Below are 72,089 nucleotides of genomic sequence, written 5' to 3'. Positions count from 1 at the left end.
TAACCACAAATGGCTTCCAGGATCCAAGGGCCTAAGAACTTTGTTTTCCCAGTGCGTATATTCAGGTCGTCCGCCTCATAGCGAGTGACATGTACAACCACACAATCCTTGTCTGCATCAGGGCTCTAATTGAAACAGAAACAAATTCTGAATTACTTTTCAGTATAAGAAACACAAGTTATTTGAACCACTATGTATAGCATGGCATCGAAGCTAATAAAATTTTGCATTATTAATCACCACATACTTCCTTTTCTAAAAAAATCACCACATACTTAGATGAAAAACCACAATCGAGATCGGCAAAGAAGGAAATCACCTTGGGCAGCTCGGCGGGGGGGTACACATCCTCGAAGGGGGAAAACTGCTCCTGCAGTGCCACGGGGGCTGTAACCTCAAATGGGGCGTTGACCATCTCAGTAGTGGCCGTGAGCGTATCTGGGGTTGGCTCGGTGGTTGCCTCCATCTTCTTGGAGCTCTCTGTCTCATGGGGATCAGCCTCCCGCGTCTGCTCCAATATCGGCAGATCTTTGCCTGGTTCTCCTTGGTCCATCATGAAACTGACGAATACTAGGAGACCACTGATAGGAAAACACAATCGCAATGACAATGAAACAAAAAAGAGAGTGAGGATCGGTTACTGCTTTGCAAAAGTTCTTTTTTTTGCTGAACGAAAATATACCAACATCACGGATCCGCTTACCTTCGCTTTGTTCGGAGAGCAGAACAGTGGCAGATGCGAGTGTTGCCTTTCTTGAAGACGGTGAGGGAGAAGGGGATTCAGCGAAGAGTGAAATGATGGTTGCTTCGTCCGTCAAACTTAGACTGCAGGGAGGTGAGGTTTTGTGATACGACGGCTCGTTACTTCCACGCTACGACCGGGTTGACTCTCCGCATGCATACTGCCTTCTAATTTGGTGGATGGCATTTGGGCCCGCGCGCTGCATGGCCCGCATGTCGGCGAACAAAAGTATAACGGCATTCAGTAGAGGGAGACGTTTCAATGACCTAGGAGGAGCCAGAAGCGGTAGAGTGTCTCCACTGTACTAGTAGTAATTGTTTTTCTAGGTAGCTGTAGAGTGTCTCCACTGTATTAGTAGTAATTGTTTCTCTGGGCCCAAGACAAAACAGCCCATCCACACTAGTAAATAGTAGAATCAATTCAAAAGCCCATATATTTACTGAATTGACGGATGGGTATGTTGAAGAGTAAAAAAAGGAGTTTCGGTGGGCAAAAGAGCTTCTGAACGTGTCGGGCTTCTATTTACAACATATTGTGGTCATAATCCAGTAAATTTTACGACCCGGGATGTTCATTCCATGGACCTGACGATCCATTTGACTGTGACTGCCAAAAACAGTGCTGGAGTTAGATGTTGTTGCCCTTTTCAATCTGGTTTTTTTTGTAAACCTGATGAACAATTAACCCTCGTGCTTTTGTACAGTTTGTAAGCTGGAGTTAGATGTTCCTGCCCTTTTCAACTCGACTATGATTGTCATATTTTCTTTGAAACAAGGCAAATGGCTTGCCATTCATTTAATTTAGAGTGAAATATTGTAACAAATCCCAACCAAGGGAAATAACATCACTCTTGCCGGCTGCTTGAGCTCACTTTGCATTACAGAAGCCAAGTGATTAGCCCCCACCAGCACCCACAAACTTATTTCGAACTAGCACATCAAATGGGCTGTAAATTTTCATAGGAAAGGCTGCATGACCGTGACAGATTTGGATTCTGACATTTGGGACCCGCGAGGAAATAGCCTATCCAAGGTGGTGTCGACTTACTAGCCAGTCAACAAACAATTCTCCCTACCAGTCGTTGGATTGACATCCAACATCTGTCGTGTATCTTCTATCTCTTGTCTTCTTCTTCCTCTAGCCGCCCAAACCAAACCACCCCGTCGACTCCTCCTGCTCCCGCCTCCCATGGCTGGCTGCGCCTCCGCCTCCCTACCATACGTACCCTCCAACATTGGCCAGTCCCTCCCTCTATTCCCCCACACGTCCTGTTATTCTCCAGCGATGTCAGCCCCAACACGCACCCGTGCCCGAACCAGTCAACCCTCGTACTCACCTCCGCCTGCAAATGTACCAGCGCATCTTCAACTGCTCCTGTTCGTTCAGTGCGAGGCCTCGATGTCGTCCTCCGCCTTGCGCCTTGGTTCGCTCGCCGTGCGCGGTGCGCCGCCCTCTTGCGTTGTCAACGTCGTCAACAACCGAGAGGAACAAGGAGATGACTGTATGTGGAGAGGATGACAATAGGGACCCACCAGCGTGATGGCAGTATGCAAGCAAGTGCCTCTATAGTACAAGTCCAAAAATATGGTTCCTCCTAATGGTTGGACATCTGGGGCTCACGCCATTGTCAACGTAGTCAATAAACGAGAGAATTACACTACGAGCGGCTGACACCAGGGACCCAGCAAGTCGCACAGTTTTTGTTTTTTGAGGAACAAGCAGTTGTTATTTATACTAGTTTTAGCGACGGATCAGGGTAACAACGGGGATGTGCGGGGGCTGTGGCCCGTCTAGCCAGGGTTTTATTTATGTTTACCACATCATGAGCCCAGTTGTGTTTTTTTCTTGCTGAAAATGGCTAGCACGGTTCTATTTTTTTAAGAAATACCCAAACAAGGCCTACTTGCTTTATCGGCCCTGCTGGGCTGCAAATCTTTCAAGACGGGGAGATTTTCATTCGGTTTGCCCAGAAATGGGTTGTACATTTTTGAAACACATCAAACCGGGAATTAGTTTCAATTTTTTTTTCATTACAAGATCTTAAATTCCATTGATTTTTATGCATGGACAATTATTTGGATTTTATATTTATATAAATTATTTTTCACACTAGTTTGAATGTGAATCGATATTTCTAGATTAAAAATAGTTGACCACACCGAAATATGCAAAATTCCGTATACTTTTTAACCGTGGCCACAATATGGTGTGTAATGCTAACAAAAAGAAGATGGGCTCCAAAAAAATTCTTAAGAATTAGCAAATGGGTTGTACATTATTAGAAATAATGGCAGATGGGATGTATGTTGTTTTCCACATATTTGAGGCTGACTTGTGCGCCTACTACAGGTTGATGTGTATGCTTTCATAAAAAAAGGTTGACGCACACGCAACACCCTGTCAACTTAGTCAACACACGAGAGCAGTGACTGTTGGATGTCCATCCAACGGCCGTCGTGCTTCTTCAATCTCTGCTCTTCATGCTCCAGCCGCTCAACCAAGCGCCGGCGGGACTACCTGCTCCCTCCTCCCGCGGCCAGCTATGCTGCCGCGCAGGCCTCACGGCCCCATCGTACACCCATCGCTGGCCTAGCCATCCCTCTACTCACCCACACATGCTGTTATTCTCCAGCGACGGCAGACGAACCAGTAAACCCTCGTACTCCTCCGCATGGGAAACAACTGCCGAGTATTCCCTGGCTCTGTGTCGTTCCCTTCCTAGGCCTCGCCGTCTTCCACCACCTTGGTGCTCTCGGCACGGCCTGGTCAACGTGGTCAATGAACGACATCCATCAGAAGTGGACTCTACGTGGAGAGGCTGACAGCTGGGTCCACGGCCGCATGCAAGGAAAGGCCTCCTTATTACGCACAAAATAATGATCCCTCCACCTGACAGCTAGGACCCATAGAAAGGGCCTCTGTATTTCGCGAAACAAACGTTTCCCCCGCTGACAGGTCGGACCCACCAGCTATATCTTCGCACGCAAGGAAGTGCCTCCTTATTACGCCCAAAAAAATGAATACCCCCTGCTAGCTGGGACCCACCATATTGTTGGGCTGACTTGTGGGCCTACTAAGTTGACGGGGACGGAGGGCTTTGTCAACTTAGTCAATACTCCAGTGACCGTATGATGTCCATCCAACGGCCATAGTGCTTCTTCAACCTCTGGTCTTCTTGCTCCAGCCGCCCAAAGCAGCGCCGGTCGTGCCGCCTGCTCCTGCCTCCCGTGGCTGACTGTGCTACCGCGGAGGCCTCACCGCCCCCATACTACTCCCACCACTGGCCAGGCCATCACCCCACTCACCCACACCCCCTGTTATTCTGCGGCGATGGCAGCCTCACACCGCAGCCGAACCAGTGAACGCTCGTACTCCTCTCCGCGTGGGCATCCACTGCCGCGTCTTGCCCGGCTCCGCGTCGTCCCCTTCCTAGGCCTCGCCGTCGTCCACCGCTGTGGTGCTCTCGGCGCAACGTGGTCAATATGGTCAACGACCGACTTCCATCAGAAGAGTACTGTACGTGGAGAGGCTGACAGTTGGGTCCACGACAGCCACAAGGAAGTGCCTCCTTATTACGCGGAAAATAATTATTGCTCCACCTGACAGCAGGGACCCACCAGACGGGCCAACAGTATTTTGTGAAAAAAATCGTTTCCCCCTGACTGTCGGGACCCACCGGACGGGCCACCATATTTCACGAAAAAAAATGTTCCCCCCGCTGTCAGCTCGGACCCACCGGAAGTGCCTCCTTATTACGCACAAAAAATGAATACTCCCCCGGCTAGCTGGGACCCACCTTGATGGGAGGCTGACTTGTGGGCCTACTAATTTGACGGGGATGAAGGGCTTTGTCAACTTAGTCAATATGAACGATTCTAGCTCCAGTGACCGTACGATGTCCATCCAACGGCCGTAGTGCTTCTTCAACCTCTGGTCTTCTTGCTCCAGCCGGCCCAAAGCAGCGCCGGTCGTGCCGCATGCTCCTGCCTCCCGTGGCCGGTTGTGCTGCCGCAGAGACCTCACTGCCCCTACTATTCCCACCGCTGGCCAGGCCCTGCGGCGACGGCAGCCTCACACCGCAGCCGAACCAGTGAACCCTTGTACTCCTCTCCGCGCGGGCTTCCACTGCCGCGTCTTCCCCGGCTCCGCGTCGTCCCCTTCCTAGGCCTCGCCCTCGTCCACCTCTGTGGTGCTCTCCGCGCGGCGTGGTCAACGTGGTCAAGGAACGACTTCCATCGGAAGAGTACTGTACGTGGAGAGGCTGACAGCTGGGTCCACGGCCACAGCCTAGTTTTTTTGTGATTTGCCAAGTAAGTCGCTTTGTCAGGCCTGTTGGGCTGCAAATCTTTCAAGACGAGGAGCGCTTTCATTCGGCTGGCCGAGAAAATGGCCCATCAGTAATGAGAAATGGGTTGTACATTTTTAAAACACATCAAACGGCAATTAGTTTCAAATATCTTTTTTTCATTTCAAAATTTTAAATTACATTAATTTTTATGCGTGCAGAATTTGTTGGATTTTATATTGATATACATTTATTTTTAAAATCAGTTTGAATGTGAGTCGAAATTTCGGGATTAAAAATAGTTCGGACCGCACTGAAATATGCAAAATTTCGTATAATTTTTTAACCGTGGCCACAATATGGGCTGTAATGCTAACAAAAAGAATATGGGCTCCAAAAAAAACCTTAAGAATTAGCAAATGGGCTGTAAATTATTAGAAATAATGGCAGATGGGTTGTATGCTGTTTCCCACAGATTTGAGGCTTTCCTAAAAAAAGGTTGATGCACAAGCACTGACTGTTGGATGTCCATCCAACGGCCGTCGTGCTTCTTCAATCTCTGCTCTTTCTGCTCCAGCCGCTCAAACAAGCGCCCGCGGGACTGCCTACTACCTCCTCCCCGCGGCCGGCTGTGCTGCCGTGCAGGCCTCACCGCCCCACCATACTCCCATCGCTGACCTAGCCATCCCTCTACTCACCCACACCTGTTGTTATTCTCCGGCGACGGCAGATGAACCAGAAAACCCTCGTACAATCGTACTCCCCTCCGCGTGGGAAACAACTTCCGAGTCTTCCCTGCCTCCGTGTCGTCCCCTTCCTAGGCCTCGCTGTCGTCCACCGCCGTGGTGCTCTCGGCGCAGCGTGGTCAATGTGGTCAACGACCGACTTCCATCGGAAGAGTACTGTGCGTGGAGACGCTGACAGCTGGGTCCACGGCCGCAACAAGGAAGTGCCTCCTTATTACGCGCAAAATAATTATTCCTCCACCTGACAGTGGGGACCCACCGGACGGGCCACCGTTGCGAAAAAACGTTTCCCCCCTGACTGCTGGGACCCACCAGCTACACCTTCGCACGCAAGGAAGTGCGTCCAGGCAAAAAAACAAAATGATTCGCCCCCCTAACTGCTGGGACCCACCAGCTACATCTTCGCACGCAAGGAAGTGCCTGACAGTTGGGACCCACCTGGTCGAAGCGTATGTAGCGTTGTCATTCTGGTCGCGAACGTCTACGTACATATATACTGGTGGATGTAGAGGCGCGCACGTGTCGTAGTAGAGGCGCGCACGTAGCATGTACACGTACGTACAGCGGCCAGGGTGCAAGAAAGAAAATACAGCCACGTATGTGTACATACGGGCGGGGTCTCAAACACCTACTCGCGCATACGTACGGCCAGGGCTCATATACATGGCTGGGTCGGAACGGAGAAACAGCGTTGTCGTCGTGTTCATTGGGAGGCAACGGAATGCATCATGTTCATGGGGAGGCAACGGAATGTGCCGTGTTCATCGGGAGGCAACGGAACACGTGGGAACCAACCGGCTGGGTCAGAACGGAATGTGTGGTCGTGTTCATCGGGAGGGCTTGGACGGAACAGGCGATGGAAACGAGGCCTGGCGTATCGTACAACGGAGGAAACGGACCTCCTATGTTCGGAACGGGGTCCTATTGATCGGGAGGGGTCTGGCGTACCGCAAAACCGAGGAAACGGACCTCCTATGGTCGAAACGGGGGTCCTATTGATCGGGAGGGATGTGGCGTACCACAAAACGGACGAAGCGGACTTGTGTTGGAGCGCTACGGTCGAAACGGGGGTCCTGTTCATCGGGAGGGGTGTGGCGTACCGCAAAACGGGACTCCATGGGATATTGTTCATCTCCACCGTCAACCTCCTCCAGCCTCCACGGGCTACCGTCGACCTCCTCCAGCCTCCACGGGCTCCTGTTCATCCAGCCTCCACCGCGCGCTACTCCACCGGCTACTGTTCAACCACCCCTCCACCGTCTACTGTTCATCCAGCCCTCCACACCACGGGGTCCTGTTCAACCACCCCTCCACGGGCACCCCTCCACCGTCTACTGTTTATCCAGCCCTCCACACCACGGGGTCCTGTTCAACCACCCCTACACGGGCACCCCTCCACCGTCTACTGTTCATCCAGCCCTCCACCACACCACGGGGTCTTGTTCATCCAGAGGCAACACCACCGCTCACTGTTCATCCAAACCCCCCCTGCAACGCTCACTGTTCATCCCAGAGGCAGCATCGATCGGCTTCACTTAGCAGCAGTAGCGAAGGAATCGCTCAATTGGGTTCAGTTAACAGCCATCGATCGATTGCTCGGGTTCAGTAACGCCTAGCCTGCAGTGCAATCGCTCGTGTTCAGTTAGAGCCCAACGCCTCATTCGGGTTCAGTTAGAGCCAACACCTCGCACACACGCGCGTACGTGTACGAGAGAAACGTGCATCGCTCGGCCCCCGACCTCCCACCGTAACGGGAACTCCCTGAAATTTTCCTCACCCTCGCTTCTACCACGGTTTTTTCGGTCATGGACGGCCCAAAGAATGTCATGCAGCTGCATCTCCGGCCCGCCCAGGACGAAAAGCCCATTTTTTGTCATGATTTTTTTTCATAGAAGTAGGAGCCCACCACATCTATGATGATACCGGGTTTTGTCACAATTATCGTCATAGAAGTATCATATGTATGACAGAAAAAATTTCGTTCAGCCCAAAATGTCACGGATGTGTCTTTTTTTGTAGTGTAGATTGGTTCCGCCAAGGTTCCGCCTCGTGGCAGCGGAGTTTCATCCCGTGAGCTAGCTTATGATTTTTTTTTCCAGGGAAAAAGACCTCATATAGCATAAGATGGGCACCGGAGGCCTGCCAGGGGGGCCACGAGGCAGGGGGACGCGCCCAGGGGGTAGGGCGCGCCCCCCACCCTCGTGGGTGGTGGGTGGCCCCCTGTGGTACTTCCTTCACCAAATATTTTTTATATTCTGAAACGTGCTCCCATGAAGTTTTCAGGACTTTTGGAGTTGTGCATAATAGGTCTCTAATATTTGCTCCTTTTCCATCCCAGAATTCCAGCTGCCGGCATTCCCCCTCTTCATGTAAACCTTGTAAAATAAGAGAGAATAGGCATATGTATTGTGACATAATGTGTAATAACAGCCCATAATGCAATAAATATCGATATAAAAGCATGATGCAAAATGGACGTATCAACTCCCCCAAGCTTAGGCCTCGCTTGCCCTCAAGTGGAAGCCGATATTGAAAAATATGTCCACATGTTTAGAGATAGAGGTGTCGATAAAATAAAATACGGACATGAGAGCATCATGATCATTCTTAGAACAGCAATACACACACACACACACACACACACACACATATATATATATATATATTGTCATATGATCTCTTATGCTAAAGTAACAATTCATTCATAGTTCCAAGTATGAATCATAAACTTCATTGAAAACTAACAAACTATAATCTCAGCCATTGAAGCAATTGCAATTTATCATAACATCGGAAAGAGTCAATATAAGAGCTTTTCAGCAAGTCCACATACTCAACTATCATTTAGTCTTTCACAATTGCTAACACTCACGCAATACTTATGGGTATGAAGTTTTAATCGGACATAGAGAAAGATAGGGGCTTATAGTTTTGCCTCCCAACCTTTTACCTCAAGGGTAATGTCAACAATAATAGTTCATGAAAACTCACATCCCATTGGTTATATATATCAGGATCTTTCCAACACATTGTGCTTGCCAAAGGATAAAATGTAAAAAGGAAAGGTGAAGATCACCATGACTTTTGTATGAAGTATAAGACAAGAATAAAAGATAGGCCCTTCGCAGAGGGAAGCAGAGGTTGTCAAGTGCTTTTATAGTTGGATGTACGAAACCTTAATGCAAAAGAACATCACTTTATATTGCCACTTGTGACCTTTATTATGCAGTCCGTCGCTTTTATTTCTTCCACATCACAGGATCGTATAAAGCTTATTTTCTCCGCACTAATAAATCATACATATTTAGAGAGCAATTTTTATTGCTTGCAACAATGACAACTTACTTGAAGGATCTTACTCAATCCATAGGTAGATATGGTGGACTCTCAGGGCAAAACTGGTTTTAAGGATATTTGGAAGCACAAGTAGTATCTCTACTTGGTGCAAAGAATTTGGCTACCATGAGAGGGAAAGGCAAGCTCAACATGTTGGATGATCCATGACAATATAATTTATTTCAAATGTAAGAAAACATAACCCATTACGTTGTCTTCCTTGTCCAACATCAACTCTTTAGCATGTCATATTTTAATGAGTGCTCACAATCATAAAAGATGTCCAAGATAGTATATTTATATGTGAAGACCTCTCTTTCTTTATTACTTCCTATTACTTGCAACGATGACCAAAACTATGTTTGTCAACTCTCAACAACTTTTATTCATCATACTCTTTATATGTGAAGTCATTACTCTCCATAAGATCCATATGATCTCTTTATTTATTTTTATTCTTCCTCTTTTCTTTTATTTTTATTCCCTCAAGATCATAGCAAGATGGCAAAGCCCTTGACTCAACACTAATCTTTATTATATATAGCTCACGGACTCGATTACATAGAAGAACCATAAAGCAAAACTCAAAACTAGATCATACTAAAACTTTATTCTACTAGATCAAGATATTACCAAAAGGATCGAACTAAGAAAAATGGTAAAGATAAAAAGGTGTGATGGTGATACGATACCGGGGCACTCCCCCAAGCTTGGCAGTTGCCAAGGGGAGTGCACATACCCATGTGTTTATGCCTCCTTCCTCAGAGGTGGTGATGATGGAGTTGTTGATGATGTAGGATTGTCGTCCATCTTCCAAGGCATAGCCTCACCATCATAGAATGATGATCTAGTCTCCGGGATCCTCAAATCTGCAGCCAAACTCATCCTCTTGAATCTATATTCATACTCACACAATTTTGGTTTTGCAGGTCATAGATCTGGGCTTGGAGATGCTCGATTTTCTGATAAATCTTGAAGATGGTCTCCCTAATGTTCCTGGCATCTTGCTTAGTGTTGTTGGTGAACTCCGTGATCATTATGTGGTTGGCGTCTAGTCCACGCTCCACCATCTCCTGGCACTTGAAAACTTGTTGCTCCATTGCCTCGAGTCTTGTCTCCACGCTTCCGGTCCTCCTTGATCCCTCAACATCATGGATGTGCATCAACCCCTCACGCATCTCAATGGTTTGAGGGTGTTGCAGCACCTCTGTGAGGTAGGGGTTGATGACCTTCTTGAAGAACTTGTCCTTGGGGGAACTTGGAGATGTCATGGCAATCTAGATCTGTCAGAAAAACAGCTCGAAACAAAGACAGAAGATATTTGCGTGATACGGTGGTCAAAACCTTCAGGAGATTATATAATGAATTTTTACCAACCAAAAGAAGTACCGTGCAATAAAACGGAGTCCGGAGAGCACACACGGTACCCACGAGACAGGGGGCGCGCCCTCCACCCTCGTGGACGCCTCGTGTCCTTCTCGGACTGCTTCTTATTTTCCTATTTTCTTAAATATTCCAAAACGGAGAAAAATTGCTATTAGAACTGTTTTGGAGTCGGTTTACTTACCGTACCTCATACCTCTTCCTTTCCGGAGTCTGCAACATTCTGGAAAGTGTCCCTTATGTATTTCTCCGGGGTTACGGTTTCAATAACATTAGTTTCAACATTTATGGGATTACCTGAGATATAATGTTTGATTCTTTGACCGTTCACACTTTAAAGTTGTTGATTTTTATGGCACCAGAACGATAGACCTCCTCGATGACATAAGGACCTTCCCATTTAGAGAGGAGTTTTCCTGCAAAAAATCTTAAACGAGTTGTATAGCAAAACATAATCACCTACATTAAACTCACGCTTTTGTATCCTTTTGTCATGCCATCTTTTAACCTTTTCTTTAAACAGTTTGGCATTCTCATAAGCCTGGGTTCTCCATTCATCAAGTGAGCTAATGTCAAAAAGCCTCTTCTCACCGGCAAGTTTGAAATCATAATTGAGCTCTTTAATGGCCCAATATGCCTTATGTTCTAGTTCAAGAGGTAAGTGACAAGCTTTTCCATAAACCATTTTATACGGAGACATACCCATAGGATTTTTATATGCAGTTCTATAAGCCCATAATGCATCATCAAGTTTCTTTGACCAATTCTTTCTAGATCTATTAACAGTCTTTTGCAAAATTAATTTAAGCTCTCTATTACTTAATTCTACTTGACCACTAGAATGTGGATGATATGGAGATGCAATTCTATGATTAACATCATACTTAGCAAGCATTTTACGAAAAGCACCATGAATAAAATGTGAACCACCATCAGTCATTAAGTATCTAGGGACTCCAAACCTCAGAAAAATAACTCATTTAAGCATCTTAATAGAGGTGTTATGATCAGCACTACTAGTTGGAATAGCTTCTACCCACTTAGTAACGTAATCAACAGCAACTAAAATATGTGTATACCCATTAGAGGAAGGAAACGGTCCCATATAATCAAAGCCCCAAACATCAAATGGTTCAATAACAAGTGAATAATTCATAGGCATTTCTTGACGTCTACTAATATTACCTATTCTTTGACATTCATCACAAGACAAGACAAACTTACGGGCATCCTTGAAGAGAGTAGGCGAATAAAAACCGGATGGCAATACCTTATGTGCAGTTCTATCTTTGGCATGGTGTCCTCCATAAGCCTCGGAGTGACACTTGCGTAGGATATGTTCCTGTTCATGCTCAGGTACACAATGTCTAATAACACCATCTACTCCTTCTTTATAAAGGTGTGGGTCGTCCCAGAAGTAATTTCTTAAATCATAGAAGAACTTTTTTCTTTTGTTGGTATGTGAAACTAGGTGGTATAAATTTAGCAACAATGTAATTAGCATAATCAGCATACCATGGAGCAGTATGAGAAGCATTTATGACAGCTAATTATTCATTAGGAAAGCTATCATCAATAGGTAGTGGGTCATCAAGAACATTTTCTAACCTAGACAAGTTGTCTGTCACGGGGTTCTCAGCTCCCTTTCTATCAATAATATGCAAATCAAATTCTTGAAGCAAGAGAACCCATCTAATAAGTCCAGGTTTAGCATCTTTCTTTTCCATAAGATATTTAATAGCAGCATGATCAGTGTGAACAGTTACTTTAGAATCAACAATATAAGGTCTGAACTTATCACAAGCAAATACAACCGCTAAAAATTCTTTTTCAGTAGTAGCATACTTTCTCTGGGCATTGTCCAGAGTCTTACTAGCATATTGGATAACATTAAATTTCTTATCAACCCTTTGTCCTAAAACAGCCCCTACAGCATAATCACTAGCATCACACATAATTTCAAAGGGTAAATTCCAATCAGGTGGCTGAACAATAGGTGCAGAAATGAAAGCTTTCTTAAGTATTTCAAATGCTTCTACACAATCATCATCAAAGACAAAATGAACATCTTTTTGTAAGAGATCAGTCAGAGGCCTAGAAATTTTCGAGAAGTCTTTAATGAACCTCCTATAAAAACTGGCATGACCAAGGAAACTTCTTATACCTTTGATGTCCTTAGGACACGGCATCTTTTCAATAGCATCAACTTTAGCTTTATCAACTTCAATACCTCTTTCTGAAATTTTATGTCCCAAGACAATACCTTCATTAACCATAAAGTGGCACTTCTCCCAATTCAACACAAGATTAGTTTCTTCACATCTCTGCAAAACTCGATCAAGGTTGCTTAAGCAATCATCAAAGGAAGTTCCATATACAGAAAAATCATCCATGAATACCTCAACAATCTTTTCACAAAAGTCAGAGAATATAGTAGTAATACATCTTTGAAAGGTAGCAGGTGCATTGCATAAACCAGAAGGCATACGTCTATAAGCAAAGGTACCGAAAGGGAAAGTAAAAGTGGTCTTTTCTAGATCCTCTTTTGACATAGGTATTTGAGAGAAACCAGAATAACCATCAAGAAAGCAAAAATGTGTATGTTTGGATAGTCTTTCTAGCATTTGATCAATAAAAGGTAAAGGGTAGTGATCCTTTTTAGTAGCTTTATTTAATTTGCGGAAATCAATTACCATTCTATAACATTTAACAATTCTTTGTGGGATCAGTTCATCTTTATCATTAGGAACAACAGTAATACCTCTCTTCTTAGGGACACAATGGACAGGACTTACCCACTGACTATCAGCAACGGGATAAATTATACATGTCTCCAGAAGCTTTAGTATTTCTTTTCTTACCACTTCTTTCATCTTAGGATTTAACCATCATTGGTGATCAACAACCGGTTTCGCATCTTTCTCCAATTTTATTTTGTGCTGGCATAGAGTGGGACTAATGCCCTTAAGATCATCAAGAGTATATCCAATAGCAGCATGGTGCTTCTTCAGAGTTCTCAATAATTTCTTTTCTTCATGCTCTAAAAGGTTAGCACTAATAATAATAGGATATATCTCTTTCTCATCAAGATAAGCATATTTAAGAGTATCAGGTAAAGGTTTAAGCTCAAACATGCGGTCACCCTTGGGTGGAGGGGGATCCCCTAAAATCTCAACAGGCAAGTTGTGTTTCAAAATAGGTCCATGTTTAAAGAATACTTCATCTATTTCCCTTCTTTCATTCATAAACATATCATTTCCATGGTCAAGCAAATATTGTTCTAAAGGATCATTAGGAGGCACGACAATAGAAGCAAGACCAATAATTTCATCTTTACTAGGCAATTCTTTATCATGGGGTTGTCTATGAAATTTAACGAAATTAAAATCATGAGACATATCCCCCAAACCAATAGTAACAACATCCTTTTTGCAATCTATCCTAGCATTAACAGTATTCAAGAAAGGTCTACCAAATATAATGGGACAAAAGTTATCTTGTGGGGAATCAAGAACAAGATAATCAGCATGATATTTGACTTTCCCACACAAGACTTCAACATCTCTAACAATCCCAACTGGTGAAATAGTGTCTCTATTGGCAAGCTTAATTGTAACATCAATTTCCTCTATCTCGGCAGGTGCAATATCATGCATAATTTCTTTGTATAAGGAATGAGGTATTGCACTTGCACTAGCACCCGTATCACATAAGCCATGATAGCAATGATCTCCTATTCTAACAGAAATAACAGGCATGCCTACAACAGGTCTATGTTTATTTTTAGTATCAGGTCCAGCAATTCTAGCAGCTTCATTACAAAAGTAAATAACACGCCCATCAATATTATCAGCCAAGAGATCTCTAACTATAGCTATATTAGATTCAACTTTAATTTGCTCAGTGGGTGTAGGTGTTCTAGTGTGACTCTTACGAACCACAGTTGAAGTTGTAGCATGATCCTTTATTCTAACAGGGAAAGGTGGTTTCTCAATATAAGCAGTAGGAACAATAGGATCAACATTATAAGTGATAGTCTTTTCTTCAACTTTAATAGGTTCAACTAATTTTACTTCAATTGGAGGATTATATTTAAACCCCTTCTCCTTAGGGAGATCAACATGAGTAGCAAAGGATTCACAAAAAGAAGCTACTATCTCAGAGTCAAGTCCATATTTAGTGCTAAATTCACGGAAAGCATCGGTATCCATAAAATATTTAACACAATAAAACTTAGGTGTTATCTGACTCCTTACCTTCGTCGAGATCCCAATCTTCAGAGTTGGGTTTAATTCTTTCCAATAAATCCCATTTGAATTCAATAGTCTTCATCATAAAAGAGCCAGTACAAGAAGTATCGAGCATGGAGCGATTATCGAGAGAAAGCCGAGCATAAAATTTTGAGTAATAATTTCTCTTGAGAGCTCATGATTGGGGCATGAATACAACATTGACTTAAGCCTCCCCCAAGTTTGAGAGATGCTTTCTCCTTCGCGAGGCCAAAAATTATATATATAATTACGATCACGATGAACCAGATGCATAGGATAAAACTTCTGATGAAATTCCAATTTCAATCGGTTGTAGTTCCATGATCCCATATCATCACATAGCCTAAACCATGGCAATGCCTTTCCCTTCAAAGATAAAGAGAAGACTGTCTTCTTAATAACACCCTCGGGCATACCTGCAAGCTAAAATAATCCACAAACTTCATCCACATAGATTAGGTGCAAATCGGGATGCAATGTTCCATCTCCTGTAAAAGGATTAGATAGCAGTTTCTCTATCATACCCGAAGCAATTTTAAAGTAAACATTTTTAGTAGGTTCAGTAGGTTGAGGAGCAACTCTTTGCTCTACTGGTTGGGGTGAAGATACCCCAAACAAGCCCCTCAAAGGATTATGTTCCATAGTAACAAGTGACAATAAATTTCAGCACACTATATAAATTTTTCCTTACCAAATTCCACTCACCAAAGGCGCTTCACTCCCCGGCAATGGCGCCAGAAAAGAGTCTTCATGACCCACAAGTATAGGGGATCTATCGTAGTCCTTTCGATAAGTAAGAGTGTCGAACCCAACGAGGAGTAGAAGGAAATGATAAGCAATTTTCAGTAAGGTATTCCCTGCAAGCACTAAAATTATCGATAACAGATAGTTTTGTGATAAGGTAATTTGTAACGGGTAACAAGTAATGAAAGTAAATAAGGTGCAGCAAGATGGCCCAATCCTTTTTGTAGCAACGGACAAGCCTGGACAAACTCTTATATAAAGGAAAGCGCTCCCGAGGACACATGGGAATTATCGTCAAGCTAGTTTTCATCATGTTCATATGATTCACGTTCGGTACTTTGATAATTTGATATGTGGGTGGACCGGTTCTTGGGTACTACCCTTCCTTGGACAAGCATCCCACTTATGATTAACCCCTCTTACAAGCATCCGCAACTACAAAAGAAGTATTAAGGTAAACCTAACCATAGCATGAAACATATGGATCCAAATCAGCCCCTTACGAAGCAACTCATAAACTAGGGTTTAAGCTTCTATCACTCTATCAACCCATCATCTACTTATTACTTCCCAATGCCTTCCCCTAGGCCCAAACAATGGTGAAGTGTCATGTAGTCGACGTTCACATGACACCACTAGAGGAGAGACAACATACATCTCAACAAAATATCAAACGAATACTAAATTCACATGACTACTTATAGCAAGACTTCTCCCATGTCCTCAGGAACAAACGTAACTACTCACAAATCATATTCATGTTCATAATAAGATAGGTATTAATATGCATAAAGGATCTGAACATATGATCTTCCACCGAATAAACCAACTAGCATCAACTACAAGGAGTAATCAACACTACTAACAACCCACAGGTACCAATCTGAGGTTTTGAGACAAAGATTGGATACAAAAGATGAACTAGGGTTTGAGAGGAGATGGTGCTGGTGAAGATGTTGATGGATATTGACCCCCTCCTGATGAGAGGATCGATGGTGATGATGATGGTGATGATTTCCCCCTCCCGGAGGGTAGTTTCCCGGGCAGAACAGCTTTGTCGGAGCCCTAGATTGGTTCTCCCAAGGTTCCGCCTCGTGGCGGCTGATGACCCACAAGTATAGGGGATCACAACAGTTTTTGAGGGTAGAGTATTCAACCCAAATTTATTGATTCGACACAAGGGGAGCCAAAGAATATTCTCAAGTATTAGCAGCTAAGTTGTCAATTCAACCACACCTGGAAACTTAATATCTGCAGCAAAGTATTTAGTAGCAAAGTAATATGATAGTAGTGGTAGCGATAGCAAAAGGTAACGGTAACAAAAGTAGTGTTTTTGGTATTTTGTAATGATGATAGCAATAGCAACGGAAAAGTAAATAAGCGAAGAACAGTATATGGAAAGCTCGTAGGCAATGGATCGGTGATAGAGAATTATGCCGGATGTGGTTCATCATGTAACAGTCATAACCTAGGGTGACACAGAACCAGCTCCAATTCATCAATGTAATGTAGGCATGTAATCCGAATATAGTCATACATGCTTATGGAAAAGAACTTGCATGACATCTTTTGTCCTACCCTCCCATGGCAGTGGGGTCCTAGCGGAAACTAAGGGATATTAAGGCCTCCTTTTAATAGAGTACCGGACCAAAGCATTAACACATAGTGAATACATGAACTCCTCAAACTATGGTCATCACCGGTAAGTATCCCGATTATTGTCACTTCGGGGTTAACGGATCATAACACACAATAGGTGACTATAGACTTGCAAGATAGGATCAAGAACTCTCATATATTGATGAAAACATAATAGGTTCAGATCTGAAATCATGGCACTCAGGCCCTAGTGACAAGCATTAAGCATAGAAAAGTCATAGCAACATCAATCTCAGAACATAGTGGATACTAGGGATCAAACCCTAACAAAACTAACTCGATTACATGATAAATCTCATCCAACCCATCACCGTCCAGCAAGCCTATGATGGAATTACTCATGCACGGCAGTGAGCATCATGAAATTGGTGATGGAGGATGGTTGATGATCACGATGGCAACGGATTCCCCTCTCCGGAGCCCCGAACGGACTCCAGATCAGCCCTCCCGAGAGGTTTTAGGGCTTGGCGGCGGCTCCGTATCGTAAACCGTGATGAATCCTTCTCTCTTATTTTTTTCTCCCGAAAGCAAATATATAGAGTTGGAGTTGAGGTCGGAGGAGCTCCAGGGGGCCCACGAGGTAGGGGGCGCGCCCTAGGGGGGCAGGCGCGCCCCCCACCCTCGTGGACAGGTGGTGGGCCCCTGGTCTTCATCTTTTGCAAGGATTTTTTATTATTTCTGAATAGATGTTCCGTGAAGTTTCAGGTCATTCCGAGAACTTTTGTTTCTGCACATAAATAACACCATAGCAATTCTGGTGAAAACAGCGTCAGTCCAGGTTACTTCCATTCAAATCATGCAAGTTAGAGTCCAAAACGAGGGCAAAAGTGTTTGGAAAAGTAGATACGACGGAGGTGTATCAGCAGCGGAGTTTCGTCCTGTGAGCTAGCTTATGATTTTTTTTTTCCAGGGCAAAAGACCTCATATAGCAGAAGATGGGCACCGGAGGCCTGCCAGGGGGGCCACGAGGCAGGGGGCGCGCCAAGGGGGGTAGGGCGCACCCCCCACCCTCGTGGATGGTGGGTGACCCCCCCTCTGGTACTTCCTTCGCCCAATATTTTTTATATATTCTGAAACGTGCTCCCGCGAAGTTTCAGGACTTTTGGAGTTGTGCAGAATAGATCTCTAATATTTGCTCCTTTTCCAGCCCAGAATTCCAGCTGCCGGCATTCCCCCTCTTCATGGAAACCTTGTAAAATAAGAGAGAAGAGGCATAAGTATTGTGACATAATGTGTAATAACATCCCAAAATGCAATAAATATCGATATAAAAGCATGGTGCAAAATGGACGTATCAGTTCCTTATCAGCTGGAGCCGCCAGGACAGGCGGCATGGTCAACATCTTTTTCAACTGGAGAAAAGCTTCGACCGCCTTGTCATTCCACTCGAAGTGAGTGGTTTTCTTCATGAGGTGGTACAGGGGAAGAGCCTTCTCACCCAGGCGACTGATGAAACGACTGATGGATGCCAAGCAGCCGGTGAATTTCTGGACATCTCTCAGTCGGGTGGGTCTCTCCATCCTCTCAATGGCCTTGATCTTCACGGGGTTGCACTCAATGCCGCGCTCTGAGACCAGGAAGCCAAGGAGCTGGCCAGCCGGTACTCCAAGGACGCATTTCTCTGGGTTGAGCTTGATCTGAAACCGGCGCAGATTTTTAAAAGTTTCCTTGAGATCTTCCAAGAGGATGCCGCGCTTCTCCGTCTTCACCACAATATCATCCACATAGACATGGGCGTTTCTGCCAAGTTGCTTGAGGAGGCACTTCTGCATGCAACGCTGGAACGTGGCACCGGCATTTCTCAAGCCGAATGTCATGGTCAGGTAGCAGAAAGCTCCGAATGGTGTGATGAAGGCGGTCTTCAGGCGGTCTGTCGGGTTCAACTTGATCTCATGATATCCTGAGTAGGGATCCAAGAAGCTCAACAGCTCGCATCCGGCTATGGAGTCTATCACTTGATCAATCCGAGGCAAAGCAAATGGATCTTTTGGGGAAGCTTTATTAAGACTGGTGTAATCAATGCACATGCACCACTTGTTGTTCTTCTTCAATACAAGGACTGGGTTGGCAAGCCACTCTGGAAAAAATACTTCCATGATGCAGCCGGCTGCTAGAAGCTGGGCTATCCCTTCACCAACAATTCTTCTATTTTCCTCCGACAGTCGGCGGAGGGGCTGCTTAACTGGCTTGGCATCTGCTCTGACATGTAGCTTGTGCTCGGCGAAATCCGTCGGAACACCCGGCATGTCCTTGGGAGACCATGCAAAGATGTCCCGATTCTCACGGAGGAAATCGAGCTCGCTTTCCTATTTACTATCAAGGTTGGCACCTATGACAGCAAATCTCTCCGGGTGCTCAGGGTCCAAAGGGATCTTCTTTGTTTCTTTGGCCGGCTAGAAGGACCCCTGGGTCTTTGACTCTTTGGGCTCTGGTGACATGTCCGGCTGCTTGCCGGCCATGGCCACCACCTGATCCAGGAGCTTCTTCTCAGCAGCAATCACAAGGGACTCGGCCAGCCGGCTGCTGGCCGCAGCACAATCGGCCGACTTCTCATAATTCCCAAATATCGTGATAATGCCCTTGGTTCCTGGCATCTTCATCTTGAGGTAAGCATAGTGTGGCACCGCCATGAACTTGGCTAGAGCCGGCCGGCCCAGGAGTACATGATAAGGTCTCTCGAGGTCCACCACCTCAAATCAAATCGCTTCAAGGCAGAAGTGATCCTTGTCTCCGAAGATGACATCTATCTTGACCTTGCCGATTGGTGAGCAGGACAGGCTAGGCACAATACCATGGAAAACAGTCCGACTGGGCTGGAGCTGCCTCTTTTACTGCATAACTTTTCCATGGTATCGCGGTACAGGATGTTGATGCTGCTGCCGCCATCTATCAGAATTTGGGAGAAACGAGCAGCTCGCCTCTCTGTTGCAAGGGTGGCATCCAGCACCAGAGCATAAGAACCCAGAGAGGACATCACCTCCGGGTGGTCTGCCCAGCTCCAGCTGATGGGCTTCTCAGACCAATGCATGAATTCTGGAGCACTTGAAGCAACAGCGTTCACCTCTCGGTGCTGCTGACGTCGGCTGCGCCGATCGTCCTCCACGCTGGTGAAGACGCCATAGGCTCCATGCTCTTCGGGGTAATCATCTTGAATGGCGCCGACTGCTGGTCGGGTCGCCGGCTGCTGAGGAGGAGGAGGCGTCTGGCCGGTAGGTGGAGGGGGCAGCAGTCCTTCGCCCTTGGAGATTCGGGTGAGCCAATGGCACTTCCAGGTGGTGTGGTTTGACGGCTTCGCGCCGCTGTGGAATTGCAGGGAGCATCAAGGGTTTGCTCGTAGGAGAAGGCGGGTAACCAAGTAGGCTTGCCGCCCTTCTGGCGCTTGGGGAGTGGTTGACCTTCAGGTTGCTGGTCTTCGACTGTTACCACTTGTCGGCTGGTGGAAGCCAACTACGGGGCTTTGCGCTTGTTGTCATTCGGTTGCTGACGCCGACTGTTGTCAGCAGCCGGCATCCTGGGAGCCAGAGGGAGCACCTTCCCAGAAGCGTCCACTCGGAGCTCCACTTCATGGAGGAATCGACAGTGGCGTATTTGTCAGCTATGATTAACAGCTCTTCGAGTGTAGCAGGCTCGTCGCAGAGGAGTCGGTGCTTGAGGAGGGTGCCCTCTCGACACCCGGCAGTGAAGTACTCAATTGCTTGGACCTCGTGCACCCCTTCGCGGGAGTTGCGCAATTCAGCCCACCACGTCAGGTAATCGCGGATGGACTCATCTGGGCCTTGAACGCACAACGAGAGCTGGCGGGGCTTGGGAGGCCGCTTGTAGGTGCTGGTGAAGTTGCGGATGAACACTTCGGTGAAATCTACCTAGTTGTTGACGCTGTAGGGCTTGAGGCTGTTAAGCCATGTCCGGGCCGTGCCCTGGAGCATGAGCAGGACATACTTCACGGCAACGCGCTTGCTGCCGTTTGCTATGCTGACGGCTGTGGAGTAGTTCACCAGCCAATCCTTCAGCTTTACAGAGCCGTAGTACTTGGGTGTGTCTCTTGGGAGTGAGAAACCTTTGGGAAAGGGCTCATCGCGAATGCGGGGGTCGAAACAAGGCAGACCCATTGCATCTTCTTCTTCTAGCGCCAAGGATCGAGCAAGGCGGTCGATCCAGTGGCAGGCGTCATTCTCTCCGACTCCTTCTCGGCGGCCCAGCCGGTCACCGGGAGTCGGGTGATCAACAGGCGGCGGGGAAACGCGCCTCTCCCTTCGAGGAGGTGGAGGTGGCGGATGGTCGCCCTGTCGTTCTACTGCTCATGGACAGCCGTCTTGGTCGCGCTCGATGGTGATGCGAGTCCGGCTGCGGCTGGCAGCCTGCTCCTTGTCTTGTCTGTCGCGGGCGCCATCTGTCGGCGTCCGGGAGGTCGCGCCATGATCCTGGCGAAGGGACGGGTTCTCAACCCGCTGGTTAGGCTCTTCCACGCGACAGCCTGCTTCTTGCTGCACGGCAGCAGCATCAATAAGCTGCTGAACGCGCTCCGTCATGTAGCGACACTCGTCGCCCTCCAGACGGTCCAGCTCATCAGCTACCGCCTGGGCGGCTCGTATGTTCTCCATGGGCGTGGCGTAGACAGGACGCTTTGCCCCAAACATGCTGATGACGGCACCGCCTCACTGCCAGACCGTGCCCATGCGGCTGGGTCCACCAGCAATCGGTGTGCCGCCTATAGCGCAGTCGATCTCGCGCTGGAAGGCTTCGGAAAGGCGTCTCATGGTAGCCAGTTTCTTGGCGTTCTCAACGAGTGAGACGCGGCAGGCTTCCAGCATCTCGGCGTTGGCATCTGCATCAATGGGCATAGACAGGTCTCGCATTGCCGCCTGCAGCGGGTCCTGGGCCGCTCCGCCAGAAGCGTCGTCGTGGCTGGTGACAAGCACCTCCGTGATGGTGCTGCCGCCACTCTCCGCGTGCGGGAGTGGATCGTCGATGACCACCACGTTGGTGGGGAAGGAGTCGAAGGAAGCCGTGTCGGTGTCGACAAGCATCGAATCGGTGGAGCCGACCGACTCCAGGTCAGTGGTGGGCTCGCTGGCGATGTGAAGCTTGCCGAGAGGTCAACGAAGCAGCTCTCGGAGTTGGCTGCTCCCGCGTCGGGTGCGGGCTCAATGGAGAGGCGAAGCTCGCCAACAAGATCGATGAGGCTAGCCGCCGCGCAGGCAACTTTTGCGCGTTGCAACGCGTCGGCGCAAACGTGAGCCGGGCTGGCTGCGCTCGCGAGGGAGGAACAGGGTTCCCATCCAGAACAGATCTCCGGACGACAATGAACCTAGCCCCACAGTGGGCGCCAAATGTCGGGGGTGTCGTGCGACATACGCCAACAGATGGCTTATCATGGAGGGGGCTAATAATACGTCGCCGGTGCCAGGAAACGGGATCAAGCGCAAACATGCCCGCTGGCGAATCTTACCCAGGTTCGGGGCTCTCCTAAGAGATAACACCCCTACTCCTGCTCTGCGGAGTCTCCGCATGATCACTCAAGCAACAATGGTGGCTACAAGCTTGCTCCTTGAGCTGTTTCTCTAGAGGGGGAAGAAGAACAATGCTAACCCTAGCTTCCTCCCTCTATATGCGTGTGTGGGTGCGTTAAGGTCTCAGTTAAGCTGAACCCTTTGCATGGGTGCCCTGGGGGGTTTATATAGGCCTACCCCCAGGGATACAATGGTAATACAGTCGGGTGTGGACCCAACTGTCAGTGTCTATAGGTGTCGGCTTCTCCGCCGACCACTGGGGCCCGCCGGTTGTCTCGTACTTCACCGACAGGCCGCACGGCCTCGCCAGCTGCTCATTACTATGGCAATGCTGCTGATGATGCACGCTTTGTCGGGGACGGCGTGGCTACAATGTCACCGCCTGGCGGGCGATCACTATAGCCACTCCACGTCTCTTCTGGTTAATGGCAAACTCTGAGGGTAGAAGACGGCCGCCTGCCGGGAGTCGGCCTCCCCTCATGCCGATTGGTCCGAGCTCGCCGCCCTCTGGCTTCTCACTGTAAGGTAAGGCCCGCCGTCTGAGGCAGTACCGACAGCTCGTAGTGGGAGCATGGCCTTCTCTGCCATGGTGATGTCATGGGCTACGTGGCAACAGTGTCGCGCCGAGCGAGGGATGTCCGCCCAGTACGCCGCACTGTGGCCACGCTCTGCCCTGGATTCGGAGGTGACAGGCATCGCTGTAGCCACACCCTGTCTCGTTGTTATAATGTGGCACAAACTTTGAGGGTGATTGGGGCCGCCTACTAGGAGCATGCCTCTTTGGAGGCCGCCTACTAGGAGCCGGCCCACCTCAGGGCCGTCTTCTGAGCCTTGCCGTCTTTTGGCAGCCGACCGCAAAGAAGGCGATGTTTTGGTCTTTGATTCTTGAGGGGCGCAGCCAGCCCCGATGTATTGAAACACCATCGGAGACTCATGAGGCTACCCGTGATCACTGACAGGACAGACCTCTCTCACTGAAATGGAGGCATTAGAGAATTTCCCCACTACCCTCTTTGCCCTTTCGCGCGCGACTATTTCGGTGGTACCAAATCACAAGTGATTACATTTTCTTAGTAAAGTAATTGGAGTACTTACTTTGGTGGCAGAGGAGACATAAATTCAGATTAATGACCTAAAAAATGCAGGAGTAGCAAACCGAATAAAGCAGTTCTTTTGGGAATCGTGTATATTGTTTTTCAGGGATAGATATACGACCGTTTCACCAGGTCTGCTGCTCTTTACTTCGCCAGCACTTGCCTTCGGAGCTAAGCATTGCAACGCATCCATCGCCATCGCCGTCGCCATCGCACAGCCAGCGCTGCTGCGTACCGTCGCCTATAGCTGTCCGTCGTACCATCGTCCGTCGCGTCGGCGCACAGCCCCACCGCTGCCGCGTAGAGCGTCCGGCCCGTCCGTCGCCTATAGCTGTCGCGCTCGAGCCCCCGCAGATCACACGTCGCGCACAAAAACGGAATCCCTCTATCCCCACGTCGCTATAAAGTCCCGTCCCCCACTTCCCTCGATCAACATCGTCTCGGCTCACGGAACAGATCTGTTCTCTCAGACTCTCAGCAGCGGCCATCCGTCGTACACTCCTCTCTCGTCTCAGCGCACCCTCCGGACGCACGGCGGCGATGGCCGAGGCGGCGCAGGGCGGGGGGCTGCGCGGCCGCGGCGTGCTGCTGGGCGGCGTCCAGGACGCGCCGGCGGGGCGGGAGAACGACCTCGCAACCATCGAGCTCGCCCGCTTCGCCGTCGCCGAGCACAACACCAAGGCCGTAAGATCATCCCCACCCGACCCGATCCCAAGCCAATTGGCGTCCGATACGATTAACTGTAACTGATTAACCTGCTGGATCGGTGGTGAATTTTGCTGGGCGCAGAACGCGCTGCTGGAGTTCGAGAGGCTGGTGAAGGTGAGGCAGCAGGTGGTGGCCGGGTGCATGCACTACTTCACCATCGAGGTCAAGGAGGGCGGCGCCAAGAAGCTCTACGAGGCCAAGGTGTGGGAGAAGGCCTGGGAGAACTTCAAGCAGCTCCAGGACTTCAAGCCGGCCGCCTGAAAAGATGTAAATAAATATGTTATGTGAGCTCAACTGCTGAAGCTTGTGGCTGGGGCCTATCCAACATGTCAGCCTCACTGGATACTGGTGTAATATGATGAAATAAACCTGCTTCCTGCCTGATGTGTATGATTCCCACAAGTATTTTGCTTGTTTGTACTTCACCTCCCACATATCTCCAAAGCTTGATGTCTTGCATCACAAATAACACAAGATTGTCCGTTTCAAAAAATAATAATAACACAAGATTGTTAATCACTAAAGCAAGAGAAAAATCCCACCTGGAAGAGCAAACTTCACAAATAACAAGATTGTTAAATCGCTAGTGCAAGATAAAAATCCCACCTGGAAGAGAAAAAATCACAAATAACACAAGAAAAAATCCACCTGGAAGAGTGGAACCTCATAAGAGCTAACATAAGCATTATGACATAGCATTTGATCTAAAAGCAACCATGATTTACAACCGGCGAACATGTCTAGTTATATAGTCGCTACACTATATAGTTGCTACACAAGATACTAGCTACTACTGGCTATTGAGCAATCAACATATGTCACATCCTAAATTACTTCTGCAGCATCTGCGGGTACACATACTACAAGAGAATTGCTACTACATTGTCAAGCTGGGCCTGCTAGGATGTACATCATGTCATGTCTACCTATCAGCTTCTCAAACTAAATCCACGCTAGAGTCACATCATTCTTCATTGTCATAGTCTTCGTCCTCCTCTAATCTATGGTTTGACGACAGCGCAAACTGCACCGGGTCCATGGCCATCTTGTTCATCTCAGGCATTTGCCAGCCCAGGAAATCCTTGGTCGCCACTTCTTCTTTCAACTGTGAAACCGATGGTCCTGAAGTCTGGACTTGCGGCGCCACGGTCACCACAGGAGCTGAAGGCTGGACTTGCGGCGCCACTGTATCCTCCTCGTAGTCAGCAAGATCTAAGTTCAAGTCAATGTTCCTTAAGGAGGCCCTGGCATTGCTCAAAGGGGTGTGCTCTTTGGTTTCACTTGTGTCCAAAACCCCGTCTCCAATCTCTACCTTCAGGTGGCCTGGTTTGCTAAATTGGGCACAACCTAATTCATGGTGTTCAATCTCCCTCTCAGCTCCACGCCCAGCACGGCGACCTCTCCCACGTCCCCTCCCACGCCCTCTGCCGTTGCTTGTGTGGCATGCTGCCTCCTACATATGCAAAACTTTTATCAGCAAAAGGAGATCGAATGGGCGACATAAAATGGGGTGATCATATATTGTGTCATACGAAACAAGCTACAGGCTGAATAGCAGAGAAAATGAAAACCCTGAGCTCATACTAAAAACTGTTCACAAAAATAAACATGTAAGTGTAACATATACAGAAAAGGTACAGGTCAGAAAGACTTACATTTCTTGTCCGCTTCGATTCCTCCTCGCTTTCATCCTCACCATGTTTCCTGATGACATTTCAGCAATTATTAAAGTTCATATAAACTCAAATTAACCAATTATTAAAGTTCATATCAGACTCTAATTAACCACAATTTGAAACTTTACCTTCTTTTGCCAAGCTTATCATCAACACTAGAATCAGGTGCACCCAAATCTGGAACTTTGCTGGCAACGTTCTTCAAAAAATCATACACATCGTAACTATGAATGCACTGTTTCCTGTAATAGCATAATACTGAATGAGATAATCGGACCATCAGAAAAAAAACAAATGTTTTGCTCAAGGAAATAATACATATATCAGGATCAAGAAAATAAGTCCCATTTCAACCACAAATTGAAATGATGCAACCACCACCCAACTGCATGTCCCTGAGGACCCCCACCAAGACGGTAATACCCCAAAATCAGCATAGACCACCACAAGACACATGCTTATCTACCTCTCTCTTTCAGTTCAAAACATGTATCAAGGAAGGTACTTTTACAGCTTCCATAATCCATATAACACGCTGCTGACTTTGGCACAAAGTAGCACCAGGGCCCAATCAGTTACTAAATAGGATTGACATATAAGCTAACCAACTATGACATTAAATTCAGTTCAAAAGGAGCTAGCCTATATTTGTTCCTGAAAATGTCATTGTGAAAGAGTACTAGAGCAATATCAGTACGTCAAAGCTTTTCACTTCTGATGTTTGTTATACAAGTGAATTTGTCTAGTAAAGCTGAAAATTGAAAAATAACAGCCAATGTGACAATGAAAGGTGGACCCTGAGGGCATGTCATCAGTGAAACGATGTTATTTTCCCATGTGATATTTGTAGTGTTACTGAGCAACTTGCTCATTGGTATATTTGGACACTACATAAACTACACAAGCGACAGAATATGACAGTAGAACTGAACTTGAGGAAACAATTTATGGGTACAAAATTGCAAGAACAATGTATTGCCAAGAAAAATCAAAATGAGAAATGGTAATGCTTCCAAGGTTTTGCCATACTAATCAAAAAGTTCAACATGGTAATATAAATTATCTATCCAGTCAAACAAAAAGGTGTTTGGATATGACAAAACATATAAGGTCAAGGAAACTTACAGATGTGATGAACTCACTGTTTTGACCCCTTTTTCAACAGTGATATTATATGTCCTATCACATAAGTCTTGCAAAAATAGCTCCAACGCTTTGGCTGCAAATCATGATATCAGAAAAAGATGTTAGTCGAAAGCACATGCATGATGTGAGTTACAAAAAGAAACTAAGAAAATATAAGCACGTAGGTGCACTATAAGAGGCCGAGTTGCTTTGCTATCGCATATAGCTTGCGTCAATCATATATCAACATTGTACATGTTAACATTAATTAATTATACAGTTCAAATAAGCACATGCAATTAGGCTATACCTTGCTGTTGATGTTATCTATACTGCTTATAAAAGTAGGGGTTTGCTTTCTACTGATGAACCGGCATTTTTGTACATGCGTCTAAAATGGAATGGCTTACATTCGAAGTATGATCCGCTAGAGTGCCAATTCTCAAGTATCTTTAATTACTCTACTCACTCAATGTATGGTCCTATGTAGCAAACAGCAGGTACACATCAACTCTTACCGCGGCTAAACTGTTCCCCCCCCCCCCCCTCTCATTTAATGTATGTCCTGCCATAGTCATCGAGTACGCCTAACGCCTAAGTACTCCACTCAATTTTGTGGTCCTTAATACTGTGCAATGTATACACAAGTTGTTCCCATGTCTAGCCCTCTCCAAGATTTCCCTTTCCCCGCACCATGGCTCCCCACCTAACTTGTGCCCATCTTCTCCTCTACCCAGTTTGACCCACCAGGACATGTAAAATAAATTGACTAGCTACAAATCAGGAGAACAGAGAAAGCCAAATCATCAAGACATGTTGGCAGCATATCGCTGAGCTAACAGGGTAGAGATGAGGTGCCTGGTGGAGGAGCCAGTCAGGGGTCACTCTGGCATGGAAATATGGTGGTGACGCACCTGTGGGGGAGGTGTAAAGGCAACTGTGGATGCATGCATTAATAAGGAGAATAGGCTTACATGGTTGACCATTGAGCCTGAACTCAGTTTCCCTGGCCCAAAGGATTAACATTTGCACCTTAGCTCTGATGACCTCAGTAGCAAGCTCCTCCTCTTAACAAGAAAGATGACTACCGTTGCTCTACATCTTCCCTATATGCTTTATGGTCAGTATGATTCTCTAGTTTGAAATCGAGATCTAGAATGACCATATATCAAAATCATGTCATCTGAATCAAAGTGTAGTGCTGACTGACCGGCAGCTGCAAACGTGTCATGCTCCAAACAATACAAAACTCTGTAAAGATAAATTCAGAGGATCTATCCCTGTCAACTTCCCGAAAGGACCAAATAGTTCAATAATTTTGCCTATGTTTTGTTTACACCAAGAAGGAACAATAGATACTAATGTCTGCAATTATTTTTAGCTTCGGTTTGAATATGAGAAAATAAAAAGAAAGATGAAATTCCTATTGCAGTGGTCAACGCTGCCATTTCTGGAGCCCTTCAATGGAGCTATTTTGCCAACTACATTTAAATAAGATAGTAATTATTATGTTTTTAAAGAGGCGCAGCTTAGATAGACAAACGGTGTATGTAGCATATGTCTATGGCCTCTTCAAGACATGCTATCGAACTCTCTCGTTAACAACAGATGGCGAAAAAAAGATGATGTATGTAGTGAAATAACTCTGGAACTGATAAGAGGCGAGTTGAAGGAAAGTTCTGCAAACAAGAGGCTGTGGAAAACTTACAAACTAGAACAGGTACAGCTAGAGCAATCTTGCCGACATCTTCATCTGCTTGCATGATCTTCTTAATCCGAGGCTGTATAACAAAGTACAAGAGGAAGCTGATATCACATTAACAGAAGAGTACCATGATACCATCTGAAAAGTAGTAGGAATCTGCCATTTTCAAATTATGACAACATGTCAATAATAAAACACTCATTAATCATAGTTATGATTGTTGCATACTACAGTGCAAATGGCCAATGATGCAACTTCGATGGAAAAGGACATGAGAGCGATAGTATTCACATGTGGTTATAAGCACAGGTCCTAGCAGATGAAGAAAAGAGATTCTGCTAGCCCTTGTGAAAGAAAGGGTAATGAAGAAGGTATCTCTATCCACTGTAGAAAAACTTTAGTATCATGAGGATTCCATTGTACAGCAAACATATTCATCAAAACACTTGCATCTTCCCCCGAAGATGGACCAAAAACAGATCGGAGAATATACCATGCTTAGAATAAGATAAACACTCTACACTATATATTTTTATAGATCGTACACAGCTTTAACCAACACTCATTGCCTGTTGTGGGCCAGATGTTAAATAGTAGAATCCTACTGTATTTACCATTTGAAATATACTACAAAATCTGAACAGTACTAACTCATCAGGCTAAGAAGCTTCCCTGCCAGGTTGCCACCACAATCTATATCTAAACAATCATGATACGAATGTCAACAGATCAACAACTATAAAAAGAACTCACATGCTTGATTCTATAGTTAGCACTTTGTACCAACAATCGCGCTCCTCTTTTAATTTGGGAAAAAAGGAAGGAGCACTTGGTGTTCATTATGTGGGAATATTAGTTTAGGTACAATCGGCCCGGTTTGAAGCAAGCTACCGATCAAAATAGGGAACACCGCAGAAGACCTGGAGTTGATCATCTCTTGAGACAATTAAGCCACCTCCGCTGAAGTTAAACTCTCATTCCTAAAAAAAGCTCATATTTATAAAAGAGTTATTTAATAATCATGTCCATCTTTTTTCAGTAAATAGTGAATGCAAGTAATTTCTGTTAACTTCGTTCCTTAAAGAACAAGCCTAGCAATTGAAGCACAAGGATGACCCAAGGATTTAATCATAACGAATTAGTCAAACATAAAATAAATTGACCCTAATATTAAATAATAAAGTAGATTAATAGCACACTCGTCCGCGGAAAGCCATATACTAGTGAAACGTTAACAGGGTAGGCAGAATCTACATAATCCAGGATTTTTCACGCATCCACCACCTACATCATATGCCCATCTATAACCGCAGCTTCATTGCCATCGGGACAGCGAACCATAGCCACCATAAAAACAAACGTACATGAAACAAGCCCAGGACGAGCACACGCGAGAGGCTAAAAATTCCAACCGTGCTGCGAAATCTACATATTATTTAGCGACAGCACCCAAAAATTCCCCAAACGTGCATCTATCAAGCCCAGCAATAGAGAGAAACAGACAAACATGCATATCGCAGGTCCATTGGCCGTCAATTTACAGAAACCTAACCGCCGGAAACAAAACCTAGACGAAGCACACAGAAAAAATCGCGAAATCGACGGCGCGCACAGCGTGGGGGGGAGGCCTGAACCGGCAAAAAAAAATCGCAGGGGCACGGGTCATACCGCGGGGAAGCGGGTGTCGAGCTTCTTCCTCATGGCGCGGAGCCGGCGGCGCCGGAGAGAGCGTCCCCGGCGGAGAGAACGCGGCGGCGGGAGGTCGGATCGGCGCGGCGGGCGAAGCGGGGGACATCGGATCGGAGGGGGGAGAAAGCCACAAACATAAATAGCGATTCGGATAGATTTCTGATTTGGGGATTAGGGTTTCCGTTATCGCTATCTTTTCACTTTTTTTACGGGAGAAAATAAAAACAAACTATCTTTTTCCCCCATAAACAGCGCGGCCAATGGCCGCGCGAAGCGGGCAGAGGTGCGCGGACTCTCCGGCGCATGGACGCTAAGCTCCTGGACCCGGCGCATAGGCCTTGGCCTCACGTGCGGCGCTAAGACCGTAGTAGATGGTCCATGCTGTGGATGCGACGGACCGGGTCCACGGAGACGTTTCGCGGTGGGTAAAAGCTCAGCGCGATGTGGGGGCCCGCGTAGTTAGACCTCTCCCGAACCGTTTGCGCGTGCGGCCGCAGGTCAGCCGTCCGTGTCGCGTTCCCCGGATGAGGTGGGCCCCATGTTTCTGGCTGGTTCGTGGCGCTCCCTGTGTCCGCCGTCCGATTCGAGGGGTCGGCGGGATCCGGCGGCTGGGTCTCGTTCGTGGCCTTGGGCTGCGAGAGTCATCGTCCATTCTTGGGCTCTAACTTTATCTGGGTACTTCCTTCGTTTTCTTTTTAGTTTGCACATAAAGTTGGTTTGTCTTAAAAAAATTGTTCATTTGCTCAAAAAAAGGTCAAAGTCGAACTTTATAATGTTTGACTAATTTTATTGGTAACAATAGCAATATTCACAATATGAAATCAATATTATTAGATGCATCATAAAATTAACTTTCATATACCATATAACTTTGATATTTGTAGATATTGATATTTTTTATATAAATTTGTTGAAACTTTGTTTAATTTGACTTTGATCAAAGTGTATCTGTAAGAGTAAAAAAGGAAACGGAGGGAGATGCTTTGACTTGTCTTTGTGAGCTAAGAATATATTGCCATGTTTGTTTTGTGGAGTGTTAACGTAAACGTAAAGGGAATCATGTTTCAGGGTGTAAGAGCACCTCCAACGCGCCGACCCAATTGGACGTGCGTTTTATTCGCTTTTCATCTGTTTGGATCGGCCAGGCAGACGTGCATGTCGGCATTTTCATATTGGTCAGCAGGTGCGCCCAATGAAAGACGGGCCCAAATTTGCCGGTGTAGAAAAAAACAGGTCATAGAAATAAACATAATTAAACATTAAAGTGGTTGGTCAACCGCCGGCCAAAGTCCACTTAAACCTAATCAAAAACATTAATAAAAAGATATGCGCCCGCACGCTGCCCTAGACGTCCTCCGCCTTGCCCTTGCCCTTGACATCGCTATCGCCGCCGGTGAGGTCGATGAAGACGGGAGCAGGGCCAGCCCACCCAAACGCCGCTTGGTACACTGCCAAGGCAGCCTCCTCCGGCGTCTGCTGGGGCGCCGACATTGTGGCTAGCTGGGCGCACTCTTCTTTCTCCTCCTCAAGCCGCAACGCCTCCGCATTGCGGCACAGCTGCTGCTCCCAAAGCATCTGTCGCTCGCCGTCGGCCTCCTCCTGGGCGAGCCAATGCGCCTTCCAGAGCTCAAGGTGGGCCGCCTCCTCCTCCGGCCTCGCGGCGTAGTGGACCGGAGGCGTGCTCATCCACTCACGGTACTCGTCGGTCCACATGTAGGACTCCTCCGGCCAAGTGGGTGGAGGCGGCGAGCACTTTCGCGTCGGCTCCGGCTCCGACTTGGGCTCGACGATGGGCAGCGCCGGTGGCGGTGGAGGCGAGTCGAAGAGCGGGGCGTGGACGGACTCTCCTGCCACCGACAAGGCGAGGGCGCGCTCCATCCCATCCCATTAGGCCTCCTCCTCGATCCTGCTCGCCTCCAACGCGTGCTGCAGGGCTTGCTCGGCTTGGTACGCCGCCTCTTCGTCCTGCTCGTGCAGCAGAACCTCAGGTGGCGGAGGAGGAAGGTCGTGGTCGACGTGGACGCCCTGGCGGCGCTTCTCCTCGTGCTCTAGCGCGAACCAGCGCGACCAGTTGGGAGATTCTGGCGCGTAGGGGCGCACCCGCCGCTGCTCCAGAGACTGGAGTGAGGGCCTCGCGACACCGGCGAACCTCCTCGGCGTGCGCGCGCGACGTGCGTGGCACTGGCGGAACAGGGATCCGTTGCGGATCCAGATGTTGGGGAACGCAGTAATTTCAAAAAAAATCCTACGCACACGCAAGATCATGGTGATGCATAGCAACGAGAGGGGAGAGTGTCGTCCGTGTACCCTCGTAGACCGTAAGCGAAAGCGTTATAAGAACGCGGTTGATGTAGTCGTACGTCTTCACAATCCGACCGATCCAAGTACCGAACATACGACACCTCCGAGTTCAGCACACGTTCAGCTCGGTGACGTCCCACGAACTCCGATCCAGCAGAGCTTCGAGGGAGAGTTCGTCAGCATGACGGCATGATGACGGTGATGATCATGCTACTGACACAGGGCTTCGCCTAAGCACCGCTACGATATGACCGAGGTGGATTATGGTGGAGGGGGCACCGCACATGGCTAAAAGATCAACTTGTGTGTCTATGGGGTGCCCCCTGGCCACGTATATAAAGGAGGGAGGAGGAGGCCGGCCCTAGAGGGGGCGCGCCAAGTCCCCTTTTCCTTTCCGGAGTAGGCGAGAAGAAAGAAGGAAAGAGAGAGGGGGTAGGAAATGGCAAGGGGGGCGCCGCCCCCTTTCCCCTAGTCTAATTCGGACCCATGGGGGCGCCTCCTTCCCTTTGGCCTGCCTCCTCTATTCCCGTATGGCCCAATAAGGCCCAATACTTCTCCCGATGAATTCCCGTAACTATCCGGTACTCCGAAAAATACCCGAATCACTCGGAACCTTTCCGATGTCCGAATATAGCCTTCCAATATATCAATCTTTACGTCTCGACCATTTCAAGACTCCTCGTCATGTCCCCGATCTCATCCGGGACTCTGAACAAACTTCGGTCATCAAATCACATAACTCATAATACAAATCGTCACAGAACGTTAAGCGTGCGGACCCTACGGGTTCGAGAACTATGTAGACATGACCGAGACTCATCTCCGTTCAATAACCAATAGCGGAACCTGGATGCTCATATTGGTTCCTACATATTCTATGAAGATCTTTATCGGTCAAACCGCATAACAACATATGTTGTTCCCTTTGTCATCGGTATGTTACTTGCCCGAGATTCGATCGTCGGTATCTCAATACCTAGTTCAATTTCGTTACCGGCAAGTCTCTTTACTCGTTCCGTAATGCTACATCCCGTAACTAACTCATTAGCTACATTGCTTGCAAGGCTTATAGTGATGTACATTACCGAGAGGGCCCAGAGATACCTCTCCGACAATCGGAGTGACAAATCCTAATCTTGATCCATGTCAACTTAACAAACACCATCGGAGACACCTGTAGAGCACCTTTATAATCACCCAGTTGCGTTGTGACGTTTGGTAGCACACAAAGTGTTCCTCCGGTATTCAGGAGTTGCATGATCTCATAGTCATAGGAACATGTATAGTTATGGAGAAAGCAATAGCAACAAACTAATCGATCATCGTGCTAAGCTAACAGATGGGTCAAGTCAATCACATAATTCTCTAATGATGTGATCACGTTAATCAAATAACAACTCATGTCTATGGTTAGGAAACATAACCATCATTGATTCAACGAGCTAGTCAAGTAGAGGCAAACTAGTGGCACTCTGTTTGTCTATGTATTCACACATGTACTAAGTTTCCGATTAATACAATTCTAGCATGAATAATAAACATTTATCATGATATAAGGAAATATAAATAACAACTTTATTATTGCCTCTAGGGCATATTTCCTTCAGTCTCCCACTTGCACTAGAGTCAATAATCTAGTTCACATCGTCATGTGATTTAACACCAATAGTTCACATTTTTATGTGATTAGTTCACATCTCCATGTGACTAACACCCAAAGGGTTTACTAGAGTCAACAATCTAGTTCACATCGGCTATGTGATTAACACCCAAAGAGTGATCATGTTTGCCTTGTGAGAGAAATTTAATCAACGGGTCTGTCACACTTCAGAGCCGTATGTATTTTGCAAATTTGCTATGTCTACAATGCCTTTCCACGGAGCTACTCTAGCTAATTGGCTCCCACTTTCAATATGTATCTAGATTGAGACTCTAGAGTCATCCAGATCGGCTGTCAAAACTTGCATCGACGTAACTCTTTACGACGAACTCTTTGTCACCTCCATAACCGAGAAACATTTCCTTATTCCACTAAGGATATTTTTGAACCGTGTCCAGTGATCCACTCCTGGATCACTATTGTACCCTCTTGCCCAAACTTATGGTGAGGTACACAATAGGTCTGGTACACAGCAATAGCATACTTTATAGAACCTATGACTGAGGCATAGGGAATGACTTTTCATCTCTTTCTATTTTCTGTCGTGGTCGGGTTTTGAGTCTTTACTCAACTTCAACACCTTGCAACAGGCAAGAACTCCTTCTTTGACTGTTTCATTTGAACTACTTCAAAAACTTGTCAAGGTATGTACTCATTGAAAAATATATCAAGCGTCTTGATCTATCTCTATAGATCTTGATGCTCAATATGTAAGTAGCTTCATCGAGGTCTTTCTTTGAAAAACTCTTTCAAACACTCCTTTATGCTTTCCAGAAAATTCTACATTATTTCTGATCAACAATATGTCATTCACATATACTTATCAGAAATGTTGTAGTGCTCCCACTCACTTTCTTGTAAATATAGACTTCACCGCAAGTCTGTATAAAACCATATGCTTTGATCACTTTATCAAAGCATATATTCCAACTCCGAGATGCTTGCACCATCCATAGATAGATCACTGGAGCTTGCTCACTCTGTTAGCACCTTTAGGATCGACAAAACCTTCTGGTTGCATCATATACAACTCTTCTTTAAGAAATCCATTAAGGAATGCAGTTTTGACATTCATTTGCCAGATTTCATAAAATGCGGCAAGTGCTAACATGATTCAGACAGACTTTTAAGCATCGATACGAGTGAGAAAATCTCATTGTAGTCAACACCTTGAACTTGTCGAAAACATTTTGCGACAATTCGAGCTTTGTAGATAGTAACACTACTATCAGCGTCCGTCTTCCTCTTGAAAATCCATTTATTCTCAATGACTTACGATCATCAGGCAAGTCAATCAAAGTCCATACTTTGTTCTCATACATGGATCCCATCTCAGATTTCATGGCCTCAAGCCATTTCGTGGAATTTGGGCTCATCATCACTTCCTCATACTTCCTAGGTTCGTCATGGTCTAGTAACATGACTTCCAGAAAGGATTACCATACCACTCTAGTGCGGACCATACTCTGGTTGTCCTACGAGGTTTGGTAGTAACTTGATCTGAAGTTTCATGATCATCATCATTAACTTCCTCACTAATTGGTGTAGAAATCACCAGAACTAATTTATGTGATGAACTACTTTGCAATTCGTGATAAGGTACAATTATCCTCCCACTCACTTCTTTCGAAGAGAAACTCCTTCTCTAGAAAGGATCCACTTTTAGCAACAAAGATCTTGCCTTCGGATCTATGATAGAAGGTGTACCCAACAGTTTCCTTTGGGTATTCTATGAAGACACATTTTTCCGATTTGGGTTCGAGCTCATCAGGTTGAAACTTTTTCACATAAGCATCGCAACCCCAAACTTCAAGAAACGACAACTTAGGCTTCTAGCCAAACCACAGTTTCATATGGTGTCGTCTCTCAACGGATTTAGATGGTTCCCTATTTAACGTGAATGCAGCTGTCTCTAATGCATAACCCCAACATGATAGTGATAAGTCGGTAAGAGACATCATAGATCGCACCATATCTAATAAAGTACGGTTATGACGTTCGGACACACCATTACGTTGTGGTGTTCCAGGTGGCGTGAGTTGTGAAACTATTCCGCATTGTTTCAAATGAAGACCAAACTCGTAACTCAAATATTCTCATCCACGATTAGATCGCAGAAACTTTATTTTCTTGTTACGATGATTTTCCACTTCACTCTGAAATTCTTTGAAATTTTCAAATGTTTCAGACTTATGTTTCATCAAGTAGATATACCCATATCAGCTCAAATCATCTGTGAAAGGTCAGAAAATAACGATACCCACCGCGAGCCTCAACACTCATCGGATTACATACATCAGTATGTATTATTTCTAATAAGTCAGTTGCTTGCTCCATTGTTCCAGAGAACGGAGTTTTAGGCATCTTGCCCATGAGGCATGGTTCGCAAGCATCAAATGATTCATAATCAAGTGATTCCAAAAGCCCATCAGCATGGAGTTTCTTCATGCGCTTTACACCAATATGACCTAAACGGCAGTGCCACAAATAAGTTGCACTATCATTATTAACTTTGCATCTTTTAGCTTCAATATTATGAATATATGTATCACTACGATCGAGATTCAATAAACCATTCACCTTGGGTGTATGACCATTGAAGGTTTTATTCATTTAAACAGAAAAACAATTATTCTCTGACTTTAAATGAATAATCGTATTGCAATAAACATGATCAAATCATATTCATGCTTAACGCAAACACCAAATAACATTTATTTAGGTTCAACACTAATCCCGAAAGTATAGGGAGTGTGCGATGATGATCATATCAATCTTGGAACCACTTCCAACACACATCGTCACTTCACCCTTAACTAGTCTCTGTTCATTCTGCAACTCCTGTTTCGAGTTACTAATCTTTAGCAACCAAACTAGTATCAAATACTGAGGGGTTGCTATAAACACTAGTAAAGTACACACCAATAACATGTATATCAAATATACCTTTGTTCACTTTGCCATCCTTCTTATCCGCCAAATACTTGGGGCAGTTCTGCGTCCAATGACCAGTCCCTTTACAGTAGAAGCACTTAGTCTCAGGCTCAGGTCTAGACTTGGGCTTCTTCACTTGAGCAGCAACTTGCTTTCCGTTCTTCTTGAAGTTCCCCTTCTTCCCTTTGCCCTTTTTTCTTGAAACTAGTGGTCTTGTCAACCATCAACACTTGATGCTTTTCTTGATTTCTACCTTCGTCGATTTCAGCATCACGAAGAGCTTGGGAATCGTTTCCGTTATCCCTTGCATATTATAGTTCATCATGAAGTTCTAGAAACTTGGTGATAGTGACTAGAGAACTCTGTCAATCACTATATTATCTAGAAGATTAACTCCCACTTGATTCAAGTGATTGTAGTACTCAGACATTCTGAGCACATGCTCACTAGCTGAGCTATTCTCCTCCATCTTGTAGGCAAAGTATTGTCAGAGGTCTTATACCTCTTGACATGGGCATGAGTATGAAATACCAATTTCAACTCTTGGAACATCTTATATGCTCTATGGCGTTCAAAACATTTTTGAAGTCCCGGTTCTAAGCCGTAAAGCATGGTGCACTAAACTATCAAGTAGTCATCATACCGAGCTTTGCCAAAATGTTCATAACGTCTGCATTTGCTCCTGCAATAGGCCTGTCACCTAGCGGTGCATCAAGGACATAATTCTTCTGTGCAGCAATGAGGATAATCCTCAGATCACGAACCTAGTCCGCATCATTGCTACTATCATCTTTCAACATAGTTTTTCTCTAGGAACATATCAAAAATAAACGGGGAGCTACATCACCAGCAATTGATCTACAACATAGATATACAAATACTATCAGGACTAGGTTAATGATAAATTAAAGTTCAATTAATCATACTCCCTCCGTTCGGAATTACTTGTCGCAGAAATGGATGTATCTAGACGTATTTTAGTTCTAGATACATCCATTTTCGAGACAAGTAATTCCGAACGGAGGGATTATTACTTAAGAACTCCCACTTAGATAGACATCCCTCTAGTCATCTAAATGATCACGTGATCCAAATCAACTAAACCATGTCCAATCATCACGTGAGATGGAGTAGTTTTCAATGGTGAACATCACTATGTTGATCATCTCTACTATATGATTCAGGCTCGACCTTTCGGTCTCCACTGCTTCGAGGCCATATCTGCATATGCTAGGCTCGTCAAGTTTAACCCGAGTATTCCACGTGTGCAAAACTGGCTTGCACCCGTTGTATGTGAAAGTAGAGCTTATCACACCCGATCATCACGTGGTGTCTCGGCACGACGAACTGTCGCAACGGTGCATACTCAGGGAGAACACTTATACCTTGAAATTTAGTGAGAGATCATCTTATAATGCTACCGCCAAACTGATACGTCCATTTTGCATCATGCTTTTATATCAATATTATTGCATTATGGGCTGTTATTACACATTATATCACAATACTTATGCCTATTCTCTCTTATTTTACAAGGTTTACACAAAGAGGGAGAATGCCGGCAGCTGGGATTCTGGGCTGGAAAAGGAGAAAATATTAGAGACCTATTTGCATAGCTCCAAAAGTCCCGAAACTTCACGGGAAGATGTTTTCCAAATATATAAAAAATACTCAGCGGAAGAAACTCACCAGGGGGGCCATACCCTGCCCACGAGGGTGGGGGCACGCCCTACCCCCCAGGGCGCGCCGCCTACCTCATGGGCCCCCTGGTGGCCCTCCGGTGACCATCTTCTGCTATATGGAGTCCTTCAATGGGAAAAAATCATAAGCATCTTCTCGGACGAAACTCTGCCGCCACGAGGCGGAACCTCAGCGGAATCAATCTAGGGCTCTGGAGGAGCTGTTCTGCCGGGGAAACTTCCCTCCCGGAGGGGGAAATCATCGCCATCGTCATCACCAACGCTCCTCTCATCGGGAGAGGGCAATCTCCATCAACATCTTCATCAGCACCATCTCATCTCAAAACCCTAGTTCATCTCTGTATCCAATTCTTGTCTCCAAGTCCGGGATTGGTGCTAGTAGTGTTAATTACTCCTTGTAGTTGATGCTAGTTGGTTTAATTGGTGGAAGATCATATGTTCAGATCCTATATGCATATTAATACCCCTCTGGTTATGAACATGTTTATGCTTTGTGAGTAATTACTTTTGTTCCTGAGGACATGGGAGAAGTCTTGCTATTAGTAGTCATGTGAATTTGGTATTCGCTCGATATTTTGATGAGATGTATGTTGTCTCTCCTCTAGTGGTGTTATGTGAACGTCGACTACATGACACTTCACCATTATTTGGGCCTAGAGGAAGGAATTGGGAAGTAATAAGGAGATGATGGGTTGCTAGAGTGACAGAAGCTTAAGCCCTAGTTTATGCGTTGCTTCGTAAGGGGCTGATTTGGATCCATATGTTTCATGCTATGGTTAGGTTTACCTTAATACTTTTGTTGTAGTTGCGGATGCTTGCAATAGAGGTTAATCATAAGTGGGATGCTTGTCCAAGTAAGGGCAGCACCCAAGCACCGGTCCACCCACATACCAAATTATCAAAGTACCGAACGCGAATCATATGAACGTGATGAAAACTAGCTTGACGATATTCCCATGTGTCCTCGGGAGCGCTTTACATCATATAAGAGTTTGTCCAGGCTTGTCCTTTGCTACAAAAGGATTGGGCCACCTTGCTGCACTTTAGTTACCTTTTGTTACTTGTTGCTTGTTACAAATTATCCTATCACAAAACTATCTGTTACCACTTATTTCAGTACTTGCAGAGAATACCTTGCTGGAAACCACTTATCATTTCCTTCTACTCCTCGTTGGGTTCGACACTCTTACTTATTGAAAGGACTACGATAGATCCCCTATACTTGTGGGTCATCAAGACTCTTTTCTGGCACCGTTGCCGGGGAGTGAAGCGCCTTTGGTAGGTGGAATTTGCTAAGGAAAATTTTATATAGTGTGCTGAAATTTACTGTCACTTGTTACTATGGAAAGTAACCCTCCGATGGGCTTGTTCGGGGTATATTCACCCCGACTAGTAGAGCAAAGAGTTGCTCCTCAACCTATTGAACCTACTGAAAATGAAAATGAAAATGCTTGCTTTGAAGTTCCTGCGGGTATGATAGAAAAACTGCTAGCTAATCCTTTTTTAGGAGATGGAACAAAACATCCTGATGAACATCTGATATATGTGGATGAAGTTTGTGGATTATTTAAGCTTGCAGGTATACCCGGAGATGTTGTTAAGAAGAAGGTATTCCCCTTATCTTTGAGGGAAGATGAATCGACGTGGTATAGGCTATGTGATGATATGAGGTCTTGGAATTACAAACGATTGAAATTGGAATTTCATCAGAAGTTTTATCCTATGCATCTTGTTCATCGTGATCGCAATTATATATATAATTTTTGGCCTCGTGAAGGAGAAAGCATCGCTCAAGCTTGGGGGAGGCTTAAATCAATGTTATATTCATGCCCCGATCATGAGCTCTCAAGAGAAATGATTATTCAAAATTTTTATGCTCGGCTTTCTGGTAACAATCGCACCATGCTTGATACTTCTTGTGCTGGCTCTTTTATGATGAAGACTATTGAATTCAAATGGAATTTGTTGGAGAGAATTAAACACAACTCTGAAGATTGGGACCTCGACAATGGTAAGGAGTCAGGTATGACACCTAGTTTTGATTATGTTAAATCTTTTATGGATACCGATATTTTTCATAAATTTAGCACTAAATATGGACTTGACTCTGAGATAGTAGCTTCTTTCTGTGAATCTTTTGCTGCTTATGTTGATCTCCCCAAGGAGAAGTGGTTTAAATATCATCCTCCCATAGAAGTAAAAGTAGATGCACCTATTAAAGTTGAAGAAAAGACTATGCTACCTCTTGAGCTTGCGTTGGATTTCCCTGAAGAGGAAGGGATGATGGAGCAGAGTAGCGTAAGTATTTCCCTCAGTTTTTGAGAACCAAGGTATCAATCCAGTAGGAGGCCACGCTCAAGTCCCTCGTACCTGCACAAAACGATAGCTACTCGCAACCTACGTGATTGGGGTTGTCAATCCCTTCACGGTCACTTACAAGAGTGAGATCTGATAGATATAATATTTTTGGTATTTTTGGTATAAAGATGCAAAGTAAAAAGTAAAAGGCAAAGTAAAAGCAAAACAAGATTAAAGTGATGGAGATTGATATGATGAGAATAGACCCGGGGGCCATAGTTTCACTAGTGGCTTCTCTCAAGAGCGTAAGTATTCTACGATGGTGAACCAAATTACTGTTGAGCCAATTAACAGAATTGAGCATAGTTATGAGAATATCTAGGCATGATCATGTATATAGGCATCACGTCCGTGACAAGTAGACCGAAATGATTCTGCATCTACTACTATCACTCTACTCATCGACCGCTATCCATCATGCATCTAGAGTATTAAGTTAAAAACAGAGTAACGCATTAAGCAAGATGACATGATGTAGAGAGATAAATTCATGCAATATGAAATAAACCCCATCTTGTTATCCTCGATGGCAATGATGCAATACATGCCTTGCTGCCCCTTCTGTCACTGGGAAAGGACACCGCAAGATCAAACCCAAAGCTAAGCACTTCTCCCATGGCAAGAACTACCAATCTAGTTGGCCAAACCAAACGGATAATTCGAAGAGACTTGCAAAGATAACCAATCATACATAAAAGAATTTAGAGAAGATTCAAATATTATTCATAGATAGACTTGATCATAAACCCACAATTCATCGGTCTCAACAAACACACCGCAAAAAGAAGATTACATCGAATAGATCTCCACAAGAGAGGGGGAGAACTTTGTATTGAGATCCAAAAAAGAGAGAAGAAGCCATCTAGCTACTAACTATGGACCCGAAGGTCTGAGGTAAACTACTCACACTTCATCGGAGGGGCTATGATGATGTGGAAGCCCTCCGTGATGACGGCCCTCTCCGGCGGAGCTCTGGAACATGCCCCAAGATGGGATCTCGTGGATACAGAAAGTTGCAGTGGTGGAATTAGGTTTTTGGCTCCGTATCTGTTCGTTTGGGGGTACGCAGGTATATATAGGAGGAAGGAGTACGTCGGTGGAGCATCGAGGGGCCCACGAGGTAGGGGGGCGCACCCTGGGGGGGGCACCCTCGTGACCGCCTCTTTGACTCCTTGGAGTAGGGTCCAAGTCTCCTAGATCACGTTCGGTGAGAAAATCATGTTCCCGAAGATTTTATTCCGTTTGGACTCCGTTTGATATTCCGTTTCTTCGAAACACTGAAATAAGCAAAAAACAACAATTCTGGGCTGGGCCTCCGATTAATAGGTTAGTCCCAAAAATAATATAAAAGTGGAAAATAAAGCCCAATATAGTCCAAAACAGTAGATAATATAGCATGGAGCAATCAAAAATTATAGATACGTTGGAGACGTATCACGCATCCCCAAGCTTAATTCCTGCTCGTCCTCGAGTAGGTAAATGATAAAAAGAGAATTTTTGATGCGGAGTGCTACTTGGCATAATTTTAATGCAAATCTTCTTAATTGTGGTATGAATATTCAGATTAGGAAGATTCAAGAAAAAAGTTTATATTGACATAAAAATAATAATACTTCAAGCAAACCAACAAAGCAATTATGTTTTCTTAAAGTAACATGGCCAAAGGAAAGTTCATCCCTACAAAATCATATAGTTTAGTCATGCTCCATTTTTGTCACACAAGAATGCTCTCATCATGCACAACCCCGATGACAAGCCAAGCAATTGTTTCATACCTTAATAATTTCAAACTCATAAACTTTCACGCAATACATGAGCGTGAGCCATGGATATAGCACTATGGGTGGAATAGAATATAATGATGGGGGTTATGTGGAGAAGACAAAAAAGGAGAAAGTATCACATCAACGAGGCTAATCAATGGGCTATGGAGATGCCCATCAATTGATGTTAATGCAAGGAGTAGTGATTGCCATGCAACGGATGTACTAGAGCTATAAATGTATGAAAACTAAACAAAAGAAACTAAGTGGGTGTGCATCCAACTTGCTTGCTCATGAAGATCTAGGGCACTTGAGGAGGCCCATTGTTGGAATATACAAGCCAAGTTCTATAATGAAAATTCCCACTAGTATATGAAAGTGATAACTCAAGAGACTCTCTATATGAAGAACATGGTGCTACTTTGAAGCACAAGTGTGGAAAAAGGAATAGTATCATTGCCCCTTTTTATTTATTTTCTTTTTTTGGGCCTTCTTTTTTTTCTTTGGCCTTTCTCTTTTTTTGGGACAATGCTCTATTGAATGATGATCATCACACTTTTATTTATTTACAACTCAATGATTACAACTCCATACTAGAACAAAGTATGACTCTATATGGATGCCTCCGGCGGTGTACCGGGATATGCAATGAACCAAGAGTGACATGTATGAAAGAATTATGAACGATGGATTTGCCACAAATACTATGTCAACTACATGATCATGCTAAGCAATATGACAATGATGGATGTGTCATGATAAACTAGATGGTGGAAAGTTGCATGGCAATATATCTCGGAATGGCCATGGAAATGCCATAATAGGTAGGTATGGTGGCTGTTTTGAGGAAGATATAAGGAGGTTTATGTGTGAAAGAGCGTATCATATCACGGGGTTTGGATGCACCGGCGAAGTTTGCACCAATTCTCGATGTGAGAAAGGGCAATGCACGGTACCATAGAGGCTAGCAATGATGGAAGGGTGAGAGTGTGTATAATCCATGGACTCAACATTAGTCATAAAGAACTCATATACTTATTGCAAAAATCTACAAGCCATCAAAAACCAAAGTATTACACGCATGCTCCTAGGGGGATAGATTGGTAGGAAAAGACCATCGCTCATCCCCGACCGCCACTCATAAGGAGGACAATCAAATAACACCTCTTGTTTCAAATTTGTTGCATAACATTTACCATACGTGCATGCTACGGGACTTGCAAACTTTAACTCAAGCACTTCTCAAATTCACAATTACTCTACTAGCATGACTTTGATATTACTACCTCCATATCTTAAAACAATTATCAAGCATCCAACTTTTCTTAGTATTCAACACACTCAAAAGAAAGTTTCACAAATCTTGAATACCAAGCATGTTATCATTAAGCAAATTACCATGCTATTAAGACTCTCAAAATAATTTAAGTGAAGCATGAGAGATCAATAGTTTCTTTAAAACAAATCCACCACCGTGCTCTAAAAGATCTAAGTGAAGCACATAGAGCAAAATTATAACGCTTAAAAGATATAAGTGAAGCACATAGAGCAAAACTACTTAGCTCAAAAGATATAAGTGAAGCACATAGAGCAAAACTACTTAGCTCAAAAGATATAAGTGAAGCACATAGAGTATTCTATCAAATTTTAATTCATGTATGGCTCTCTCAAAAGGTGTGTATAGCAAGGATGATTGTGGCACACTAACAACCAAAGACACAAATAATGCAAGACGCTCCAAGCAAAACACATATCATGTTGGTGAATAAAAATATAGCTCCAAGTAAATTACCGATGGAAGTGGACGAAAGAGGGGATGCCTTCCGGGGCATCCCCAAGCTTTGACTTTTTGGTGTCCTTGGATTATCTTGGGGGTGCCATGGGCATACCCAAGCTTAGGCTCTTGCCACTCCTTGTTCCATAATCCATCACAAGAATTCACCCAAAACTTGAAAACTTCACAGCACAAAACTTAAAGAAGAAAACTCGTGAGCTCCATTAGCGAAAGAAAACAAAAGAACACTTCAAGGTACTGTAATGAACTCATTCTTTATTTATATTGGTGTTAAACCTACTGTATTCCAACTTCTCTATGTATTATAAACTATTTTACTAACCATAGAATCATCAAAATAAGCAAACAACACACGAAAAACAGAATCTGTCAAAAACAGAACAGTCTGTAGTAATATGTAGCTAGCGCAATATATGGAACCCCAAAAATTCTAAAATGAATTTCTGGACGTGAGGAATTTATCTATTAATCATCTGAAAAAAGAATTAACTAAATAGCACTCTCCAAATAAAAATGACAGCAGTTCTCGTGAGCGCTAAAGTTTCTGTTTTTTACAGCAAGTTCAACAAGACTTTCCCCAAGTCTTCCCAGCGGTTCTACTTGGCACAAACACTAATTAAACACAAAAAACACAACCAAAACAGAGGCTAAATAATTTATTTATTACTAAACATGAGCAAAAAGCAAGGAATAAAAATAAAATTGGGTTGCCTCCCAACAAGCGCTATCGTTTAACGCCCCTAGCTAGGCATAAAAGCGAGGATAGATCTAGATATTGCCATATTTGGTAGGCAATCCATAAGTGGCTCTCATGATAGTTTCATATGGAAATTTTATTTTCTTTCTTGTAAAGTGTTCCATGCCCTTTTTTAATGGAAATTGAAATCTAATATTCTCTTCCTTCATATCAATAATCGCACCAACCGTTCTAAGGAAAGGTCTACCAAGAATAATAGGGCAAGAAGGATTGCAATATATATCAAGAACAATGAAATCTTAGGGCACATAATTCCTATTTGCAACAATAAGAACATCATTAATCCTTCCCATAGGTTTCTTAATAGTAGAATCCGCAAGATGCAAGTTTAGAGAGCAATCATTAAAATTACGGAAATCTAGCAAATCACACAAAGTCTCGGGAATAGTAGAGACACTAGCACCCAAATCACACAAAGCATAAAACTCATGATCTTTAATTTTAATTTTAATAGTTGGTTCCCACTCATAATAGAGTTTTCTAGGGATAGAAACTTTCAACTCAAGTTTTTCTTCATAAGATTGCATCAAGGCATCAACAATATGTTCGGTGAAGGCTTTATTTTGACTATAAGCATGAGAAGAATTTAGCACGGATTGCAACAAGGAAATACAATCAATTAAAGAGCAACTTTCATAATTAAATTCCTTGAAATCCAATATAGTGGGTTTAGCAACATCTAGATTTTTATTTCTTTCAATCCCACTTTCATCAATTTCATCATAAAGATCTAAATACTCCGAATTTTTAGAACGCCTTCTAGGTAAAGGAAGATCATATTCAGTTTCATCAAGATTCATATTGCAAAACAAAGATTTAATAGGAGACACATCAATAACTTTTAGATCTTCATCTTGATTTTCGTAGGAATTCGGTTTAGCGGCCATCTTATTGACTAAGGTGGCTTGCATATCCGAAATTTCAGCAGTCATCTTTTCTGGACGAGCAATTTGGGATCTTATACTATCAAATTCTTTAGACATATCATCAAGCTCTTTATTCATATAACTCATAAAACTTTTTTGTTCCTTCAGCTCGTTTCTAAAGAAAATATTATGCTCAAATTGCAAAACCATAAACTTCCTAACGTTGTTTTCGATCTCCTCTAACCTTTTAAGGTGAAGGTCACCAAATCTCGGTTGAGCCATCGCGACAAGCAAGCAAACTAGCACATGAGCAAGCAAGAGCAAATGGGCAAAAAGAGGCAAGTAGAGAGGGAGGATAGAGAGAGAGAGGGCAAATAAAACAGCAAGGTGAAGTGGGGGAGAGGAAAACGAGATGCAAATGGCAAATAATGTAATGCGAGAGATAGGGATTGTGATGGGTACTTGGTATGTTGACTTTTTGCGTAGACTCCCCGGCAACGGCGCCAGAAATCCTTCTTAATACCTCTTGAGCTTGTGTTGGATTTCCCCGAAGAGGAAGGGATGATGCAGCAGAGTAGCGTAAGTATTTCCCTCAGTTTTTGAGAACCAAGGCATCAATCCAGTAGGAGGCCACGCTCAAGTCCCTCGTACCTGCACAAAACGATAGCTACTCGCATCCTACGTGATTGGGGTTGTCAATCCCTTCACGGTCACTTACGAGAGTGAGATCTGATAGATATAATATTTTTGGTATTTTTGGTATAAAGATGCAAAGTAAAAAGTAAAAGGCAAAGTAAAAGCAAAACAAGATTAAAGTGATGGAGATTGATATGATGAGAATAGACCCGGGGGCCATAGGTTTCACTAGTGGCTTCTCTCAAGAGCATAAGTATTCTACGGTGGTGAACAAATTACTGTTGAGCAATTGACAGAATTGAGCATAGTTATGAGAATATCTAGGCATGATCATGTATATAGGCATCACGTCCGTGACAAGTAGACCGAAACGATTCTGCATCTACTACTATTACTCTACTCATCGACCGCTATCCAGCATGCATCTAGAGTATTAAGTTAAAAACAGAGTAACGCCTTAAGCAAGATGACATGATGTAGAGAGATAAATTCATGCAATATGAAATAAACCCCATCTTGTTATCCTCGATGGCAACGATGCAATACGTGCCTTGCTTCCCCTTCTGTCACTGGGAAAGGACACTGCAAGATCGAACCCAAACCTAAGCACTTCTCCCATGGAAAGAACTACCAATCTAGTTGGCCAAACCAAACGGATAATTCGAAGAGACTTGCAAATATAACCAATCATACATAAAAGAATTCAGATAAGATTCAAATATTATTCATAGATAGACTTGATCATAAACCCACAATTCATTGGTCTCAACAAACACACCGCAAAAAGAAGATTACATCGAATAGATCTCCACAAGAGAGGGGGAGAACTTTGTATTGAGATCCAAAAAAGAGAGAAGAAGCCATCTAGCTACTAACTATGGACCCGAAGGTCTGAGGTAAACTACTCACACTTCATCGGAGGGGCTATGATGATGTAGAAGCCCTCCGTGATGACGGCCCTCTCCGGCGGAGCTCCGAAACAGGCCCCAAGATGGGATCTCGTGGATACAGAAAGTTGCGGTAGTGGAATTAGGTTTTTGGCTCCGTATCTGTTCGTTTGGGGGTATGTAGGTATATATAGGAGGAAGGAGTACGTCGGTGGAGCATCGAGGGGAGGGCGCCCCCACCCTCGTGACTGCCTTTTTGACTCCTTGGAGTAGGGTCCAAGTCTCCTGGATCATGTTCAGTGAGAAAATCATGTTCCCGAAGATTTTATTCCGTTTGGACTCCGTTTGATATTCCGTTTCTTCGAAACACTAAAATAGGCAAAAAAACAGCAATTCTGGGCTGGGCCTCCGGTTAATAGGTTAGTCCTAAAAATAATATAAAAGCGGAAAATAAAGCCTAATATAGTCCAAAATAGTAGATAATATAGCATGGAGCAATAAAAAATTTATAGATACGTTGGAGACGTATCAGACTATCACTTATAATGATCCTATTGTTCCTACTTCTTATGTTGAGAAACCACCTTTCCCTGTTAGGATAAAGGATCATGCTAAAGCTTCAACTGTAGTTCGTAAAAGCAATATTAAAACATATACACCTCCTGAGCAAGTTAAAGTTGAACCTAATATTTCTATTGTTAAAGATCTCTTGTCTGATAATATTGATGGGCATGTTATTTACTTCTGTAATGAAACTGCTAGAATTGCTAAACCCCGTGATAAAGATAAACCTAGACCTATGGTAGGCATGCCTGTTATTTCTGTTAAAATAGGAGATCATTGTTATCATGGCTTATACGATATGGGTGCTAGTGCTAGTGCAATACCTTATTCCTTATACCAAGAAGTTATGCATGATATTGCACCTGTTGAGATAGAAGATATTGATGTCACAATTAAACTTGCCAATAGAGATACTATTTCACCAATGGGAATTGTTAGAGATGTTGAAGTCTTGTGTGGGAAAACTAAATATCCTGCTGATTTTCTTGTTCTTGGTTCCCCACAAGATAGCTTTTGCCCCATTATATTTGGTAGACCCTTCTTAAATACTGTTAATGCTACCATAGATTGCAAAAGAGATGTTGTTACTGTCGGTTTAGATGATATGACTCATGAATTTAATTTCTCTAAATTTAGTAGACAACACCGTGAAGAAGAATTACCTGGTAAGGATGAAATTATTGGTCTTGCTTCTATTGTCGTACCTCCTAGTGATCCTTTAGAACAATACTTGCTAGACCATGAAAATGACATGTTTATGAATGAAAGAAGGGAATTAGATGAAGTATTCTTTAAACAGGAACCTATTCTGAAAAACAATTTACCTGTTGAAATCCTAGGGGATCCTCCTCCACCCAAGGGTGATCTCGTGTTTGAGCTTAAACTGTTACCTGATACTCTTAAATATGCTTATCTTGACGAGAAAAAGATATATCCTGTTATTATTAGTGCTAACCTTTCAGAACATGAAGAAGAGAGATTATTGAAAACTCTGAAGAAGCACCGTGCTGCTATTGGGTATACTCTTGATGATCTTAAGGGCATTAGTCCCACTCTATGTCAACATAAAATTAATTTGGAAGATGCTAAACCAGTTCGTGATCATCAACGCCGGCTGAATCCTAAAATGAAAGAAGTGGTAAGAAAGGAGATACTAAAGCTCCTTGAGGCAGGTATAATTTATCCCGTTGCTGATAGTCAGTGGGTAAGCCCTGTCCATTGTGTCCCTAAGAAGGGAGGTATTACTGTTGTTCCTAATGATAAAGATGAATTGATTCCTCAAAGAATTATTACAGGTTATAGGATGGTAATTGATTTCCGCAAATTAAATAAGGCTACTAAAAAGATCATTACCCCTTACCTTTTATCGATCAAATGCTAGTAAGATTGTCCAAACACACACATTTTTGCTTTCTAGATGGTTATTTTGGTTTCTCTTAAATACCCGTGTCAGCCAAAGATCAATCAAAGACTACTTTTACATGCCCTTTTGGTACTTTTGCTTATAGACGTATGCCTTTTGGTTTATGTAGTGCACCTGCTACCTTTCAAAGATGCATGATGGCTATATTCTCTGACTTTTGTGAAAAGATTTGTGAGGTTTTCATGGATGACTTTTCCGTCTATGGATCTTCTTTTGATGATTGTTTGAGCAACCTTGATCGAGTTTTGCAAAGATGTGAAGAAACTAATCTTGTCTTGAATTGGGAAAAGTGCCACTTTATGGTTAATGAAGGTATTGTCTTGGGGCATAAAGTTTCTAAAAGAGGTATTGAAGTTGATAAAGCCAAGGTTGATGCTATTGAAAAGATGCCATGTCCCAAGGACATCAAAGGTGTAAGAAGTTTCCTTGGTCATGCCGGTTTTTATAGGAGGTTCATTAAGGACTTCTCAAAAATCTCTCGGCCTCTGACTAATTTATTACAAAAAGATATACCATTTGTCTTTGATGATGATTGCGTAGAAGCATTTGAAATACTTAAGAAAGCATTGATCTCTGCACCTATTGTTCATCCACCTGATTGGAATTTACCCTTTGAAATTATGTGTGATGCTAGTGATTATGCTGTAGGTGCTGTTCTAGGACAAAGAGTTGATAAAAAACTAAATGTTATTCAATATGCTAGTAAAACTCTAGACAATGCTCAAAGAAATTATGCTACTACTGAAAAAGAATTCTTAGCAGTTGTATTTGCTTGTGATAAGTTCAGACCTTATATTGTTGATTCTAAAGTAACTATTCACACTGATCATGCTGCTATTAAATATCTCATGGAAAAGAAAGATGCTAAACCTAGACTTATTAGATGGGTTCTCTTGCTACAAGAATTTGATTTGCATATTGTTGATAGAAAAGGAGCTGAGAACCCCGTTGCAGACAACTTGTCTAGGTTAGAAATGTGCTTGATGACCCACTACCTATTGACGATAGCTTTCCTCATGAGCAATTAAACGTCATAAATGCTTCTCATACTGCTCCATGGTATGCTGATTATGCTAATTACATTGTTGCTAAGTTTATACCACCTAGTTTCACATACCAGCAAAAGAAAAAGTTCTTCTATGATTTGAGGCATTACTTTTGGGATGACCCACATCTTTATAAAGAAGGAGTGGATGGTGTTATTAGATGTTGTGTACCTCAGAATGAACAGGAACAGATCCTACGCAAGTGTCACTCCAAAGCTTATGGAGGACACCATGCTGGAGATAGAACTGCACATAAGGTACTGCAATCTGGTTTTTATTGGCATACTCTCTTCAAGGATGCCCGTAAGTTTGTCTTATCTTGTGATGAATGTCAAAGAATTGGTAATATTAGTAGATGTCAAGAAATGCCTATGAATTATTCACTTTTTATTGAACCATTTGATGTTTGGGGCTTTGATTATATGGGACATTTTCCTTCCTCTAATGGTTATACACATATTTTAGTTGCTGTTGATTACGTTACTAAGTGGGTAGAAGCTATTCCAACTAGTAGTGCTGATCATAACACTTCTATTAAAATGCTTAAAGAAGTTATTTTTCCAAGATTTGGAGTCCCTAGATATTTAATGACTGGTGGTGGCTCACATTTTATTCATGGTGCTTTCCGTAAAATGCTTGCTAAATATGATGTTAATCATAGAATTGCATCTCCTTATCATCCTCAGTCTAGTGGTCAAGTAGAATTGAGTAATAGAGAACTCAAATTAATTTTGCAAAAGACTGTTAATAGGTCTAGAAAGAACTGGTCCAAGAAACTAGATGATGCATTATGGGCATATAGAACTGCATATAAAAATCCTATGGGTATGTCCCCGTATAAAATGGTCTATGGAAAAGCATGTCACTTACCTCTCGAACGAGAACACAAGGCTTATTGGGCTATTAAAGAACTTAATTATGATTTTAAACTTGCCGGTGAGAAGAGGTTATTTGATATTAGCTCACTTGATGAATGGAGAACCCAAGCCTACGAAAATGCCAAGTTGTTTAAAGAAAAAGTTAAAAGATGGCATGACAAAAGGATACAAAAGCGTGAGTTTAATGTAGGTGATTATGTATTGCTATACAACTCTCATTTAATATTTTTTGCAGGAAAACTTCTCTCTAAATGGCAAGGTCCTTACGTTATCGAGGTGGTCTACCGTTCTGGTGCCATAAAAATCAACAACTTCGAAGGCACAAATCCGAAGGTGGTGAACGGACAAAGAATCAAACACTATATCTTAGGTAATCCCATAAATGTTGAAACCGTAACCCCGGAGGAATACATAAGGGACACTTTCTGGAACATTTCAGACTCCGAAAAGGAATAGGTATGTGGTACGGTAAGTAAACCGACTCCAAAACAATTTTTAAGGCAATATTTCTCCGTTTTGGAATATTTAGAAAAATAGAAAAATACGCAGCAGTCCGGGAAGGACATGAGGGCTCCACGAGGGTGGAGGGCGCACCCTACCCTACTGGGCGCCCCCTACCTTGTGGGCACCTCGTGTGCTCTCCGGACTCCGTTTTCATACACGACATGTATTTTGGTCGATAAAAATTCATTATATAATCTCCTGGGGGTTTTGACTCCCGTATAACGCAAAAATCTCCTGTCTTTGTTTCAAGCTGTTTTTCTAACAGATCTAGATTATCATGGCATCTCCAAGTGCTCCCAAGGACAAGTTCTTTGAGAAGGTCATCAACCCTTACCTCGTGGAGGTGCAGCGACACCCTCAAACCATTGAGATGCGTGATGGGTTGCTGCACATCTGTGATGCCGAGGGACCGAAGGGGACCGGAAGCGTGGAGATGAGGCTCGAAGCAATGGAGCAACAAGTTTTCAAGTGTCAGGGGATGGTGGAGCATGGACTCAACTCCAACCACATGATGATCGCAAAATTCACCAACAAACACAAGCTGGATGCCGACAACATTGGGGAGACCATCTTCAAGCTTCGCGAGAAATTTGAGCACCTTCAAGCTCAAATCTATGACCTGCAAAACCAAAACTGTGAGTATGAATATAGATTCAAAAGGATGAGTTTGGCTGCAGATTTAAGGATCCCGGAGACTCGGTCATCTTTCTATGATGGTGATCCTATGCCTTGGAAGAAGGATGACAAGCCTACGCCATCAACAAAATCACCACTGTCTCCACCAACAAAGAAGAATTGAATATCTGGTATGGGCACTCCACTTGGAAACCGCCAAGCTTGGGGGAGTGCCCCGGTATCGTATCACCATCACTTTATCTTTACCGTTTTTCTTAGTTCGATCCTTTTGGTAATATCTTGATCTAGTAGAATAAAAGTTCTTAGTATGATCTAGTTGTGAGTTTTGCTTTATTATCCTTATATGTAATCGAGTCCATGAGCTATAGAATAAAGATTAGTGTTGAGTCAAGGGCTTAATTATTTTGTCATGATCCTAAGGGAATAAAAGAAAAGAGAAAGCAATAAAAAGAAACAAAGAGATCATATGAATCTTATGGAGAGTAATGAGCTCACATAGAAAAAGTATGATGAATAAAAGTTGTTGAGGGTTGATAAACACAGTTTTGGTCATCGTTGCAATTATAGGAAGTAATAAATAAAGAGATGTCTTCACATATAAATATACTATCTTGGACCTCTTTTATGATTGTGAGCACTCATTAAAATATGACATGCTAAAGAGTTGACATTGGACAAGGAAGACAACATAATGGGTTATGTTTTCTTACATCTGAGATGAATTATATTGTCTTGGATCTTCCAACATGATGAGCTTGCCTTTCCCCCCTCATGCTAGCCAAATTCATTGCACCAAGTAGAGATACTACTTGTGCTTCTAAATACCCTTAAACCAGTTTTGCCATGAGAGTCCACTATACCTACCTATGGATTGAGTAAGATCCTCTAAGTAAGTTTTCATCGGTGCAAGCAATAAAAATTGCTCTCTAAATATGTATGACTTATTAGTGTGGGAGAAAATAAGCTTTATACGATCGTGTGATATGGAAGAAATAAAAGCGACATACTGCATAATAAAGGTCCATATCACAAGGGGAAATATAAAGTGACATTCTTTCGCATTAAGATTTTTTGCATCCAACCATAAAAGCGCATGGCAACCTCTGCTTCCCTCTGTGAAGGGCCTATCTTTTACTTTCATCTCCTACATTGCATAAGAGTCGTGGTGATCTTCACCCTTCCTTTTTACATTTTATCCTTTGGCAAGCACAATATGTTGGAAAGATCCTGGTATATATGGCTAATTGGATGTGAGTTTTCATGAACTATTATTGTTGACATTACCCTTGAGGTAAAACGTTGGGAGGCAAAGCTATAAGCCCCTATCTTTCTTTGTGTCCGATTGAAACTCCATACCCATAAGTATTGCGTGAGTGTCAGCAATTGTGAAAGATTATATGATAGTTGAGTATGTGGACTTGCTGAAAATCTCTTATACATTGACTCTTTCCTATGTTATGATAAATTGCAATTGCTTCAATGACTGAGATTGTAGTTTGTTAGTTTTCAATGAAGTTTACGATTCATACTTGATATTGTGATTGAATTATTACTCTAGAATTAGAGATTATATGACAAGAATTATATAAGTTGCAGTTCTAAGAATGATCATGATGCCCTCATGTCCGTATTTTATTTTTATCGACACCTCTATCTCTAAACATGTGGACATATTTTTCAATTTCGGCTTTTCGCTTGAGGACAAGCGAGGTCTAAGCTTGGGGAAGTTGATACGTCCATTTTACATCATGCTTTTATATCAATATTTATTGCATTATGGGCTATTATTACAAATTATATCACAATACTTATGCCTATTCTCTCTTATTTTACAAGGTTTACATAAAGAGGGAGAATGCCGGCAGCTGGGATTCTGGGCTGGAAAAGGAGCAAATATTAGAGACCTATTCTGCACAGCTCCAAAAGTCCTGAAACTTCACAGGAGATGTTTTCCAAATATATAAAAAATACTCAGCGAAAGAAACTCACCAGGGGGCCACACCCTGCCCACGAGGGTGGGGGGCGCGCCCTACCCCCCAGGGCGCGCCCCCTACCTCGTGGGTCCCCTGGTGGCCCTCCAGTGACCATCTTCTGCTATATGGAGTCTTTTGATGGGAAAAAAATCATAAGCCATCTTCTCGGACGAAACTCCGCCGCCACGAGGCGGAACCTTGGCGGAATCAATCTAGGGCTCTGGCGGAGCTGTTCTGCCGGGGAAACTTCCCTCCCGGAGGGGGAAATCATCGCCATCGTCATCACCAACGCTCCTCTCATCGGGAGAGGGCAATCTCCATCAACAACCATCTCATCTCAAAACCCTAGTTCATCTCTTGTATCCAATTCTTGTCTCCAAGTCCGGGATTGGTGCTAGTAGGTTGCTAGTAGTGTTAATTACTCCTTGTAGTTGATGCTAGTTGGTTTAATTGGTGGAAGATCATATGTTCAGATCCTATATGCATATTAATACCCCTCTGATTATGAACATGTTTATGCTTTGTGAGTAGTTACGTTTGTTCCTGAGGACATGGGAGAAGTCTTGCTATTAGTAGTCATGTGAATTTGGTATTCGTTCGATATTTTGATGAGATGTATCTAGTGGTGTTATGTGAACGTCGACTACATGAAACTTCACCATTATTTGAGCCTAGAGGTTGGCATTGGGAAGTAATAAGTAGATGATGGGTTGCTAGAGTGACAGAAGCTTAAACCCTAGTTTATGCGTTGCTCCGTAAGGGGCTGATTTGGATCCATATGTTTCATGCTATGGTTAGGTTTACCTTAATACTTTTGTTGTAGTTGCGGATGCTTGCAATAGAGGTTAATCATAAGTGGGATGCTTGTCCAAGTAAGGGCAGCACCCAAGCACCGGTCCACCCACATACCAAATTATCAAAGTACCGAACGCGAATCATATGAACGTGATGAAAACTAGCTTGACGATATTCCCATGTGTCCTCGGGAGCGCTTTACATCATATAAGTGTTTGTCCAGGCTTGTTCTTTGCTACAAAAGGATTGGGCCACCTTGCTGCACTTTATTTACCTTTGTTACTTGTTGCTCGTTACAAATTATCCTATCACAAAACTATCTGTTACCACTTATTTCAGTACTTGCAGAGAATACCTTGCTGGAAACCGCTTATCATTTCCTTCTGCTCCTTGTTGGGTTCGACACTCTTACTTATCGAAAGGACTACGATAGATCCCCTATACTTGTGGGTCATCACAAACTAAGCAAAATAAGATGCATAAAGGATAAACATCGCATGCAATCAAAATATGTGACATGATATGGCCATGATCATCTTGCGCTTTTGATCTCCATCTCCAAAGTACCATCATGATCTCTATCATCATCGGCATGACACCATGATCTCCATCACCTTGATCTCTATCAACGTGTCATCACATGGTGTCTCGCCAACTATTGCTATCGCATAATGATAAAGTAAAGCAATTATTTGGCGCTTGCATCTTATGCAATAAAGAGACAACCATAAGGCTTCTGCCAGTTGCCGATAACTTCAACAAAAACATGATCATCTCATACAACAACTTATATCTCATCACGTCTTGACCATATCACATCACAACAAGCCCTGAAAAAACAAGTTAGACGTCCTCTACTTTGTTGTTGCAAGTTTTACATGGCTGCTACGGGCTGAGCAAGAACCGTTCTTACCCGCGCATCAAAAACCACAACGCGGTATAGTGATTGCTTTTTGATCTTCAGAAAGAACCCTGTTCATTGATTCCGATTCAACTAAAGTTGGAGAAATAGACACCCACTAGCCACCTATGTGCGAGGCACGACGGTAGAACCAGTCTCACGTAAGCGTACGCGTAATGTCGGTTTGGACCGCTTCATCCAACAATACCGCTGAATCAAGAATCAACTAGTGACGGCAAGCAATATGTATATACCCACGCCCACAACTCCTTTGTGTTCTACTCATGCATAAGACATCTATGCATAAACCTGGCTCTGATACCACTATTGGGAAACGCAGTAATTTCCAAAAATTTCCTACGCACACGCAAGATCATGGTGATGCATAGCAACGAGAGGGGAGAGTGTCGTCCACGTACCCTCGTAGACCGTAAGCGGAAGTGTTATGAAAACGCGATTGATGTAGTCATACTGTAACACCCCAAATTTTTAAACCATGATTTGTTTATTAAAATTTTGCCAAGTAATTAAATTTTCATTTTTGTGGAATTATCTTTTGATTTCAGAACCACTCTTTTCCTTGATATTGTGGAGTTTTCACCCCAAGTGAAAACTTTTCAAAAATATTGTTGGGCCTGTTTACCCTCTCAAGAAAAACATTTCTTTTATCAGTGGATTTATTTGCATCATTATTTTCCCTGAGCTTTATTGCTTTAAAAATGACTTTTCATGAGTTTTGGAGCCTCTTTTGCACTACAACCCTTTGATAAAATTAGCTATAAGTTTCACCAAAATTTGGAGATGTCATGGGATGCTCCCACATCACTTTTATGCAAAAATCTCTTTTAGTCATTTGGAAATTTTGAGCTCTACCCCAAATTTTCAAATCTGATCCAGTTTGTAAAATTGCACTATAACCTATTTAAATATTTCTTTAAAGCTTCCACCAAAATTAGGAGATGTTAGTAGTAGTGTATAATTCAACTTTATGCAGAAACCCATTAATGTTCTTTGAAAATTTTGAGCAAACCATCCTCTTTTGCTCTCTGGTCCAGTTTGGCATTTTCTACTGCAACCCTAGTTTATTTTGCTCTAGTGCCCATTTGCTTTTTCCTGCTTATAGTCCACCCTACCAAACCCTTAAGTCGAGGAGATTGGACCCATTGGAGTATTTTTGGTCCATGCAATAATGCCCTTTTCATTCTATCCAGATTTGGTTTTCTCAAAAACTTGCACTAACAAGTTTTTGTTCTTGACAAACTAACCTTGCCAACCTCTTTGTCATCTAAAGAGACTATGATCTAGAGTTTTTGGCCATCCCAAGAGATGCTTAGATGACCATAGCTTTCTGTCAAGCACCTTGTGTGCATGGTCAGATTTGACATGGTTTTTAGTTTGCACATTGGACCTACTTGCTTTGCCTAACCAGCATGTCCACTAAGCTCCTAGCTACCTCTAACCTAGATCTGTTAATCCCCAGCCCCATCCAAGCCTCCTGGCATGCCTTGGCATTTTGCCAAACACGTAGCGTGCGTGCTCTGGGCGCGCCCAGAGCGCATGTTTTGCACGCGCACGCAGCCGAGCCGCCGCGTCATGCCCCTGGCCTTTGCTCGCCCACAGGGCCGCACCCCGGCCTCGCCCGCTCACCAGAACCCTCCAGGCCGCCCCTGGAGCCCCACAGCGCCGCCATCAGGTCGGCCATGGCAGCTAGTGGCCGGCTACAGCAGGCTCCTGCCATGGACGACGCCGCCCGAGCCACTCTTGCTCGCCAGCTCACCCTTGAAGCAGTGCCCGCTCGTCTGCTAGCCTCTGCCGCCATCCCCAGCCTCGACACGTCGCGCTGCAAGCTACAGAATGGCGGTTCTCCGTTCCTATCCACTGCCGCCGTCGATCCTATCCAAGGCCGCCGTGGAACCGACCTAGTCACGCTATAAAAAGGAGCCCCGAGCTTGTCCAGACCCCCAGGCAGCCTCAAGCCATCTCACTAGCACCCCCATAGCCAACCATCGACGGAGGGAGGCCGTCTTCCTCATCTCCGGCCAGTTCGGCCGCCGCCACACTCCGGTTCAATTCGTCGCAAGCAGGACCTCCCCCGTCCATCCAGTGCTCCCATCCTCTTCCCCTTGACCTTGCGGAGCCACCCCACCCCTCAGCTTCGACCGGGAACCACCATAGGCCAAACCCCCAAATCCTCCCGAAGCCACCTCCATCGCGGAGCTCGCCGCCGGCGACTCCCTCCACCCCTGCCAACCTAGCAACCACTGGGAGGACCGCCTGGGACTGGTGGATCCATCCCTGCCCTCGGAGCCCCGTGAGAAGCCACCAATCGCCGGCGTTGATCGCCGGAGCTCCGCCTCCTCTCGGACAGAGGAGGAAGAAAACGCGGGCGACTGGTCAAACCTGACCAGTGGCCAAAGGGACCCACTGGCAGTGACCCAGCGACGGCTCGCGTTGTTTTTAAGCGAAAGCGTAAAACCCAGAGTACGTCCCCCCTGCCCCAAAAATGTATTTTCATTCGAACCGTTTTCTTTTTCTGTTTTAATTAAAAACAAAGTTTTGACTGAACTTTGACTGGCTATAACTTTTTAAATATAAGTCCAATTGACTTGATTCTTTTTCTGTTGTTTCTCAAATTTTGTCTAGTTTATTTTCATATTTATTTGAAAATTTTCCAAGCAACTTTTTTGTATGGTTTTGAAACTATGTGTTAATTTGAAATTTTCTTAAATAGGATTTTTGGAGAGAGAAGGAAAGTTTCAAAAAGTGCACCCCCACTTGCATACTCTTGAAGGCAAGCATTCTGAACCCTGGCATAATATTGTTGTGTGTTGTTTGATACGGTACAACACCATCTTGACACGAAGTATTCGTATTTTATGTGACAATATGATCATACTCATGAGTGCGCAAATGAAGATTTCTTGTGGTTAAAATTTGATATGCTTGTGATAGTAATCACCCTCTTATGCCTTTCATGCCCACCGGAAGGAATCCGGGAAAGCCTCTGTCTTGGGTAGACACGAACTTGTCCCTAGTTCTTCGTCGAGACGGTTATGTCCGGTAAGGCATGGTGGGGTATGATGAGCGGTGATTCTGTCTGATTGGTATGAAATATACTTCTTATGCTTATCATGTAGGTAATGCTTTAACCTCCTGAGTCGACCATAGATCGAGTCTTGTTCCAGTAACTCCCATACTTGTCTCATACTACCACTTGTCCCTGCCATAGGTAGGGTACGGTTCAGTCAGTTGTCAACCCCTTCCTAGCACACACCATACAGAGAGGCCATGGTGGAAGATACCGGCTGCATCCGGTAGGCATGCCACCTGGTCCGGGGCATGGGTGTTTCGGTTGGAGCCGAAGGGGGTAGCTCCCCTAGTTTGTGCACGTTATAAATTTTGTGATCCCATGCTAGTCGAGGTTGTAGCCTCCCCACTTAGAGTTTCGCTTAACGGGTGTCGTGGGTGATTCCAGATACCAGTAAGTTAGGCTGGTGTGTGCAGTCAGGTGTGTTTTCAATTAAAAGACCGTAGACGGAATTAGTCCCGACGGACTAAAGGAATCCGTTACTCATGGGTAAGGAGTACACCCTCTGCAAATATTATATCTATTCGAATAGCCGTGTCCATGGTTAAGGACTACAGTCTGGGATGGGTCAAGTGTCGGTCTTAGTGTCGGTCTTCGGAGGAATAATTGCTAAACCAGAACATGGATCATGACTTGTGACTCGTGATGACTATGATTATTATTTATTATGAGCTAACCATTTACATTATTTGAATTATTGAGCATCCCTGGGATGGTTCTACCTCCTGTATGTTCACTGTGATTACTCTCATATAAGCCCTTTATGTGGTGTCGCGGAGACGCCCGACTGTGGCATGCTTGTTATTCATTTACTTTATAAGCCCTTTATGTGGTGTCACTGAGACGCCCGACTGTGGCATGCTTGTTATTTACTTACTCTATAAGCCCTTTATGTGGTGTCGCGGAGACGCCCGACTGTGGCATGCTTGTTATTCATTTACTTTATAAGCCCTTTATGTGGTGTCACTGAGACGCCCAACTGTGGCATGCTTGTTATTTACTTACTCTATAAGCCCTTTATGTGGTGTCGCACAGACGCCCGACTGTGGCATGTTTGCCGCTTATTTCCTTTATAAGCCCTTTATGTGACGTCGCTCAGATGCCCGACTGAGGCATGCTTTATATTATTAACCTTTCGAGGCGTCGCTTCCGACACCCGATCGGTGCATTCTTTTCTTCTACTCCCTTATTACATATTCATGTTGTATGTGATTAACCTGCTTGCGTGCATCCTGGATGTTTATTTTGTGACTGACGTGAGATCATAGAATAATTCAGAGCATGATTATCATTTGTTATACCCGTGTTCATAATGTTTGCGAGTACATTCAAAAGTACTCACTGGCTTGTCCCTGGCTATTGTCTTGGCCAGATTCCTTGCGTGGAGAGGAGCGTCGCGATGACAACCCCGGAACTTACGCAATGGTGATAGCAGCCTCGTGAAGATAGGAGTTATCCAGGTCAGCTGTTCCTATGGGAAATGGAGTCCCATAGACGCTGATGATCCGCAAACCGCTTCCGCCATCAACCACTAGAAACCATTTGTTGTACTAATAGGCCAGAATGGTCTTGTACTACTCATTTTGTATTTTGCTTGGAGTTTCTGTATCAAGTTGGTGTCTCATCAGCTAACAGTAATCCTGGGGCTGGTGAGCATCAGGGCCATTTTCTGGGAAATTAATATCCCAAAAATCTGGTCCCGACACGTACGTCTTCACGATCCGACCGATCCAAGTACCGAACGTACGGCACCTTCGAGTTTAGCACACGTTCGGCTCAGTGACGTCCCACAAACTCTGATCCAGCAGAGCTTCGAGGTAGAGTTCCGTCAGCACGGTGGTGTGATGATGGTAATGATGATGCTACCGACGCAGGACTTCGCCTAAGCACCGCTACGATATGATCGAGGTCGATTATGGTGGAGGGGGGTCTTGATAACCCACAAGTATAGGGGATCGCAACAGTTTTCGATAAGTAAGAGTGTCGAACCCAACGAGGAGCTAAAGGTAGAACAAATATTCCCTCAAGTTCTATTGACCACCGATACAACTGTACGCACGCTTGACGTTCGCTATACCTAGAACAAGTGTGAAACTAGAAGTACTTTGTAGGTGTTTTTGGATAAGTTTGCAAGATAATAAAGATCAAGTGAATAAAAAGTAGGGGCTGTTTAGATAAAGACACAACTAAGTTAGTTTTAGTAAAGAGCTTTTTGTTACGAGAAAGTTATTTGTCCCTAGGCAATCGATAACTAGACCGGTAATCATTATTGCAATTTTATATGAGGGAGAGGCATAAGCTAACATACTTTTTCTACTTGGATCATATGCACTTATGATTGGAACTCTAGCAAGCATCCGCAACTACTAAAGATCATTAAGGTAAAACCCAACCATATCATTAAAGTATCAAGTCCTCTTTATCCCATACGCAACAACCCCCTTACTCGGGTTTGTGTTTCAGTCACTCACGCAATCCACTATAAGAGAATCATGAACGTATTGCAACACCCTATAGCGGGGATCCCTCACGCTTGCGCGACACAGAGAGCACCATAGGACAGCACCAATAACAAAACATGCAACTCAAACCAATCTTGATCATCAAATAGCCCATAGGACAAAACAGATCTACTCAAACATCATAGGATAGTCATACATCATTGGGAAATAATATATAGCGTTGAGCACCATGTTTAAGTAGAGATTACAGCAGGTAAGAGAGAGGTTACACTACTACATAGAGGGGGGAAGAGTTGGTGATGATGGCGGTGAAGTTGTTGGTGAAGATTGCGGTGATGATGATGGCCCCCGGTGGCACTGCGGTGCCACCGGAAGCGAGGGGGAGAGAGCCCCCTCCTTCTTATTCTTCCTTGACCTCCTCCCTAGATGGGAGAAGGGTTTCCCCTCTGGTCCATGGCCTCCATGGCGTGGGAGGGGCGAGTGCCCCTCCGAGATTCTCTCTGTCTCTCTGTCTCTCTCTGTTTCCGCGTTCCCAGATTCTACCCTTTCACCGTTTCTTATATTCCCGGAGATCCGTAACTCTGATTGGGCTGAAATTTTAACATGATCCCTATCCGGATATTAGCTTTCTTGCGGCGAAAGAAGGGCACCAACTACCTTCCGGGGTGGCCACGAGGGTCAGGGGCGCGCCCCCCTGCCTTATGGGCCCCTCGAGCATCGTCTCGCGTTGATTTCACTTCCCAAAAATCACATATATTCCTAAAAAATCTCCGTCCGTTTTTATCCCGTTTGGACTCCATTTGGTATGGATTTTCTGCGAAACAAAAAAACATGCAACAAACAGGAACTGGAACTGGGCACTGGATCAATATGTTAGTCTCAAAAATAGTATAAAAAGTTGCCAAAAGTATATGATAGTTGTAGAATATTGGCATGGAACAATCAAAAATTATAGATACGACGGAGACATATCAGGGGGCACCGCACACGGCTGAAAGATCAACTGATCAACTTGTGTGTCTATGGGGTGCCCCCTGGCGACGTATATAAAGGAGGGAGGAGGATGCCGGCCCTATAGGGGGCACGCCAAGTGTGGGGAGTCCTAGTAGGACTCCCAAGTCCTAGTAGGATTCCCCTTTTCCTTTCTAGAGTAGGAGAGAAGAAAAAAGGAAAGAGAGAGGGAGTAGGAAAGGGCAAGGGGGGGGGGCGCCGCCCCCTTTCCCCTAGTCCAATTCGGACCCATAGGGGGGCGCCTCCTTCCCTTTGGCCTGCCTCCTCTATTCCCGTATGGCCCAATAAGGCCCAATACTTCTCCCGGCGAATTCCCGTAACTCCCCGGTACTCCGAAAAATACCGGAATCACTCGAAACCTTTCCGATGTCCGAATATAGCCTTCCAATATATCGATATTTATGTCTTAACCATTTAGAGACTCCTCGTCATGTCCCCGATCTCATCCGGGACTCCGAACAAACTTCAGTCATTAAATCAGATAACTCATAATACAAATCGTCACAGAACATTAAGCGTGTGGACCCTACGGGTTCGAGAACTATGTAGACATGACCGAGACTCATCTCCGGTCAATAACCAATAGCGGAACCTGGATGCTCATATTGGTTCCTACATATTCTACGAAGATCTTCATCGGTCAAACCGCATAACAACATACATTGTTCCCTTTGTCATCAGTATGTTAATTGCATGAGATTCGATCGTCGGTATCTCAATATCTATAGTTCAATCTCGTTACCGGCAAGTCTCTTTACTCGTTCCGTAATGCTACATCCCGTAACTAACTCATTAGCTACATTGCTTGCAAGGCTTATAGTGATGTACATTACCGAGAGGGCCTAGAGATACCTCTCCGACAATCGGAGTGACAAATCCTAATCTTGATCCATGCCAACTCAACAAACACCATCGGAGACACCTGTAGAGCACCTTTATAATCACACCAGTTATGTTGTGACATTTGGTAGCACAAAAGTGTTCCTCCGGTATTCGGGAGTTGCATGATCTCAGTGTCATAGGAACACGTATAGTTATAGAGAAAGCAATAGCAACAAACTAATCGATCATCATGCTAAGCTAACGGATGGGTCAAGTCAATCACATCATTCTCTAATGATCTGATCCCGTTAATCAAATGACAACTCATGTCTATGGTTAGGAAACATAACCATCATTGATTCAATGAGCTAGTCAAGTAGAGGCAAACTAGTGACACTCTGTTTGTCTATGTATTCACACATGTACTAAGTTTCCGGTTAATATAATTCTAGCATGAATAATAAACATTTATCATGATATAAGGAAATATAAATAACAACTTTATTATTGCCTCTAGGGCATATTTCCTTCACCAGATGCCAGTCGTGAGGCAGGTTGACATCCAGATACTGCTGTGGCCGACGGTACTGCCAGCGCCACCGCGCCTGGTGGACTGTATGTACAAACGCTGCCACTCCGGTGGCAAGCCGCATCTAGGAGGCGGTGGCGGAAGAGTTGGCGAGCCGTGGAGCTCACACCGGGGGTCAACTTCCCCTCCCCTTGCCAGTGAAAAACCCCATGGTGGTCCTGATACGTGTCCAACGTATCTATAATTTTTGATTGCTCCATGCTATATTATCTACTGTTTTGGACATTATTGGGCTTTATTATCCACTTTTATATTATTTTTGGTACTAACATATTAACCGGAGGCCCAGCCCAGAATTGCTGTTTTTTTTGCCTATTTCAGGGTTTTGAAGAAAAGGAATATCAAACGGAGTCCAAACGGAATGAAACCTTCGGGAACGTGATTTTCTCACCGAACGTGATCCAGGGGACTTGGACCCTACGTCAAGAAAAAAATAGAGGAGACCACGAGGTAGGGGGGCGCGCCTACCCCCCAGGCGCGCCCTCCACCCTCGTGGCCCCCCTGTTGCTCCACCGACGTACTCCTTCCTCCTATATATACCTACGTACCCCCAAACGATTAGATACAGAGCCAAAACCCTAATTCCACCACCGCAACTTTCTGTATCCACGAGATCCCATCTTGGGGCCTGTTCCGGAGCTCCGCCGGAGGGGGCATCGATCACGGAGGGCTTTTACATCAACACCATAGCCCCTCCGATGAAGTGTGAGTAGTTCACCTCAGACCTACGGGTCCATAGTTAGTAGCTAGATGGATTCTTCTCTCTTTTTGGATATCAATACAATGTTCTCCCCCTCTCTTGTGGAGATCTATTCGATGTAATCTTCTTTTTGCGGTGTGTTTGTTGAGACTGATGAATTGTGGGTTTATGATCAAGTCTATCTATGAACAATATTTGAATCTTCTCTGAATTAAAACCCTAGATGTTGCTAAACCCACTATTTTGGATTTCAAGGAATTTAATTATGAAAATTTCTCTTTGATTGATTGTATTTCCTTGTTGCAATCCGTGCTAAATTCTCCTCATGCTTATAGTCAAAATAAAGATTTTACTGAACATATCGTTGATGCCTTGATGCAATCTTATGAAGAAAAACTTGAATTGGAAGTTTATATCCCTAGAAAAATTTATGATGAGTGCGAACCAACTATTAAAATTAAAATTAAAGATCATGAATGCTATGCTTTATGTGATTTGGGTGCTAGTGTTTCCATGATTCCAAAGACTTTGTGTGATTTGTTAGGTTTCCGTGATTTTGATGATTGCTCTCTAAACTTGCACCTTGCGGATTCCACTATTAAGAAACATATGGGAAGAATTAATGATGTTCTTATTGTTTCAAATAGGAATTATGTGCCCGTAGATTTTATTGTTCTTGACATAGATTGCAATCCTTCATGTCCTATTATTCTTGGTAGACCTTTCCTTGGAACGATTGGTGCAATTATTGATATGAAGGAAGGAAATATTAGATTCCAATTTTCATTAAGGAAAGGCATGGAACACTTTCCTAGAAATAAAATTAAATTACCTTATGAATCTATTATGAGAGCCACTTATGGATTGCCAACCAAAGATGGCAATGCCTAGATCTATCCTTGCTTGTTATGCCTAGCTAGGGGCGTTAAACGATAGCGCTTGTTGGGAGGAAACCCAATTTTATTTTTATTCCTTGCTTTTTGATCCTATTTAGTAATAAATAATTTATCTAGCCTCTGTTTTGGTTGTGTTTTTTTGTTTAATTAGTGTTTGTGCCAAGTAGAACCGTTGGGAAGACTTGGGGAAAGTCTTTTTAATCTTGCTGTAAAAAACAGAAACTTTAGCGCTCACGAGAACTGCTGCCATTTTTATTTGGGAAGTTATATTTAGTTAATTCTTTTTGAATATGATTAATAGATAAATTCCTCACGTCCAGCAATTTATTTTAGAATTTTTGGGGTTCCAGATCTTGCGTTATCTACAGATTACCACAGACTGTTCTGTTTTTGACAGATTCTGTTTTGTGTGTGTTGTTTGCTTATTTTAATGAATCTATGGCTAGTAATGGAGTTTATAAACCATAGAGAAGTTGGAATACAGTAGGTTTAACACCAATATAAATAAAGAACGAGTTCATTACAGTACCTTGAAGTGGTCTTTTGTTTTGTTTCCCTAACGAAGCTCACGAGATTTTCTACTTTGAGTTTTGTGTTGTGAAATTTTCAAGTTTTGGGTAAAGATTTGATGGATTATGGAACAAGGAGTGGCAAGAGCCTAAGCTTGGGGATTCCCATGGAACCCCCAAGATAATCTAAGGACACCTAAAAGCCAAAGCTTGGGGATGCCCCAGAAGGCATCCCCTCTTTCGTCTACTTCTATCGGTAACTTTACTTGGCGCTATATTTTTATTCACCACATGATATGTGTTTTGCTTGGAGTGTCTTGTATGATTTGAGTCTTTATCTTTTAGTTTACCACAATCATCCTTGCTGTACACACCTTTTGAGAGAGCCATACATGATTTGGAATTTGTTAGAATACTCTATGTCCTTCGCTTATATCTTTTGAGTTATATAGTTTTGCTCTAGTACTTCACTTATATCTTTTAGAGCACGGTGGTGGATTTGTTTTATAGAAACTATTGATCTCTCATGCTTAACTTAGATTATTTTGAGAGTCTTAAATAGCATGGTAATTTTCTTAAAATCCTAATATGCTAGGTATTCAAGATTAGTAAAATTTTCTTATGAGTGTTTTGAATACTAAGAGAAGTTTGATGCTTGATGATTGTTTTGAGATATGGAGGTAATAATATCAAAGTCGTGCTAGTTGAGTAGTTGTGAAATTGAGAAATGCTTGCGTTGAAGTTTGCAAGTCCCGTAGCATGCACGTATGGTAAACGTTATGTAACAAATTTGAAACATGAGGTGTTATTTGATTGTCCTCCTTATGAGTGGCGGTCGGGGACGAGCGATGGCCTTTTCCTACCAATCTACCCCCCTAGGAGCATGCACGTAGTGCCGATGTTTTTGATGAATTGTAGATTTTTTCAATAAGTATGTGAGTTCTTTATGACCAATGTTGAGTCCATGGATTATACGCACTTTCACCCTTCCATCCTTGCTAGCCTCTTCGGTACCGTGCATTGCCCTTTCTCACATTGAGAGTTGGCGCAAACTTCGCCGGTGCATCCAAACCCCGTGATATGATATGCTCTTTCACACATAAACCTCCTTATATCTTCCTCAAAACAGCCACCATACCTACCTATTATGGCATTTCCATAGCCATTCCGAGATATATTGCCATGCAACTTTCCGCCATTCCGTTTATCATGACACATTCATTATTATCATATTGCTTAGCATGATCATGTAGTTGACATAGTATTTGTGGCAAGGCCACCGTTCATAATTCTTTCATACATGTCACTCTTGGTCCATTGCATATCCCGGTACACCGCCAGAGGCATTCATATAGAGTCATTTTTTGTTCTAGTATTGAGTTGTAAATAAATAGAAGTGTGATGATCATCATTTTCTAGAGCATTGTCCCAAGTGAGGAAATAAGAAAAAGAGAGAGAAAGGCCAAATAAAAAAATGAGAGAAAAAGGGAGAAGGGACAGTGTTACTATCCCTTGCCACACTTGTGCTTCAAAGTAGCACTGTAATCTTCATGATAGAGAGTCTCTTGTTTTGTCACTTTCATATACTAGTGGGAATTTTCATTATAGAACTTGACTTGTATATTCCAACAATGGGCCTCCTCAAGTGCCCTAGGTCTTCGTGAGCAAGCAAGTTGGATGCACACCCACTTAGTTTCTTTTGTTGAGCTTTCATACATTTATTGCTCTAGTGCATCCATTGCATGGCAATCCCCACTCCTTGCATTAACATCAATCGGTGGGCATCTCCATAGCCCATTGATTAGCCTCCTTGATGTGAAACTTTCTCCTTTTTGTCTTCTCCACATAACCCCCCTCATTATATTCTATTCCACCCATAGTGCTATGTCCATGGCTCGCGCTCACATATTGCATGAAAGTTTATAGGTTTGAGATTACTAAAGTATGAAACAATTGCTTGGCTTGTCATCGGGGTTTAGCATGATGAGAGCATTCTTGTGTGACGAAAAAGGAGCATGACTAAACTATATGATTTTGTAGGGATGAACTTTCTTTGGCCATGTTATTTTGAGAAGACGTAATTGCTTTGTTAGTATGCTTGAAGTATTATTATTTTGATGTCAATATGAACTTTTGTCTTGAATCTTTCGGATCTGAATATTCATACCACAATTAAGAAGAATTACATTAAAATTATGCCAAGTAGCACTCCGCATCAAAAACTCTGTTTTTATCATTTACCTACTCGAGGATGAGCAGGAATTAAGCTTGGGGATGCTTGATATGTCTCCAACGTATCTATAATTTTTGATTGCTCCATGCTATATTATCTACTATTTTGGACATTATTGGGCTTTATTATCCACTTTCATATTATTTTTGGGACTAACCTATTAACCGGAGGCCCAGCCCAGAATTGCTGTTTTTTGCCTATTTCAGGGTTTCGAAGAAAAGGAATATCAAACGGAGTACAAACGGAATGAAACCTTTGGGAACGTGATTTTCTCACCGAACGTGATCCAGGGGACTTGGACCCTACGTCAAGAAAAAAATAGAGGAGACCACGAGGTAGGGGGGCGCGCCTACCCCCCAGGCGCGCCCTCCACCCTCGTGGCCCCCCTGTTGCTCCACCGACGTACTCCTTCCTCCTATATATATCTACGTACCCCCAAACGATCAGATACAGAGCCAAAACCCTAATTCCACCGCCGCAACTCTCTGTATCCACGAGATCCCATCTTGGGGCCTGTTCCAGAGCTCCGTCGGAGGGGGCATCGATCACGGAGGGCTTCTACATCAACACCATAACCCCTCCGATGAAGTGTGAGTAGTTCACCTCCGACCTACGGGTCCATAGTTAGTAGCTAGATGGCTTCTTCTTTCTTTTTGGATCTCAATACAATGTTCTCCCCCTCTCTTGTGGAGATCTACTCGATGTAATCTTCTTTTTGCGGTGTGTTTGTTGAGACTGATGAATTGTGGGTTTATGATCAAGTCTATCTATGAACAATATTTGAATCTTCTCTGAATTCTTTTATGTATGATTGGCTATCTTTGCAAGTCACTTTGAATTATCAGTTTGGTTTGGCCTACTAGATTGATCTTTCTTGCAATGGGAGAAGTGCTTAGCTTTGGGTTCAATCTTGCGGTGTCCTTTCCCAGTGACAGTAGGGGCAGCAAGGCACGTATTATATTGTTGCCATCGAGGATAACAAGATGGGGTTTTCATCATATTGCATGAGTTTATCCCTCTATATCATGTCATCTTGCTTAAGGCGTTACTCTGTTTTCATTAACTTAATACTCTAGATGCATGCTGGATAGCGGTCGATGAGTGGAGTAATAGTAGTAGATGCAGGCAGGAGTTGGTCTACTTGTCTCGGTCGTGATGCGTATATACATGATCATACCTAGATATTCTCATAACTATGGTCAATTCTGTCAATTGCTCAACATTAATTTGTTCACCCACCGTAGAATACTTATGCTCTCGAGAGAAGCCACTAGTGAAACCTATGGCCCCCGGGTCTATCTTCATCATATTAATCTCCCAATACTTAGTTATTTCTTTTACTTTTTTACTTTGTTTTTATTTTACTTTGCATCTTTATCACAAAAATACCAAAAAAAATTATCTTATCATATCTATCAGATCTCACTCTCGTAAGTGGCCGTGTAGGGATTGACAACCCCTTATCGCGTTGGTTGCGAGGATTTATTTGTTTTGTCCATGTACGAGGGACTGGCGTGTAGCCTCCTACTGGATTGATACCTTGGTTCTCAAAAACTAAGGGAAATACTTACGCTTGCTGCATCATCCCTTCCTCTTCGGGGAAAACCAACGCATTGCTCAAGAGGTAGCACTTGCTAGGGTTCCTAGTCGCCGGTGAGGGAGCACGGTGTGGCCAGATGTGGACGGGTGTTGGAAGTGGATGAGGCCGGCCCCGCCGCATGTTTCCATTAAAAAGGACGGGCTCACGGACCTTCCACACGTTGCCAGGCAGGCCCCGAGTTAGGTGCTGGCATTTAGTAAGACGTGGGTGGTAGTTGGGCGACCAACAAGCGGGACCGCGACGAACATCGAGGGGACACGTGGCGTGTCCGCGTCGCGTCCGCGCCGACGCATTTCAGGCGCAATTTTGGGCCGGAATGGGTCCGCGCGGACGCGATGCAGGCGGATTTCGGGAATGGGTCAGCGTGTTGGGTCGGCGTTTTTGTCCGAGCCGACCCAACCAGACGTGGGTGGATGAAATGGGTCGCCTCGTTGGAGTTGCTCTAAGAGGATATAGGCAAATCTGACCCCTCAAATGTCCATGGATGCATCCGAATGTGTCCGCGGATAGTGACCGGTCACGTCTTAAATATTTGATTCTACAACCGGGTATTTCAAAGTAGAAACCTCAAATCCATATTATTACGTGCAACATGAACCGACCTCTAAGCGAAGCTCATCCGGCTCCGTCGTGCCTATGTCCGGCGGCCGGCTACGCTCCCTAGAGTGCTGGTTCGGTCGCCTGCAAGGTAGAGTAGAGTATGGCACACGAGTCAGCTCACAGGACTCAAGGCGTCGCTGTCTTCCATGCCCTACTCTTCCTCATCGGAGCCCATAACCCGGACATCAGATCAATGATGGATCCGTGTTGGGACGAGCCGGCGACATCCACCACGACGCGATTGTGGCACCCGGACTGCTGCACCATATAGGGCGTCGGAGAATGCTACTCTGCCTCGCCGACATCCACCGCCATGAGGGCTATCGCCGCCTCTCACGCCCAATGCCTTGCACAGTAGGCATGCTGCGCCATGTTTGCTTCGCACAACGCCCATGGTGCATCCATGGCATGGCGTGCCAATGGAGGGGTTGCGTGGCAGCCACCGCGTTCGGACGCCAGACGGACGGCATCGCCTCCGGTGAGGTAGTGATAGCATACCTAGCGTCGGATCCATGCGCCATTTGGGCGG

At 44.1% G+C, this 72,089-nt stretch overlaps 2 protein-coding genes across 6 annotated transcripts; one reads left to right on the top strand and one right to left on the bottom strand.

Moving 5' to 3' along the window:
* The first annotated feature begins 24,159 nt into the window (after positions 1–24,159).
* Positions 24,160–24,862, top strand: LOC125522654 (cysteine proteinase inhibitor). The gene is made up of 2 exons (XM_048687703.1): positions 24,160–24,454; positions 24,560–24,862. The coding sequence occupies exons 1-2, from the start codon at positions 24,311–24,313 to the stop codon at positions 24,737–24,739; spliced, it is 324 nt and encodes a 107-aa protein (XP_048543660.1). The 5' UTR covers positions 24,160–24,310; the 3' UTR covers positions 24,740–24,862.
* A 290-nt stretch (positions 24,863–25,152) lies between these two features.
* On the bottom strand, positions 25,153–30,927 carry LOC125522629 (dr1-associated corepressor homolog). Of its 5 annotated transcripts, XM_048687697.1 has the most exons (8): positions 30,653–30,890; positions 29,876–29,964; positions 28,988–29,060; positions 28,254–28,385; positions 27,280–27,373; positions 26,283–26,396; positions 26,134–26,182; positions 25,153–25,931 (listed from the first exon to the last, which is right to left on the bottom strand). In XM_048687697.1, exons 4-8 carry the CDS (start codon positions 28,303–28,305, stop codon positions 25,443–25,445), a joined length of 798 nt encoding a protein of 265 aa, XP_048543654.1. In that variant the 5' UTR covers positions 28,306–28,385; positions 28,988–29,060; positions 29,876–29,964; positions 30,653–30,890; the 3' UTR covers positions 25,153–25,442. The 5 variants fall into 5 exon arrangements, with proteins under 5 accessions (XP_048543654.1, XP_048543643.1, XP_048543636.1 ...); XM_048687686.1 differs by lacking the exon at positions 28,254–28,385 and having other exon boundaries at positions 30,653–30,888; XM_048687679.1 differs by lacking the exons at positions 28,254–28,385; positions 29,876–29,964 and having other exon boundaries at positions 30,653–30,927.
* Positions 30,928–72,089: the final 41,162 nt, after the last annotated feature.

The sequence above is a fragment of the Triticum urartu genome, chromosome 1 (genome assembly GCF_003073215.2).
Source record: "Triticum urartu cultivar G1812 chromosome 1, Tu2.1, whole genome shotgun sequence".
In the NCBI taxonomy this organism is placed as follows: Eukaryota; Viridiplantae; Streptophyta; class Magnoliopsida; order Poales; family Poaceae; genus Triticum; species Triticum urartu.
This window is presented reverse-complemented; position numbering and strand designations above follow the sequence as displayed.

Coding starts and splice junctions, on each gene's coding strand:
- LOC125522654 (XM_048687703.1), top strand. CDS start 24,311: ATGGCCGAGGCGGCGCAGGGCGGGGGGCTGCGCGGCCGCGGCGTGCTG. Junction 24,455..24,559: donor CCGAGCACAACACCAAGGCC/GTAAGATCATCC, acceptor TGCTGGGCGCAG/AACGCGCTGCTGGAGTTCGA.
- LOC125522629 (XM_048687676.1), bottom strand. CDS start 29,824: ATGAACACCAAGTGCTCCTTCCTTTTTTCCCAAATTAAAAGAGGAGCG. Junction 26,397..27,279: donor ACAGTGAGTTCATCACATCT/GTAAGTTTCCTT, acceptor ATGCTATTACAG/GAAACAGTGCATTCATAGTT. Junction 25,932..26,133: donor AATCGAAGCGGACAAGAAAT/GTAAGTCTTTCT, acceptor TTGCATATGTAG/GAGGCAGCATGCCACACAAG.